At 41.0% G+C, this 63,188-nt stretch overlaps 4 protein-coding genes across 6 annotated transcripts in view; 1 reads left to right on the top strand and 3 right to left on the bottom strand.

Moving 5' to 3' along the window:
- Positions 1 to 8,074: 8,074 nt before the first annotated feature.
- On the top strand, positions 8,075 to 29,752 carry LOC114562185 (uncharacterized; the record flags this gene model as incomplete). The annotated part of the gene is made up of 38 exons (XM_028588495.1): positions 8,075 to 8,133; positions 8,258 to 8,404; positions 8,577 to 8,788; positions 9,326 to 9,426; positions 9,542 to 9,660; positions 9,797 to 9,970; positions 10,200 to 10,297; positions 11,549 to 11,630; positions 12,400 to 12,546; positions 12,628 to 12,824; positions 12,912 to 13,012; positions 14,264 to 14,382; positions 14,516 to 14,671; positions 14,914 to 15,128; positions 15,337 to 15,422; positions 15,907 to 16,043; positions 16,145 to 16,270; positions 16,352 to 16,542; positions 16,639 to 16,727; positions 17,044 to 17,171; positions 17,313 to 17,440; positions 17,596 to 17,713; positions 17,818 to 18,036; positions 18,180 to 18,350; positions 18,913 to 19,062; positions 19,157 to 19,221; positions 19,338 to 19,467; positions 19,652 to 19,737; positions 19,823 to 19,952; positions 21,233 to 21,423; positions 21,612 to 21,702; positions 21,815 to 21,950; positions 22,032 to 22,222; positions 28,062 to 28,223; positions 28,379 to 28,515; positions 28,751 to 28,890; positions 28,977 to 29,071; positions 29,321 to 29,752. Coding segments are annotated over exons 1-38 (5,445 nt in total), but the record flags the coding sequence as incomplete, so codon positions are not given.
- Positions 29,753 to 31,578: 1,826 nt separating this feature from the next.
- On the bottom strand, positions 31,579 to 33,978 carry LOC114548040 (lipopolysaccharide-induced tumor necrosis factor-alpha factor homolog). Of its 2 annotated transcripts, none has more exons than XR_003691314.1 (5): positions 33,914 to 33,978; positions 32,938 to 32,967; positions 32,649 to 32,781; positions 31,829 to 32,149; positions 31,579 to 31,725 (listed from the first exon to the last, which is right to left on the bottom strand). XR_003691314.1 is itself a non-coding variant. In XM_028567712.1 (5 exons), the coding sequence occupies exons 2-5, from the start codon at positions 32,960 to 32,962 to the stop codon at positions 31,716 to 31,718; spliced, it is 228 nt and encodes a 75-aa protein (XP_028423513.1). In that variant the 5' UTR covers positions 32,963 to 32,967; positions 33,914 to 33,978; the 3' UTR covers positions 31,579 to 31,715. The 2 variants fall into 2 exon arrangements, 1 of the variants encoding a protein (XP_028423513.1); XM_028567712.1 differs by having other exon boundaries at positions 31,829 to 31,888.
- Positions 33,979 to 35,395: 1,417 nt separating this feature from the next.
- txndc11 (thioredoxin domain containing 11) lies at positions 35,396 to 50,444 on the bottom strand. Its single transcript, XM_028605905.1, has 13 exons — positions 50,177 to 50,444; positions 48,931 to 49,027; positions 48,379 to 48,498; positions 47,836 to 47,933; positions 46,484 to 46,613; positions 46,157 to 46,250; positions 45,808 to 45,920; positions 45,474 to 45,677; positions 44,448 to 45,129; positions 39,464 to 39,651; positions 39,214 to 39,326; positions 38,747 to 38,827; positions 35,396 to 38,103 (listed from the first exon to the last, which is right to left on the bottom strand). The coding sequence occupies exons 1-13, from the start codon at positions 50,299 to 50,301 to the stop codon at positions 37,488 to 37,490; spliced, it is 2,661 nt and encodes an 886-aa protein (XP_028461706.1). The 5' UTR covers positions 50,302 to 50,444; the 3' UTR covers positions 35,396 to 37,487.
- A 1,943-nt stretch (positions 50,445 to 52,387) lies between these two features.
- The window catches only part of LOC114547060 (bifunctional apoptosis regulator), an 11,238-nt gene continuing 437 nt past the window's right edge, over positions 52,388 to 63,188 (bottom strand). For both annotated transcript variants that reach the window (XM_028566302.1, XM_028566295.1), the window contains exons 2-9: positions 62,035 to 62,332; positions 59,840 to 59,938; positions 58,888 to 58,981; positions 56,666 to 56,838; positions 56,254 to 56,398; positions 55,656 to 55,826; positions 54,865 to 55,061; positions 52,388 to 52,875 (exon numbers count right to left, since the gene is read on the bottom strand). In XM_028566302.1, the coding sequence (XP_028422103.1) occupies positions 52,683 to 52,875; positions 54,865 to 55,061; positions 55,656 to 55,826; positions 56,254 to 56,398; positions 56,666 to 56,838; positions 58,888 to 58,981; positions 59,840 to 59,938; positions 62,035 to 62,312 (1,350 nt within the window). In that variant the 5' untranslated portion in view covers positions 62,313 to 62,332 and the 3' untranslated portion in view covers positions 52,388 to 52,682. The remainder of the gene's footprint in view (positions 52,876 to 54,864; positions 55,062 to 55,655; positions 55,827 to 56,253; positions 56,399 to 56,665; positions 56,839 to 58,887; positions 58,982 to 59,839; positions 59,939 to 62,034; positions 62,333 to 63,188) is intronic.

Genomic DNA, 63,188 nt, shown 5'->3' with positions numbered 1-63,188 from the left:
AGTCTAAATCATGCCAATGAACCTGAATATTAAACAGTAGTTAGACTTCAAATGCAGGATTTTTACTTGTAACAGAGTATTTCTACTCAGTGGTATTGTGACATTACCTTACAGTAAGTAGAAGATGTGAATACCTTTTCCACTACTGTTTGATATTATTTCAAATTGTTTCCTAATTCCTCAAGTTTAGCTTTTTTGTCCTTCATTCAAAGGTGCCAGATCCGACCTCTCACTTCCTCCAGTGTGTGGGATTGCCTTCGAATGACACAGGGAGAGATCACATGCGGAGGCTGAAAGGAATGCTTGAAGCGACAATGGATGTGTACACCTTCATGGTATGGAGTTCACACCCAGACAGGAATGTTTCTTTTTAAAGATTATTTTTTGGGCATTTTTAGGCCTTTATTGAAAAGACAGCTGAAGAAATGAAAGGGGAGAGAGGGGGAATGACATGCAGCAAAGGGCCACAGGTCAGAGTTGAACCTGGGCCCTCTGCGTTGAGGAGTAAACCTTTATATATGCCCGACAGGAATGTTTCTTAGTTGCGCAATGGAAGAAATGCCCTCACAGATACCAACCTGACCAGTTGGTGTTGTAATGCTTTATCTTTCTCTCATGGGCAGCATTCTTCCAGTCACCACACTGCTAATACGTCACAGTGTTGCTGAATGTTTAATATCACGTGTATGTGGACTTGCACATTAGTTGCTTTTGCGGTAAAAAACAACATAAGCCCATTTCAACCAACTATCTTCCTACCCCATCCTTTATCTCCTTTTTTTCCCCAATCACCACAACCACAGAGGTCCAGCATGACAGGAGTGCCACTTCTCAGCCTGCAGGGGGCCCTGGAAATAAACCCCGGAGCAGACCCCCTTCAGAACGAAGCCCTGGTCCAGATGTGGATGGAGGTCACGATAAAACCGCTGCTGAAATCTATCAACAAACACTTCCTGTCCTGCCTCAGCACGAAGACCTTCAGCTGCTCTACCTACCAGACTGTGTACGTCTGAGTCTCTGTCTGTCTGCATGTTTCTGTTACCTTTGTTACAACAACTTATCTCACATCCAATCTCTGCTTGCAGGGTGAGGGAGCTCAGCCACCATTATTCTGAGATGAATCCAGTCAGACAAAAGTGGATCTACACATTCTTTATGTACCCCTTTCTGTCTGGAGACAGAGTAGCTGGTAAAGCTTTTGTGTGTTAACTTTGACTTTATGATTAACTAGAAATGACTCACTATAGCACATATCGCCACTAAAGCTGCAGATTTCACTTCATTTATTTTGCAATAGATCCAGCAACACTTGTAGTATAAACAACTTTATTGTGAAGACGATGTATTTCGATAAAGGCTTGTGAACTCATTAATGACCCACAATAACAACTCACAATGAAGTTGTTCTTTATACTACAAGTGTTGCTAAATAATGAACCGCTTAATCCTGCCCGGGGATATCAGGGTTTATATCTTCATGCTCAGGATTTAGTAGGGTTGTCATGATTCAATTTGTCTTTTGATTTTAAGGTCACAATTTGATTCAATTTTCGATTGTAAGATATTATTTTTTCAGTGTCGACACTCACAATAACAATGAAGGTACCATGAAGTCCAGTGGCACCAACAGGCTTTACCATTTTATTGTTTGTTTACATAACTCACGGGAAGGCAACATGTTGTCACACTGGTTATGACTTCAGAGAAGCAGGAGGACTTTCCAGTTCTGTTGTTTCTCTGTCATCTCTCTTCATCTGTCTGTTTTATTTGCATGCTAGCTCCGGTCAGATCAGTCTGTTGTTGTTAAATATATATAAAATAAATACTAGGAGAATCCCGATACTGCTTTTGAATTCTATAACTGAAATTGACAGGTAATTTCTGTTGATTTTAGATTACAAATTGAAATCGTGACACCCCTAATATTCGGTTTCCATAAAAACTAAAAACCTCCTTAGTTGACTGCCAGAAGCCTATGTTCAGTACAATATACACAATCTTTAACTGACACAATCATATTTTTAGATTTGTTAACATACGAGATTGCTTATCTCTTCTGTATTTGTGTACAGTACATACACTGTATGTGTTGACCCAGTGGGTGTAATCTCTGTATAGGGGTGTGTGAGTCCACAGGAGAGCAGTGAGGATTGGTTGCTGAAGAATTTTGGTGCCTTCAGAGCCATGGCCCGAATGAAGGATTTTTTCAACACTTAACATGGTCTTCAGCGGAGTGAGTCCACTTGTGTTTTCTTCAAGAAAACAGCAGTCAACCTCATAGAGACATAGTGGGGAAAGTTTTCATTAAGTTCTACCTCTACATTTCATCCTCTGCCTCTCTCCTCCCTTTCTTTTTTTTTCTCCCCCACAGTTGGAGGTTCTGAACCTGCTGTCTCCAGCGCAGAAAGCCGAGCTGCTGCTGATGCCTGAGGTTGCAGGTTTAGACAACGACACCCTAAGCCTGGTCTTCCACAGTTTGTTAACAGGGGGCTCTGGCCCTCCACCTACCACCAGCCCTGGAGGTGTCTCCTACTGGACGAGCCCTGGAGCTGACCAAAACTGGACCTATCCTGGTGGTAACCAAAACTGGACCTTCCCTGGTGGTAACCAAAACTGGACCTATCCTGGTGGTAACCAAAACTGGACCTTCCCTGGTGGTAACCAAAACTGGACCTTCCCTGGTGGTAACCAAAACTGGACCTATCCTGGTGGTAACCAAAACTGGACCTTCCCTGGTGGTAACCAAAACTGGACAAGCCCTGGATATCCTTCTACCTATCCTCCATATCCCACATATGACCCATACCCACCACCGTCCCCAAAGAACAGCCTCAGACAGGTACTGTAAAGTAGCATGGATGTATGGATCCTGCCATGTCTTTAACAGGGCTGTACTCAATATTCAGAATAATATAGAGCAAACAAATATTTATGTAACGATATAGTGGAGTAATAGCATCCTGAGCAGAGAATGAAAGTACACTCCCATTGTGTTGTAATCCGAGCTTTTCAGTTCTTTTGTTTGCATGTTAGTGCATGTGGCCATAAAAAGACATACAGTATTTCACGATTAGGGGAACAGACTTTGGGAGATGTGTGATGGCAATCTCAGTATTGATTTTAAATCATATATGAATCTTAAACTTTTAGTTGTTTAGATTTTTTCAAACTTCAAGGGGAAATCCAAAAGTTTCCAAATATGTCAGGCATTTTGGGATATATCATATTAGCATATCATATACAGGTACAGCCATAAAAAAACATAATATTTGGGGTTTGCAAATTTCAAATTATTGTATTCCAATGCATTGCAGCTTTAATACATTTTTAGAACAATTTTTTTTATGTAAAGCTGCTCTAACCAATGTTTTTATATATCACAATGCATCAAACTTCTGTGTGTAATGCCAAAGTGGGCGCGCATAGTGATGAACCCACAGAGCATTATCACCAAGTCTGCAGTTCTTCTCAGCTCTACCGAGCATTTTAACATGTTTTCATTCATGGGTTTCTGCCTGGCACCATTACGGTTTTGGTTCACTCTCACAGTTCTCCTTAAAGAAATAGTTTGACATTTTGAGAAATACACGTATTGGCTGCCTTGCTGAGGGTTAGACGAAAACATTGATTCCTCTGATGAATGCACTCTAACTGCTCAGCACCAAACAGCTGAAATAGTTGGTGACTATATTGGTGAACATAGTGGCGCATGTAGTTGGTAGGATACAAACACAACTTTAAAGGAGAGTGAATATTGGAATTATATTCATCAGATTGACAGAAACATTAAAGATGTAATAATTCCCAGTCTTGCATCTCATTTTAGAACACCTCTTTTCTTTTATCACGCTAACAGGTTGTGAATGGGTTCATGATGGCTTTTCAACCCATTGGGAGCTTCGTTCATAACTTTGTGTCCTTCACACAACAGGTACAAGCTATCACACATGCACACAAACATAAATCGACATGCAGAAAAATGCACACACGGTACACCTGCCAAGTGAAATGACTCCTGACCTGCTGGTTTTTGTTTGTCCAGAGGAATGTGTCAGAAATAAGAAGCACCACTCTGACCCAGTTCCTACTTAACTGGACTCTGGCTGAGCTGGCAGACACGTACAAGCAACAAGAACCATCTGTAGTTCCAGAAACGCCAACGTTTGATGTGACAAATGTGGAGGATTGGTACCAGTATGTCGTGATGCCGGTGTTACAAAGATTCCTACCGAACGACGGGGCCCTCATGCATCAGAACATCATACTCGCCTTCCACCAAGTATTGTATGTCAAACTAACATTTTACATTAGTATTCCCTGAGTTTATTTTTTCCATGTGTGTCAGTAAAGAATGGACTAAGTAGGAAACTGCAGCATTAGATGAGTCAAATACACATTTAAAACTCCTATAATCTAAATAATGCTCAGTCCCAGGAGTAACGTAGTAATGCAGCAATTCACCTATCTTCTAACTGTAGCTTTATGTAGTTTTCTTTTAGCCTTTTTTAGCTCATTGTTTGACTTTTACTGTTAAGTCTCCAGCAGCAGCAAGAAGCTCTGATAAACCCACTATGTGCTACTTGGCAAGCTCCAAACTGCACAAAGACAAGTTAGTGACTAGCTAGTGAAGAAATCCAATCCAGGTGAATCAGCTTGTTTTGTGGGTGATTGTTTGGGTGGTAACTTCATGGCCAAATGCACTTATTGTAAGTTGTTGAAAATAAGATGTTATCTAAAGTTCCTCTGCCCACTAGTTGCCAAAAACTATCCCAATCCACCTCAGGTTAGCCGATATCTTTCTGTGTTTTAAGATGGTGTATTATAATGACTTTTAAATGTACGTTTATGTCTTGTTTGTGTGCAGCTATCTAAATAATAGTATGGACAACGACACCTCTGAAACTGTCAGTGAAGTCCAGGATGTCTGTAGCATCACGCTCGATAAGAATCCTTGCGGGGTGAGGCTTCATTCTAATCTTTCTTTTATTTTTTTTATTTTTTTTAAATAGTTAACCAAGTTTGTCTTGAATTTTTCATTTAAACTTTGATTAACATTTCCTTGTTGTCAAAAGTTTGCCTAAAAAGTTATCTTAAATAGCTTCTTGTCTTCCCATTTTTTTCTTTTCATCCTACCAGCTGACTGATGCGGTGGAAAATGTGGCCCATGTTTTGCACTGCGCTGCTCGTAGCAACCTGACAATATCCGAGGAGACGGTCATGAGATTGATTGTAGAGCTGACAGAACGTCTGAACTCACTGATCAAAGAGTTGTCAACAACAGTGAGTATATCAACCTTTTAAAGTTTGTTAAGTGGCTGTATCACTGTAAATTTGGCATGATGCCAAATCCCAATCTAGTGCTCCAGATATTTTGGTGGTGGGGTAATTCTTTTTTTAAATGCATATCACGATCTCTTTTAAACAGGCTAGTAACTTGAACACACACACACACACACACACACAGATCATTGTATACAAAACATTTAATGAATTCTAACTTCTTACCTTCTCATTCTACTATACTTTTGAAAAGAAAAACTAAAATTAGTGCTTCCTTTTCCTCCTGTAGAACTTCAATGAGGTGGTGTCCGACTTTCAGCAGATCTTTGGCGAGGCGGAGTCTCCGTCTCTGACCCAAGAACATCTGAATGACCCAGACTTCATCAAGCTCTGGTTTCAGATCAAACTGGTTCCTCTTCTGCCCTATGTCCCCATAGACATTCTGTCCTGCCTCAGCACCAAGAACTTCTCCTGCCCAGTTTTCCAAACGCTGTGAGTTCACACACACACACACACACACACACACACACACACACACACACACACACACACACACACACACACACACACACACACACACACACACACACACACACACACACACACACGAGTATTAATTGTCATTTCTTTCTCTTCTTTTTCTTTATGCACAGTGTGGCAGAATTTGGCAAACATGAGCCTTCAGTGTATCCTAATTCTGAAATCTATCAGCTGTTCATCCGTCCCTTCCTGCTGCATGACCAACCCTCGGGTAAGTAAACCCTTAGCAGAAAGGAAATATTTGCCGCAAAATGTACTTAAACAAATGTAAAAGTTTAGAATTTTGGAAAATGGCTCCTTTGAGTAAGTCTTTTATATTAATAGATTATCAGTTTTGGGTAAGCAACATTTTACTGTTTTAGTTGTTCGAGCTGAAGCTAATTTTAACTATTTTATGTGATATTTTCTGTAACAACGCATTGTATTTTAAAAGCTGATAACATGGTCTGTCTAACTTTTTTTTAAATTAACTAGTAACTGTAAAAGAAAATGTCGTGGAGTAAAAGTCAAAGTACAGTAGCATGAAATGGAAATACTCATGTAAAGTACCTCGGTACAATACTTGGTTACTTTCCACCACTGTGTTTGAGTTTTCGCTTGAATAAAAAATAGTGTCTAGATAAAGTTATAATACATGTAGTTAATTTGAATAACTATACATTAGTTCATTAATTGATGTATGTTTCAGTACCCCGGTGTTTCTCCTCCAATCAAAGTGCATGGCTGCTAAACAACTTTGGTGTCTACTCAAGTATCATCCGCATCACTGACTTCTACAAGCTCAACTCTAACTTCTCTGGAGTAAGTCTGGAAAACGCTGACAGGCTGAAATGCTGTAACTCTCTTTGATAATTGTTAATAATTTCTTTTCTTTTGTCTCCTGTCCAGCTGGAGGTTCTTCCACTCTTGTCTCCAAGTCAGATAGCAGACTTGCTGATTTTGCCTCTTCCTACTCCACCTGAGAAAGACGTTGTTATTGACCGAGTATTTGACTTCCTATTGGAGTTTCCTGAATACATGAAACTTCCAGAGGTCCTGAGCAGCCTCCTCCAACGGGTCGTTAAGGTAACAGCTTTGTAATCATATGTAAGTTTAATGCTTTTGGAAAACTTTGAACTGTCCTGCATCATTAATCATTGTGAAATATTCAATTTGTCAGATACCCTGTGATGTCTTCAAACATATGTGAGTACTTTCAGATTCATTTATAACTTATTCATTCCAGCCAAATGTTATTTAGTTTTTAGCCCAGAAGACCTTTTTAACAGGAGACATTTTAATATGTCGAACACAGTTATAACCAGAGGGGGAACGTAACTACACTAAGTACATTTACTCAAGTAATGTACTTAAAGGGCTGGTAGATAGATTTTAAAGTGGGGTTGTATGACGTACTTACTTCAAAAGATCCAAACTATCCATTTAAGTACACATTTGAGGTACACATGTTTAATGTTTTTTTTTCTTCCATCTGTTAGCTTTGAGAGATTATACGGAGCCATACCACTTCTGCCACCAGATTTGGAACCAGTCATCTGGGATAATATAAATATGCTGATAAACCAGGCCCGAGATCCAGGTCAGTCTCACACACACACACACACACACACACACACACACACACACACACACACACACACACACACAGAAAAAGATACAGCATGACCATAAACACAACTTTACTATAACCTCCCTTTTACCTGCCTAGGAGCCAAGTTCTTATATGTTAGATTGTATTTAATGTGTATTACAAGCATTATCATGTGCACACAATAGTTGACTGAATTTTATTATTTTTTACGTTTTTGATTTTGACAGCGTGCGTACCAGAGAACGTCAAGGTGAGATTTCTTTAAATCTGCTGAACTTATATTTCCAATTAATCTATTTGATATGATTTTGTAGCTCAATTTTACTGAAAAAAATATTTTACTGGTCATTTTAAATGAATTAAATCTGTCATTCACAGTGCCCAAATACCCAGTACAATGGTAAGAGCTCTTTGACACCTCACTTGAAAGTTTCATTTTATTACTCATTACATCACCGTTAGTGCTGTTAGAGCTGAAATTATTAGAGATGATCATTTCTTTGCTGTTTGACAGGTTCTGAAGTCTGCAGAGGAGTTAACAGGTATCCTATTTGCTGTAATTTGTAACCAAAATTGCAATTAAATGCTTTAATAGTCCCTGCGTTGACATGACATGTATTTACATCTTGACATGTATTCACAGCTCTGACCTGAACTCTTACCTAAACACATCCATGGAAGTTCCCTGCAATTTTGCCTTGGAGACATATGCATGTGCACAGGTGACTGTCTAATTTAAAAGAGTCAAAGTCAGATTGGAAATACAAAGTTTTATTTCTGATAATAACTTCCATGCAGTATGCAGGCATAATAGCTAAATGACCACTTTTTGTTTCACACATACAGCTGGCGAACTTCACAGCCAATCAGCTGGTGTCTCTTATAGAGTGTAACCTGCCTGGAAACAGCAAGTACTCCAAAGTGCTGTGGAAGATGCTGCTGACGAAGCTATCATTTGTCTTGGATCCAGCTCTGGACGTGCTGGCTAACATGGTTAGTATCTTTTTATCTTTTTAAATCTTTAAAGAACATCCTCTACTTCTTTTTAGGATTGTTAAAGTGAAATGTAATTGATTAAAAATGTGTAAATCAGTTTAAAAGAGATGGATATATCTTCATATATAATATTATCTATATTGATTCAATCAATTGATCTTTCCTACAGCCCATGGCCACGGTTGGTCCATCGGCGTCTCAGATTTTGGATGTGATTTGGGAGATGAGAGTGTCACTGCTGACTGATGAGCAGCTGATGAACAGCAGTGTCATCGCGAAGTGGTTCTCCGGCCGTCTGAGCAAGTTCCTGCCACCTGAATCAGGAAGCTTCCTGCGCTGTCTGAGCAGCAGAAACCTCAGCTGTGCTTCATACCAGCAAATGTAAGAGATTTTCCACAGACTTACAGATCCACAACATGCATGTTACTGCATTTGAAACTGTCTTCATCTCCATTCCTGTATGGATGTATCTGCTGGATGTCTAAATGTGTGCAACTGTTTGCTAACATGTTCGTCACATAAACTTAAAAATTGTGTTGTTTACAGCTTGAGCAAAAAAAAATTATTGCATGTTTAAGGGAGTAATGATATAATTTCATGGGACTTTTAAAGTTCATTCATAAGTCTTCCGCTTAGGCTGATGAAAGTGAAACACATGAATATAAAATCATGTAAATCCGAGCATGACAAGCTGAGTCTGAGATTTGCAACATTGCCTCACTTTCGGTGTCACACAACAGTTATTTTTATTTTTGCCCAATTGAGGAAAAGGAGCAGAGATGTTTTTTCTAATTTTCATCCATCAAACAATTATTTCTTTTTTAGTCAACCTCATGATTGTTAGAACATTTTTTATTATTAAATTGCCTTCAGAGAGATAGAAATATTTCTCATTATGTCCCTGATTATTTTTGTCAGACTGCAGGAACTGATCCGCAATTTTAATACCCTCACTGGAAATCAACGGCTTGGGATCTTCAATGATTTCGTCCTCCGTTTCCTGTCACAGCCAAACTCAGGTACTTGCTGCATGATCTGAACTTGAACATAATACTGTGACTATTTTCAAAAGTAATAAGTTGAAAAATATGTTAGCATTTACAGATATCCCTTTATCCTCATGACTTTGTCCAGGTTCAGGCTGTGGGTCTGTTTCCAACGGCAGTGCAGAGTGGCTAATGCAGAATCTGGGTCCATTTTCTGAGTTTTTGTCCCTTCAACAGCTGCTTGCTCTCAACCCATACTTCAACCCTGTAAGATTTAGTTTCTGATAAGATCAAGGATTTATAAAATAAAAAAGAAAAAGAAAAAAAAGGCCAGCATTGTCATTATTACCTTGTTATTTTCACGGTCGGTTGAACTTTTTTTTGTCTCCTCCCTTCCATGTAGCTAGAGGCCCTACAACTCCTTACTCCGGTACAGGATGCAGAGCTGGTGTTGACTTTTCCTACTTCTGTAGAGAAATCCGTCGTCATAAATATGGTTTTTGATTACCTGACTAAGTCTCCTGATGAGACGGACTTTCGCTCGTTCCTTCGCTACCTTGTCTATTACCATTTCCAGGTAAAAAGATATCCCTTTATTCAAAATGTAAACTTTGCACTGCTTGATGAAGGTAATAATCTTTATTTTCTGTATTTGAAGGGAAAAATAACCTGTTCATCATACAAACTACTGTGAGTTATATATATATATTTATATTGTTTGATATATTGTATATTGATTATTTATACTGTACATAATTATATAAAATGTAAAATTATGATGTTATTTCCACATGTTGCTGTTTTAGGTTTGCCAGAATGGACTTGGCCATTCCTACAGTTTCTCTTGCTGCAGCTTCAGACATCGCGATCACCAAGATGCAGTTATCCTTGTACACACCACCAAGTGAGAAGCACATTGTCGGTAGAATTTTGTAGAAATATTTATGATGTGATATTATAACAATAATTTGAGAAATTTACATTGACTAGCTTTAAGGCTGGAAAAATCATCTGAAAATAAATACCCACAATTTGATGTTGTGGCTACACCATTCAATCAAATGAAAACATTCAGGATCATTTTAGACACATTTCTCCAAATTTCACCTTGATATATTTAGCATTGTTTACTTGGTTCTGATTATCTTAGTGGCTTTACTGAAAACATTACGTTGATGTTGGATAAAGAAATTAAGCTCCATGTTGGTTTTATCACATTTTGGAACTGTCTGTGACAGTCGGTACATTAAAAGTAACTTACTGTACAGTATACATTATGATTTCCTATAGATCACCTGTCTGCAGCTGCATAACGAGCACCTAATTTAGTTTTTGGAAAAGCACTGCAAATTAAAACCACTAGGTGAAAAGCATTTACACTGAGAATAAAATCAGGTGAAAGCTGATTCCTCTGGCTTCCCAACAAGTAGTGAGGATCAGGAATCCCATACAGAGATTGAAAATTACTACATGAAAAGTGGTAGTGGTAAAACCAGTCGAGACACATAGAAGAGGCAGCAATTCCTTGAAGCAGCTATAATCAATATTTTTGTATCCAGGTTTATTATCATACAGTACCTCAACATGAACCTGTCTTTATTTCAATGTTATTACGTCATTATGTATTCTTATCATTGAAATGAGCATTTCAAAATGCAAATTCCAAACTATACCGTAAACTAATTTGCCTTTGCTTTTATTATAGGTTGTCTCACATACACTTCAGAGGTAATTAAACAGGATTTTCTCTTTTTTTATATTGTTAGTCTCCTATTTGTTTGATAATAAAAAGACTTATAACCATCTTAATCTGTTTCTCCCTCAAGTGCAATGTTACCATGACAAACGGTAAGTTGTCTCACAGCTTAAAAAAATCTACAACATGATTCAATATTTTAATGTTAATAATGACCATGAATTCATTTATTGCTATTTTTCACAGAAACAGCCATTTGTGTTGGAGTGAACAGGTGTGATTTATAAACCCCCCTCTCTCTCTCTCTCTCTCAAATACATATGTGATATACCATACTATCTGTGTGTAAACCAAACATTCTCTCTCTCTCTCTGTCTCTCTCTCTTACTTTGAGCGTTTTAATCTTTCAGTATTAACTGTCCATAAATACTTTAATGTCCTGTTATTTTGAAACTACAGCACAGTGCTGCAGCTCGACCTCAGCGGAGGGATGACCAAACGTGTCTGTGACTTTGCTGTTGAGGAATTTGCCTGTACCTCAGTAAGTCACCTAAACATCTCCAGGGGTGTAATGTAACTAAGTACTTTTACTCAAGTACTGTACTTATTTCCATAGTTTGAAAGGTACTCGTACTTTACGTGAGTATTTACATTTTATGATACTTCATACTTCAACTCCACTACATTTCAGAAGGAAATATACTTTTTACCCCACTACATTTATTTAAAACTTAATATTACTAGTTAAAAACATATATGTTCATACGATATGCAGTAACATAGCTACTCCTAATCTACCCAGTAGTATACAACATATCTAAAATTTGCTCCATGTTGACAAACTGAAACATTTAAATGCTCTTACATGTATTTGTTAGTGATAAAATCTTCAATCTTGAATTTCCCCTTGGGGATCAATAAAGTATCTATCTATCTATTTATCTATATATCTATCTATCTATCTGTCTATCTATCTATCTATCTATTTATCTATCTATCTATCTATCTATCTATCTATCTATCTATCTATCTATCTATCTATCTATCTATCTATCTATCTATCTCAAAACAGAATAATATAATATTCTATAATAATATTGCATATTAAGTACTTTTAATACTTTAAGTACATTTTGTCAGTACTACTTCTGTACTTTTACTTCAGTAACATTTAGAATTCAGGACTTTTAATGTTGGAGTATTTTTAGGTTGTGTTATTTCTATTTCTTTTACTTAAGTAAAGGATCTTGGACGACAACTTTCCTGAAACTTCTGTTCACCTGTTGTCATTCTGATTCAACATCACACAGCTGTCAACGCTGCAAGCAGCAGATCTGGCAGCGGTGTTGGCATGTAATCGCTCCTCCAACTCCAGCGGCTCGAGACCAGCCTGGAAGCTTCTCCTCTCCAAAGCCTCAAATGTGCTGGATGCAGCTCTGGATCTTCTAACCAACACGGTATGAATCAGCACTACTCCTCACTTTACCCTTTTCCTCATGAGATCGAGACACTGGATGTTGGTTTGTTTTGTCTTTTAGACTCTGGACCCCAGTAATCCTGCAGTTTCAGTGATTTTAGACTCTATACTTGAAATCCGATTGGACACATTCAGCACGGCCAGCCTCAACGATCCCGCCTTCAGTCAGCGGCTTCGCCCATTCCTGCCCGCTGTTTCCCCCGATTTCCTCTCATGTCTCAGCAGGAAGGGGTTGGACTGCAGCACCTATCAGCACATGTGAGCAACAGAAAGCCTCTACAACATGAACCGGTGTCGTTTTTTAAGATATTGTCATTAACCAAATGAACCCTCATTTCATTTCAGCGTGCAGATTTTGAGCAGCGTCCAGCCGCGCATGACACTCACCAGGCAGATTTCTGTCTACACACACTTCATCAAGGCTTACCTGACCTCGAATAACACAAGTATGTTCTCACATTTCCATAAAGATGGAGTGTCAAAGTCAGTATATACGTATATTATGATTGTAAAATACGTAGTGTATGTAGTGTAAAAGTGTATAGTACACTTTTCTTTTCAATTGTTTTCTGTTACAGTAGAAGTTCAAAATTAAAAGTTAACAGTGGCTAGTCAGGCTGTAAAACTCATTGTACACCTGTAAACAAATACTGCTGGATGAAAAAATGGAGAGACAACTTTGCCATTATTAGATCACAGAAGGAGCATAATAACCACAGCACATGTGTCAGTATTGATAAAAAAAGTAATGCTGCACACGGAATCCACACCATAAATGTATTAGCAGGAAAACATTTCTAATAAAACACTTTTTCACTCTTCATTGGAGCAAAATGCTGTGAATTTCAATAAAGTTGGTGTTTGGGGCCAATGTGAAGGTTTTATTCTTTTCATCAACTTTTAGATTATTATTGAATGACGCAAAAAATGTAGTATGTTTAGCCTGAGAGTGACACTGCACTAAAGGCCCTGTTGTTACCTAAACTTAATTGGCTGTTAAGAATGAAGAAACAAACAAACTGTGTAGGCTGTATAGTTTCTTTATAATTAGCTGAACCATAAGTATTTGTGTTAACATTTAGGAACATTTACTGTAATTGCATTTTGGTTTGTTGACACCACAATTCCTTCCATCAAGTGGGAGACATCGTAGCTGTCTCGTAATTACTACTAGGACTCTTACTTGAATGGCTTTTTCTTTGTAATACATGGCATTAATACAGGCATCCCGGTGGCCTAGTGGTCTAAGATGCCTATCGTGTTATCACAACATCCGAAGTTTGATACATACTGGAAACCTTTGTTGCAGACAACCTCTGCTTTAAAAATAAAGGCAAAATGCAAATAAATAAACACAAATGTAACATTACCATGCTAAATGTAGCACACTAACATCTAGCTAAACATTTTTTTATCATGTTGGCATAATTATGTCGGGGCATCTAGGTATCTATCATGCACTAAGGTGTTGACAAAGTGGAAAGGTTGATCTGTAGGTGGCACCAGTCTTCAAAGTCAGCAGGATTCATCTCTGTGTGTGTGCACCCTCAATGTCTGTACCAAATTTCATGGCAATCCATACAATATTTGGCAAGACAAAAATAAATACCTGATGCCATGGATGACCCATAATCCAAAGCATACAGTGAAGCTGAATTTGTTGTGTGTGTGTGTGTGTGTGTGTTTTTGTTGTTCAGAATCCAGCTGCAGCTCAAACACCAGCAACAGTGGAGAATGGCTGCAGAAGAACTTCGGAGGATTTTCTGTCTTCGCGTCCTTCCAGGACCTGCAGATGATTTATCCCAACTTCATAGCGGTAGGCTACTTATGGTTACATTGTGTCTTGCTGTCATTATGTGATTATATGTGATTATATATGTATTTCTATCTGTGTTTGACCATCTATGTTGGTGTGTGTGTGTGTGTGTGTGTGTGTGTGTGTGTAACAGATGGAAGCCTTACCGCAGCTGACCATCAGACAGCTGGCTGACGTGTCGGCCACACCCAACCAGCTCACCTCTCCTGACCAGGTTGCCATGGTGATGCAGTATATTCCCAGCCAATTCTTCGCTGACTTCTTTGATGACTTCTCACCTGCTATCCTGGTGAGTGTGCATAAATGAAGTGACATATGCTAATGTGAATATTGTTAATATCTACCTATCTTAGGTAGAAGATATCACAACTCATACATTTAAATGTTGACTTGACATGGGAGAACCTCCACACCTTCAACAAAATTACACTTCTTACAATGAAAATAAATTGCTTTACAGAAAAACAGATTTTTACTCTTAAAACTTTCTCTCTGGGGTTGACATATTTTGTCGTTTCTTTTTTCCTGCAGGGTCACGAAGACATGTTGCCCATTGTGGTGAGGTCAGCCATGTTGCAAGTTGTGTTTGATCGGGCAAACCTCTCAGATCCCGCGGTGAGTGATTCAGTTGTATCGCTGTGGCTCCAAAAACGACTGCCCCCCCTGCTGGTTGACCTGTCACCGGAGCATGTCGCACCGTTCTTCAGAATACTGGCGGGAAGAAACTGCAGTATCGAGCAGCAGGGGTAAGTCTAGAGCCACGAGGACCGAACTGATGATTTATATGACCTGAATCAAGTTTATTTTTAATTTGCATCCTTCCTGGTTTAGAAAAACATTTTAAGACCTCATCTCTATGGGATTCCATACAATGCCAATGATTGTAGCCTAACAGCTTAAATAAAAGTTATTGATTGCATTATTTTTTATTTTATTTTATTTCTTTTATTTCAGTGTTGAAGACCTGAATTCAACAATCTCCTCTCTCAGTGATGTTACACAGAAAGAAATCTACAACAACATCGTTCAGATTCTCACAGGTGAAGAAAGCACACTGAAAGTAACACGCAATAGGCCTACTGTAATCACATCACTTTTAAAAGTCATAAAAGTGGTTTAAAATTGTAAAATATAATTTAAATTGCACCTCTTCTAAGTTCCAAGTAGTGCAATCGTTTTAGGTCGCAGTACAGCTAATCATTTCACTCATGAACTATTAAGGAGTTTATTATTTTGTAGACTGAATAATGGGAGAATAATGTACCTGTTAATCATTGTAACGATAGGCTTAGATTTATGTATGTTTTATTTCTCTATACATACTAGTGGTGACTGGTTATGTCTATAGTTTAATTAATTATTTATTTGTTTGCTTAATCTCCTCTGTTATGTCAGAGAAGGGTGTAACTCATCTGAACATTAACAGTTTTAGCCAACTGATATACTGTAGTGCTTTGTATTATTTTATTTTCAACACCTTCAAATAGTTTGACAGCCGAACTCTTTCACTCTACCTCATTCAAGAACCGATACCTCTGCAGTGCTACGGTGACAACTACAACCGCAGTTTCTACAGTTTCCTGGAGAGCTCATTCATGGGATTCCAGTTTCCCAACGTCACCACCTTCCTGTCCCTCATGCCTCTCGACAGGGTGCATCAGGTGTGTGTCCAAACAATAATACAGAGGATTAAAAGAAGGATAGTTTCAGTGGTTGGGTTGAAGGATGTGGAGGACTTATTTATTGTCTGCTGCTCCTCTAGCTGGTGAACTCCATACCTCCATCAGATCTTGCAGATTTTCTCCGTCGCCCTGACGTAGTCGACAACGATGCAGAGCTCTGTGTGATCTACAGCAACTACGTCCAGACATCGATGTTCCTAGAGACCGTATGTACCACACACACAAACACAAAGAAATGACAACACACACTGATGATATGATAACATTACTGTATACATTTGCTACAGGAGTCTCTCCCGGAGGTGGTGCGGCGGCCCACCCTGCCTTGCGTCTGGCCCATGGCGCTCAGCAGCTCCGAGTGGTCAGAGGTCAACGCCTGGTTTGACCAACGCCTCCCCAGCTATTTGGGCTTCCTCACAAAGAGTCTAATCAGCCCCAATATCACACACAACTCTTCCTGCCTGGCCTTCCAAAAGCTGTATGTGTGGTTTTCACAAGACTTTATGCTCATTTTGCAAATGATTTTTATATCTTTTCAATTTGGATGTTTTTAAATCTTGTGTTTTGGTTTCAGTGTTTCTGTCCTTGGGAAATACTACTACACTGGTGCAGACTTTACGAGACCAGATGTGTTCAACACCATCAGAGCATATCTTACCTCAGGTCAGTCTCCAGAATAAAACAGAGCTTGTCTTTGACAGTGTTGCCAACTCAACTTTCTCGCAAGATTTGGCGACTTAAAAGACCCCCTTAGGGACTTGTTTTACAAAAAAGCTCCAAGATCAGTATCTCAAAATGAATGTGGTAATGTTTTATTGATGCCAAGTTGCTAGTTACAAAAGGAGAACAAAATGTTCCACGCTGAAAAGAGTCTCCGTTAGCCTCGATTTATTTCTTCATTTTTATTTATTCTGTATTTATCTCCCTGTCTTCCCTCAGTAAAATCCTCCAAGTAATTATTTGTAATTTGTCCTTGTAGCGACGGTGCCAAGGTGTTACAACCCCAGCGATCCCAAACTAAACTCCACAGCCTGGTTTGTTGAGTACATCGGCCTTTTCATGCCTTTCCTCACTCTGGAGGATCTTCAGATGTTTGGATCTGCACAGGTACTGAACCTAATTTGTTAAATCTTAAACTACAGCTCAGCTTTTGTTCAGTGGGATTGCAATGTAATTATAAAATAGATGGTTTAATGATGCACAAACCACGTTTTTAGTGTTTAAACCCCCCCTCTCTCCTCTCTGCAGGTTATCCAGGTGTTCACGGTGAACCCTCTGAACATCGCTCTCGTCAACAACTCCGGTTTACCTCTCAACCTCACCAACTACTACACCCAGCTCATTTATCAACAGGACAGCAACTTCAACCCCTTACTGTGAGTCTACACAGCCACAAACCCCTCACACATTAAATACATATGTGATATACTATACTATCTGTGTGTAAACCAAATATTTTCTCTCTCTCTCTCTCTCTCTCTCTCTCTCTCTCTCTCTCTCTCTCTCTCTCTCTCTCTCTCTCTCCATCCAGACTTCCTCTGTTGTGGCGGTGTGTCGCTCCTGGTCCAGCATTCAGCCAGCTAACATCAGAAGAAAGTAATATAGTTCTACAGTACCTGACCACTCTCTGTACAGCCCTGAACCCACAGGTGATAAACACACACACACACACAAAAACACACGTACATTAGTAGTTTTCTGCTGAGACATACATTTTTCACAGATTGTCACTGACAACTTTTTTTCTCTGTAGGTTGCTGCAGCTTTGGCAGGTAACTTTGGTGACAACATCAATGCTGCGGCCATTACTGCCCTCGGTAGCCAAAGCAGCGGCCTGTCCACCGGTCAGATCAAGATGATAAAGCCTGAGGATCTATATGCTGCCCTCTCCATTCTCAGCAGTGTTACAGACTGGAATGAAGGCCAGGCCAGGGCCATCATCCTGTCTCTGATGTCTTCAGGGCTTGTGAAGGTAGTTGCTTCTGTCTGTCTGTCTGTCTGTCTGTCACTGTATGTTATATTGATTCTAGATTAGATTTAGGTTGTGTCTGTGGGAACATCAGTCAGAATAAGGCTGTCTCATCTGTGTCTTTCTTCCTTTTTCCATCCCACCAGATCAACAGCTCGTCAACGTTGTTCATGCTGGGCTCTCTTGTTGTCGGTGTTCCTGCAGAAACGTTCGGCAGCATCAGTGGCTCCCAGCTGATTACTTCATCCAAAAATCCTTCATTCCTGGGATACGTGCTGTCCGCTCCACAGATCGTCCAGCAGATCTTTGTTACTCAGGTATGACGGCTTCACTTCTGTGACAGGATTTGTATGATAAAGTAATTAAAAACCTTTCAAGTCGAGTCAATTTTATTGATATAGTCCAAGATCACAAATTTGCCCCAGATTATATTCCAATTTGTACAACATATGACATCCTCTATCCTTAGACCCTTGATTCAGATAAGGGAAAAAAACTCCACAAATAAAAACAAACGTCAATTGAGAATAAAAGGGTGAAAGAAAGCAACAGAGGAGGAATCCCTCTTCCAAAACAGACAGACATGCAATATATGTCATAGATACTGAGTAGACTAAACTACCAATTGCAAAAATACAACATGGAGAAAGGTCTATAAAAGTCTCACAAAGACTGTAAAATGAAAAACCTGCAGAGTTATGGTTAATTTATGTCCAAAAGACACATTATCAGGGCACTTGGATCACTTCAGTCCCCCACTTTTGTTACATTAGGGCAAAAATAAAGTATTCAAATATCAAATGAACTAAGGGTAAATTATTACAACTGGTTGTGATAAAAAACAACAACATTTAACTTACCTCCCACATCCTCACCCAGATCGTATCAGTGAACAGCAACAGTGACACGATCATACAGAACGTTCCAGATGAAATGGCCACTCAGATCCCTCGTGCTCAGCTGCTGGGCTTCTCGAATAACGGCAGGGTTATCACCACACTCAACCAGAAGACATGGAAACCACAGCAGGTAGGGGGGGGGACACAACACTGAAACACACATGTTTGTACTGAGCACCCCTGCTGTAGTTACAAACTACTGTATGTATTTTTGTATTTTTTAGGTTGAGTTATTCTTTGAAAATATCGCTGTGGAATCTGCGACCACAGTGCTGGGAAGTCCCAACAAGTGAGCGCTTCAGAAAATTTGAATAAAGCGAGAGTTTTGACAAAATTTCAGTATGGAACTAACATATTGCGTGTGTGTGTGTGTGTGTGTGTGTGTGTGTGTGGGTGTGTGTGTAGTTTGTCATCCTCTTTGCTGCAAGGGTTCACGTGCACCGGAGTGAGGAATGTTGAAAAGGTGCAGATCAAGAAGCTGATTAAAGCCTGCCGGAGGAAAGGCAGGAAGAAGGTCCCATTGGTCGAGACTCAGGTGAGAGGGCGGGACAGTGTGTATGTATACTGTATAAGGTGTAGACATAAACATTTTAATATTTTTTAAACAAATATGCTGTTTTTTCAACTCAGCATCTTTTCACATACAAATCACAGCTTAGTGTAAAAATAAAGGAGATATATACTAAACGATTCAAAGTTTCTGCTTGTCTCACCAACAGCTGACCTGCATGTATAACTACATTAAAAATGACTCAGATGCCACCAGCTTCGACCTCTATCCTCCTGACGTGCTGCTGTACTATGAGTGAGTTTAGACCGAAGTTAAAAACAGGTTTGTTATAAAAACATGGCTGTCAGAACAGTTTTAATGTCTCTCTGTCTCTCTACAGTTACTCCCTGGTGCTACAGGCCAGCTGCAGGTTCTATTTTCAAGAGCTGGCAGAAGCAGACTTCTCCGTCTTCTCCTCCGTCCTCAGCTACAAACTGACCGCTCTGTTTGCTAATGCCAGGAGCTGCCTGGTGAGTCCCCAAACAACAGAAGAACACATACATCTCAAATGTTCCCAAGTTAGGTACTAAAAGAGCCCATTGAGCTCAATTTAAGCTGGCTTTATCAGAAACCGCCTAGAGTTGAATAAATTGAACCAATTTTCTGAAGGAAGGAAGCTTGGGACTAAATAAAGGTTTAAATTAAATCTCCTGGGAGGCCGATTTACTTTTGATTGTTGCTGTCTGTCTGTGGAAACACATGGATTATTGGAAGAATGAGAATGAAGACTAAAGAGCAGCAACAATAGCGCCACCAAAGAGCAACTAATAATTTTTCAAAAGTTTCAACTTTTTCTTTTTGTGCTCCAATCTGATCTTTAATTCAATGTACCTACCAATCTACCACTACTCTTAAATCAGTCTAGGACTAGTTAAGAAGTGACTGATCAGAATTCAAGATGTGCTTCAGAAAGCCACTTTTGAAGACATTAAAGTGATGGTTCTGAGTAATTTCACCCTAGGCTGCTTTGCACCTTGACCTTGAGCCAAACAACCCCCCCATTAGCTTTCTAACACTTAACACTTGCCAATGGATACTCCTCTTGGCTGCTACCGCGCTATCGTGCAAGATCCTGCACAGAGCACATCTATTGCTTTTAAACCGCAGCCGGGATATATACAACTGTGTGGCATCTTGTCCTTTCGCCTCACGCTGCAGTAGCTGCTTCTGCTGTTCACTCGCTTCTTGGATCTTCTTCTCCAGTAGTCTTTTCCGGCAATAGATGTTGTGCTCTGTCCAGCATGGTAGCAGCCAAGAGGAGTATCCATCAGGAAGGTATTATTTAAATATACTTCTGGTGTAGTTACAAACTTTCTAATGCCTTGTTTTAGAAGTAGAGAAACTATTTGTACTACTGTAGATGTTTGGTATCATTCCGGGCATTATTAGTGGAGTACTTTATGAGATACAAACGTGGATCCATTAGCGCCTGCACTAAGCTAACCAGCTGATAATGCTAACTCGACCAACGTTATAACAAGGGAAAAAAGCTAATGGGGGGTTGTTTGGCTCGAGGTCAAGGTGCAAAGCAGCCTAGGGTGAAATTACTTCGAACCATCACTTTAATATTCTATTAATATGCTTGACTAAACTCCTGATTTAAATTGTACCCTGAGCATTATAAATTATTAAAAATAAAAGTCAGAGTGTACATACAGTGTAAAAGCAAAAGTCTAAATGTCAACTTACAGGTAACCAAATCCAGATGTGCAGTACTTAATTTCTGTTCTTACTTGTTTCCTTTTCTAAGGGTATAACAAACACGACATTGACTGCAGATACTATATCGGTGTTGGGAAACATGTGCTGCACTCTGGATGGTACCTACATCAAGAACTCTGACCCGTCCATCTTGGAAAAACTCAAGAACTGCCCGGACCTCACCAACGCTCAGGCGGCTGCTGTTGAAGCTCTACTGCAGAGCGGGAAAACACAGTATGGGTACGTCAACAGCAGCAAAACGTCTATTATCACTTTATTGTATGTCCTTGTAGTATCAGCAGATTTCTTAAAATATCCCCTTAGTTTCCTTTGTTTCTTTCCAAAATCGATCAAAACAGAAAACAATTCAAACAAAAAAAATAAATGTTAATTTCAGTTTGATTCAGTCTTTGTTTTTCAATAACCAGAGCTCCATCAACATGGGACTACCAGACTCTGAAGAACCTCGGGATGTTACCGCTGTACTTGACCTCAACCTTCTACAGTAACTTTGACAAAGTGAGTAACAAACATGAATAAATGCATTTAGCAGAAAAGCTCAGCGGCATTACGTCACCTGTTTGGTGTTGGAATGAGGTCGGTGATGTTTGTTTTTGTGTTCCGCGAGCAGAAAACAAAGCAGATGTTCTTGGAGTACTTCCTCAAAGTTATTGCGAGCAACCGAGTGGACATACAGAAGAAGCGGAGAATGATGGAAGAAATAAGAAAGTCCAATAGAAACCAAGTCAAGTCAAAGCGATCTATCGGTGAGTCTCCTTCCTTGAGCTGCTATTTTTGTCTTCATGAATTGATTATTTTAACTTTTTTTTTTCCTCCTGTGTTTTTAGTAAACGGGTGCACAGTTGGAACGATCACCCAGGTGACCATCAGCGATGAGACGTTCCCCTTCAACTATGACGACATAACTCAGTTCAACTGCTGCCTCAGCGCCTCGACTGTGAAGGACAACTTGGCAGCCATCACTATGAAGGTGGACCAGGTGGAATACCTCCAGATTGTTCTCAGCAAGTTGCGAGAGGTAGGTGATGGGAAGATGTGATTGGTTTATAAATGGCTTTTTAAACAGAGCAAAACAAGTCAAGTCAAGCTTTATTGTCAGATTTGCTATACATGCATACAGGCACAAAGGAAATTTCAGTCCTCTCGGACCCACGGTGCAAAATGCAATAAAAAATAAGTTTTATTTCCATCCATCCATCCATCCATCTTCGTCCGCTTATCCGGTGTCGGGTCGCGGGGGGAGCAGCTCCAGCAGGGGACCCCAAACTTCCCTTTCCCGAGCAACATTAACCAGCTCCGACTGGGGATCCGGCGTTCCCAGGCCAGGTTGGAGATATAATCCCTCCACCTAGTCCTGGGTCTTCCCGAGGCCTCCTCCCAGCTGGGACGTGCCTGGAACACCTCCCTAGGGAGGCGCCCAGGGGCATCCTTACCAGATGCCCGAACCACCTCAACTGGCTCCTTTCGACGCAAAGGAGCAGCGGCTCTCTCCGAGCTCCTCACGGATGACTGAGCTTCTCACCCTATCTCTAAGGGAGACGCCAGCCACCCTCCTGAGGAAACCCATTTCGCCGCTTGTACCCTGGATCTCGTTCTTTCGGTCATGACCCAGCCTTCATGACCATAGGTGAGGGTAGGAGCGAAAACTGACCGGTAGATCGAGAGCTTTGCCTTCTGGCTCAGCTCTCTTTTTCGTCTGGCAACGGTGCGATAGATTGAATGCAATACCGCACCCGCTGCGCCCGATTCTCCGACCAATCTCCGCTCCATTGTCCCCTCACTCGCGAACAAAACCCCAAGGTACTTGAACTCCTTCACTTGGGGTAAGGACTCATTCCCTACCTGGAGAAGGCATTCCATCGGTTTCCTGCTGAGAACCATGGCCTCCGATTTAGAGGTGCTGATCCTCATCCCAACCGCTTCACACTCGGTTGCGAACCGATCCAGTGAGTGCTGAAGGTCGCAGGCCGATGATGCCATCAGGACCACATCATCTGCAAAGAGCAGCGATGAGATCCCCAGCCCACCAAACTGCAACCCCTCCCCACCCCGACTACGCCTCGATATCCTGTCCATAAATATTACAAACAGGATTGGTGACAAAGCGCAGCCCTGGCGGAGGCCAACCCTCACCTGAAACGAGTCCGACTTACTACCGAGAACCCGGACACAGCTCTCACTTTGGTCATACAGAGATTGGATGGCCCTGAGTAGACCCCCTCACCCCATACTCCCGCAGCACCTCCCACAGTATCTCCCGGGGACCCGGTCATACGCCTTCTCCAAATCCACAAAACACATGTAGACCGGTTGGGCATACTCCCAGGCTCCCTCCAGGATCCTTGAGAGTGAAGAGCTGGTCCGTTGTTCCACGACCAGGACGGAATCCGCATTGTTCCTCCTCAACCCGAGGTTCGACTATCGGCCGAACCCTCCTTTCCAGCACCTTGGAGTAGACTTTACCAGGGAGGCTGAGAAGTGTGATACCCCTATAATTGGCACACACCCTCTGGTCCCCCCTTTTAAAAAGAGGAACCACCACCCCAGTCTGCCACTCCTTTGGCACCGGTCCCCAGACTTCCACGCAATGTTGAAGAGGCGTGTCAACCAGGACAGCCCCTCCACACCCAGAGCCTTGAGCATTTCTGGACGGATCTCATCAATCCCGGGGCTTTGCCACTGTGTAGTTGTTTGACTACATCAGTGACTTCCGCCTGGGAAATCGACGACAATCCCCCGTTATCCTCCAGCTCTGCCTCTAACATAGAGGGCGATTAGTCGGATTCAGGAGTTCCTCAAAGTGCTCCCTCCACCGCCCTATTACCTCCTCAGTGGAGGTCAACAGTGTCCCATCCTTACTGTACACAGCTTGGATGGTTCCCCCCCCCCTCCTGAGGTGGCGAACAGTTTTCCAGAAACACTTTGGTGCCGACCGAAAGTCCTTCTCCATGTCTTCTCCAAACTTCTCCCACACCCGCTGCTTTGCCTCTTTCACGGCAGAGGCTGCAGCCCTTCGGGCCCTTCGGTACCCTGCAACTGCCTCCGAGTCCTCCGAGATAACATATCCCGGAAGGACTCCTTCTTCAGTCGGACGGCTTCCCTGACCACTGGTGTCCACCACGGTGTTCGTGGGTTACCGCCCCTTGAGGCACCTAAGATCCTAAGACCACAGCTCGTCGCCGCAGCTTCAGCAATGGAAACTTTGAACATTGTCCACTCGGGTTCAATGCCCCCAGCCTCCACAGGGATGCACGAAAAGCTCCGCCCGGAGGTGTGAGTTGAAAGTCTGTCGGACAGGGGCCTCCTCCAGACGTTCCCAATTTACCCGCACTACACGCGTTTGGGCTTACCAGGTCTGTCCAGAGTCTTCCCCACCCCTGACCCAACTCACCACCAGATGGTGATCGGTTGACAGCTCTGCCCCTCTCTTCACCCGAGTGTCCAAAACATACGGCCTCAGATCAGATGAAACGATTATGAAATCGATCATTGACCTTGGCCTAGGGTGCTCTGGTACCAGGTACACTTATGAGCATCCCTATGTTCGAACATGGTGTTCGTTATAGACAATCCATGACTAGCACAGAAGTCCAACAACAAACAACCACTCTGGTTTAGATCAGGGAGGCCGTTCCTCCCAATCACGCCTCTCCAGGTGTCTCCATCATCATTGCCGCGTGTGCGTTGAAGTCCCCCAGCAGAACAATGGAGTCCCCACTGGAGCCCCATGCAGGACTCCAGTCAAGGTCTCCAAGAAGGCCGAATACTCCGAACTCCTGTTTGGTGCATATGCACAAACAACAGTCAGAGTTTTCCCCCACAACCCGCAGGCGTGGGGAGGCGACCCCTCGTCCACCGGGTAAACTCCAACACAGCGGCGCTCATCCGGGGCTTGTGAGTATCCCCACACCCGCCCGGCGCCTCACACCCTGGGCAACTCCGGAGAAGAAAAGAGTCCAACCCCTATCCAGGAGTATGGTTCCAGAACCGAGACTGTGCGTAGAGGTAAGCCCCACCAGATCTAACCGGTAGCGCTCCACCTCCCGCACCAGTTCCGGCTCCTTCCCCCCAGAGAGGTGACGTTCCACGTCCCCAGAGCCAGCGTCTGCCGCCCGGGTCTGGTCCGTCGAGGCCCCTGACCTTCACTGCCACCCATGTGGCATCGCACCCGACCCCAACGGTTCCTCCCACAGGTGGTGGGCCCATGGGCTGGAGAGATGGGAGCCACGTCGCTTGTTCGGGCTGTGCCCGGCCGGGCTCCGTGGCAAACCCGGCCACCAGGCGCTCGCCGACGAGCCCGCCGTCTGGGCCTGGCTCCAGACGGGGGCCCCGGGCTTCCTCCGGGCAGGGTCACTCCATCTCTACCTTGCTTCTTCATTGGGGTTTTTGAACCATTCTTTGTCTGGCCCCTCACCTGAGACCACTTTGCCTTGGGAGACCCTACCAGGAGCACAAAGCTCCAGACAACACAGCCCTCAGGTTCACAGAGACACACAAACCTCTCCACCACGATAAGGTGATGGTTCACGGAGAAGATTTATTTTTATTTATTTATTTATTTGACAGGGACATTGCACAACAAATGTGTTGCACAGACCAGAGATAGCTATAAGATAATTTTCATCTGTAGTCCCTGGGCATATATATAGTATATACAGTGGATGATGAGCATTCCTACTAATAAGTTCATTCACAATATAAAATACAGATACAGCACCTACACAAGGATCACCTCAACAGACATGCAATTTCAATATTTACAGTATGTACAATTATTACAGATTGTTTTTATTTTTTTTTTTACTTTTATTATTGCCTACCTAAAATTTTAACAGTACCCTAGTTTACCAGTTTTGTATTAATGATCACAAATCTGACCGTCTTTCAACCACTTCTTGAGGTTAATTTTAAACTGTTAAAAAGTAACACTCTCTCGAACAACAACTGGCAACAAATTCCACATCCCTGCAGCTTTCACAGAAAAGCAATTCTGCCCAAAAGTAGAGGACCTAAAGTTAACGTAACAATCTCCTCTGGAAGAGGCTCGCGTAGTTCTAATACCTGCCTCTTCACAAGGTTTCACAAACTTTCTCAGGGACTGTGGGGCCAAATTATAAAGAATCTTGTATACTAAACTGACATTTGAAAACACAACGAAATTGTCAAATGTCCATCCATCCATCTTCGTCCGCTTATCCGGTGTCGGGTCGCGGGGGGAGCAGCTCCAGCAGGGGACCCCAAACTTCCCTTTCCCGAGCAACATTAACCAGCTCCGACTGGGGATCGAGGCGTTCCCAGGCCAGGTTGGAGATATAATCCCTCCACCTAGTCCTGGGTCTTCCCCGAGGCCTCCTCCCAGCTGGACGTGCCTGGAACACCTCCCTAGGGAGGCGCCCAGGGGGCATCCTTACCAGATGCCCGAACCACCTCAACTGGCTCCTTTCGACGCAAAGGAGCAGCGGCTCTACTCCGAGCTCCTCACGGATGACTGAGCTTCTCACCCTATCTCTAAGGGAGACGCCAGCCACCCTCCTGAGGAAACCCATTTCGGCCGCTTGTACCCTGGATCTCGTTCTTTCGGTCATGACCCAGCCTTCATGACCATAGGTGAGGGTAGGAACGAAAACTGACCGGTAGATCGAGAGCTTTGCCTTCTGGCTCAGCTCTCTTTTCGTCACAACGGTGCGATAGATTGAATGCAATACCGCACCCGCTGCGCCGATTCTCCGACCAATCTCCCGCTCCATTGTCCCCTCACTCGCGAACAAAACCCCAAGGTACTTGAACTCCTTCACTTGTCAAATGTTAATAATTTATATTTCTTCACAATGTTACAGTAGTGGTATGGAAAAGGTTTTTTATCTAAAATTGTAAGTGCCTGCTTGTACAAGCTTTGAAGCAGCTGTAACGCAGAATTGGTTGAAAGAGTCCAATTTGTGATGCAGTAAGTAAGATGAGAAAATATCATCACATGCATATAAAGCTTAGCAGCATCTGTGCTCATTTGAGGATGAATATATCTAAAACTGTGATAAATTAAATTTTACAGTTTTTATCAATTTTGAAATATGCTTTTTAAACGATAGTGTCCTATCCAACACTACGCCTAAATACTTGACCGACTCAACTTCCTGAATCCTTGTACCTTTTACCGGCGCATAGTGAAACGTATTACTTATGGAAAAGAACATGCTGACTGTTTTACTAAAATGTAATGTCAAGCATGATTGTACCATCTAATCTGTTCATACTGTAAAGATGAGAAAGTTTGTAATTTCTGTATTGGTGTTTGATGCTAGTGTGTTTTTACCCTCAGTGTGTTCTGAGTGGCAGTGTGTGTGTTATCTCAGTGAGGACTGTTCATAGTGTTTGGCTGCACTGAGCCTGTTTTGAGACGTGTGTTAAGAGTTGTGTTGCTTTGAATGAGTTTTGCAAGTGATGTGAACTGTTTAGCTCAGGTGACTGTTGGTAGCGCAGACTGTGGCTTGAGTTTTGTACATGTGACTCCAGTTGTGCCCACTGTCGTTTAGCAATCGAAACAAACTGCAATAGCTGTATGTTGAGTTATTTTGAGGGGACAGCACATTTACACTGTTATACAAGCTGTAAACTTAATACTTTACATTGTAGCAAAGTGTAATTTCTTCAGTGTTGTCCCATTAAAAGATATATTGAAATATTTACTAAAATGTGAGGGGTGTACTCACTTTTGTAAGATACTGTATGTCCTATTTACCCTCCAAACTGTTGTTTTTCAACTATGACAGGGTAAAATCGTTTTTTGCATTCTATCACCCCTTTAAACAAATAACTGACTGATTCTCTGCTGCATGATAATGATTCTCAAATATTTTTAGGCTTACGCTGCCAACTCCACTATCCCAGAAGATCAGGTTCAGGTCCTAGGCCCAGCGTCCCGTGTGGCGTCCATAAGTGACATCAACCTGTGGACTATCACTCAGATCGACACACTCTCTGCTTTGATGGACCCGTCCAACGGGCCGTGGGACCCAAGTCTGGTGAGTAAACCAAGTAAACAAGTGTGTTATGTGTGTGTGTGTGTGTGTGTGTGTGTGTGTGTGTGTGTGTGTGTGTGTGTGTGTGTGTGTGTGTGTGTGTGTACGCCAATGTGCTTGTGTGTTCTCATGAATGAATGTTTTTTCTCATCGTCCAGGCTAAGGCCATCATCTCTAAGTATCTGAGTAATGAAGGGAACACACTGGGCAGTGCTGAGCTCAGTGCCATCGGAGGAGCCAACCTTTGCTCCCTGGACGTCGATGTTTTGAAGAACATTTCCCAACAAAGCCTTAAGTAAGAAATCAGGGGGTGTGTGTGTGTGTGTGTGTGTATGACATGACATGACAGTGTTTACCATGAGATCCCAGTTTGATTGAGCATTGATAAAAGGTTTTTTGTTTGATAGTGGAGGTTACGGTAATGGCAACTTTGTAAAAGCTAAATCCTGCCTTTATATCAATCCAGCAAATAACAAATTATGATGAATGCCTACTCATTTTTTACTCTGTGTGTTTGTGTCTCGTTGCAGAGAGGCCGACGCCCTGATGGTGTCCAACTGCACCACGGAGAAAAAGAAAGTACTGTTCACCATTGCCACACAAGCATTTGCCACAATGACCCGCTCAACTTTCCCCGTTTCCTCCTACCAGCTCACACAACCTTTCATCGGTAGGCAAACAGACCCACACACACATCTATACTGCATGCAGAGAAACAACACAGTTGACACTGTTTATTTCTTTCCCGGCCTGCAGGGGGTGCATCTCTAGACTATGTCCGAAGTTTGGTGCCCTCCAACATCAACATGGACATGGCTACCTTCACCAGTCTGGATCCGAACGTTGTACTGGTCAGTTACTTTGTGTGTGTGTGTGTGTGTGTGTTTGGCAGTCGTAATTGTACTTGCGAGTTCTGCATTTATTCATGTGTGTAATACTCACCTTGTCAACGTTATCGTAGAAGGTTGACTACACTTGGACAAATGCTGTTACCTGGACTCTTAGTTGTGGCTGTGTCCAACATAACTGGTATTTATTTATTTTTTGTTATCCGCTGGATTAAAACAAAACAAATCCTTTCTCTGCTGTGTTGTACCTAGAACCTGACTGTTAGTGACGTCCAAGGTCTGCTTGGCTCCAACGTGGCTGATTTAAAGTCCTATGAAAACCAAACGCTGGTACAGAACTGGATCACCAGGCAGTCCCAGACACAGCTCAACACACTGGGAGTGGGGCTTGTGGGAGGCAGAGTTACCCCTCCGACCACCGGTTCCCCAACCACCACCAACTCTCAGACAACCACCACCGGCTCCCCAACCACCACCAACTCTCCGAACACCGGCTCCCCAACCACCACCAACTCTCCGAACACCGGCTCCCCAACCACCACCAACTCTCCGAACACCGGCTCCCCAACCACCACCAACTCTCAGACAACCACCACCGGCTCCCCAACCACCACCAACTCTCCGAACACCGGCTCCCCAACCACCACCAACTCTCCGAACACCGGCTCCCCAACCACCACCAACTCTCAGACAACCACCACCGGCTCCCAACCACCCCAACCACCACCAACTCTCCGAACACCGGCTCCCCAACCACCACCAACTCTCCGAACACCGGCTCTCCAACCACCACCAACTCTCCGAACACCGGCTCCCCAACCATCAGCTCCACTACTAAAACCACCAGTAGCAGCACCACCAAAGGTGAGCATTGAAAAAGGAGTTTGATTTATTTTCATGTCTTCTACATGGATCATCAGCTGGAGAAAATGCCGACTCATTGCCTGGGACCAGTTAGCTTTAATATCTAATTGCGATTATTCTGAGAGATCAATTGTGGTATGACCAGTGGTGGAATGTAACTAAGTAGCCAACATTTACTCAAGTACTGTACTTTACTTGAGTCTTTTCTTTTCATGCCATAATGTTGCACTTTCTACTCCACTACATTATTCTGACAGCTTTAGTTACTATGTACTATATAAATTAAGATTTTTGTTCACAAAACACACATTTATTAAATACAATCTTTATTATAAATTAAATTCCCCAACAATAAAAAGGCCTACAAGTACAGCTGAAATCATAGCCGACTAATCACTTACTGTAGTTGATTGACAGAACTGTTTTGATTGTTTGTAGTTCCTAAAATGGGAGGATGTTTCTGTATCGACTACTTTTACTTTTAATAGTTTCAGTTCATTTCCCTGACAATACTTACATACTTTTACATACAATTTGAATGCAGTACTTTTACTTGTAACATAGTAAGTAATGATTTTTACGGGGTGGTATTAGTACTTATACTTAAGTAAAGGACCTGAATACTTCTTCCACCACTGGATATCATTAACAATATTGGAGGGAATTATCATTTTTGCATCGTTACTTTCATTGAAAAATATATTTCTATGATCATGGTGATGATCACACAATGATTTCTCTATGTTTAACAGGCGTTAATTGCTCTCGTTATGCATCCATGGCTGATTCAGGGGAGGCATTTTTAAAAGTTTTCTTGATAAAATAGGAAATTTCTTTTATGCAGAAGCTTTAGAAGAACATCTTTTATATCTTCATGAAATGACAATGACACTAATTTATGATCTTAGCCAAACATTTGATTAATATATGAGAAATTGAATATATTATTACAGTGTTATCACTAAAGTGAGTTTGTGTGTGTGTGTGTTTCAGGTAACAGTGGTGCCCGCATCCGAGCAGATGGCGGCTTCTCCTTCCTTGTTCTCGCATTCCTCATCGCTTCTCTTGTATGAAGAAACACATGGCTGATTATTGTAATTGATACATATAAGCCTATATATCTGCTAATATAAGGAAATGATGTGGCCTCATGCTGCATTACTTACTATGACGAAAATGTGAAATGTGCAATAACAATACATTAGATGTAAATAATGTATTATTGATTCGTATGCTCTGAAACTTTTTCACACTTTGCTTTTAGTCTCATATTTTTACTTTATTTTGTGTCCCCCCCCGCCCAAACTTTAACTTGAAAATGAAGGTGACAGTTTGTGTTGCTGTGTAACTTTTAGATAGCACTTTCTTCAGGCTTACCTTGAAAATGAATGTCGTGCCTGGAGCTGTATGAGATTATCAATAAATTCATATTTTATATCACAATCATTAAAACGCACCCCTTTTATGGTCACATGCATCATTTTATCTGTGCAGTAAAACTAACGCCAACAACAAATTTAGTTACTAAATGAACATGAACAGCCAATAAAAGTAAGCCTTAGCTACAAGTAAGTGAACACCATCTGTTTCTCCAGTCTAACTTTGTAAAACTCTAAAGGCAGCAAATAACAAGACATACAACAGTGTTAGTGGCAAGCTTTATTACTGGAAGATTCCTGTATAATTACATTTTCTGAATACAACAGTGGTTCATTCAGGAGGAAACTGCAGTCTGGTGTACAGATGGATGTGTTGGAAGTTTAACCCTAAGAAGGGCACCACGTCAGTTGAGGCTGCAACAAACAATTATTTTCAGTATCACATAATCTGCCCATTATTTCCTCGATCGATCGATTCACTGTCTATAAAATGTTAGGAAATAGTCAAAATAATTACCTGTGTAATTTCCCAAAATGCAGGGTGACATCTTCAAATTCAGTGTAGTATCGTGTATGGCTAAGAAAAGCATCACATTCACATTTAAGAAGCATGTAATCAGCAAATGCATGGGTTTTTTGCTTAGAAAAGTTTACGATTATTTGGTGATCAAAATATTTGCCAATGAATCGACTAATCGAATCGACTATATGGTGTAGCACTAATATCGGTTATAGGCGTTTATACACGCCAAGGACAGTCTTGCAGGTAGGACAGGTGTGCTTTGCATCTTTCAGCCGGTCCACACAGAACGGGATGAGACAGCAACCTAAAACAAAGCTGGAGAGGACAGCAGCTGATGTCAGGATCATCTACTCATACAATATATGGTTTTCAAGATTCAAGATACTTTATTGTCATTGTATGAACAACGTAATTATGTCGGTGGCAATCAGTGCAGCAGCAATAAATAAATAAATAAAAACAAAATAAAAAAAAAACAAAAAAGGAATTGCAAATAGTACTCATATGGGCCTTTGCATTGAGATTTTTGAAAAAAAGTATTTTATCATTTATCAGTATCTTGTAATTTTTTGTTAAATACAGGATGTTTTCATGCATTTCACAAGTGACTCTCTTATGTAGCTCTAGCACAACCTGTATAACCTGCATGTTCCGGCTCATGGTAACGCTCTAAGAACAGCAAGTTTTGTCTCTTTTTTTTTTTCAGCCACACAAATGTTTTGTGGTTTTAGAGCCTCACTGGGCCGCCAGCATGGCTGTAGACTTTTTGTCCCCATGAATATTATTATAGTGCAAATGGCGCTTCACTCCTTACCCACAGAAGAAGAGTCCTCCACAGAAAAGGTAAGTCAGCAAACCAGAGGAGTAGTCCACCTTGGAGAGTACTGACTGATGACACTCTGGACAGACAACCTGAACTGGACTGTCTCCCAACGGGGAGGCTGTCACTGAAAACCAAATGAGGATGGAGAAGGCCAGAAATAAAAGACAGGAGGACAGAGTGATAAAAAGAATGACAATCTCAATAAAGTTACAGGAAATTAGAACTAAATTATTATGAGAAACAACCCAAGCGTTGTGTTGTACAGACAGTATACACTCACCGACTGACACCAGTGTATTTGCCATAGTTCCTGAAAACAATTCATATCAAAGATGTCTGTAAATACTACAGGCTGCAACATGTGCATAATAGAGACAAACTCATAATATGAAAGTAAAAACAAGATTTAAATGTGTATGATGCTTTGTTTATAAATGATGATCGCAAACGTATCTTCTCAGCCACTATTTAAAACATAAGGAATTATATTACAGTCATTTGAACAAAAAAAAAATCTAAACATGAGGAATAAATCATATTAATACGGTTATCCGTATTTTAAATTAGTTTTTTTTGTGTACAGGAAAATGTGCAATCCACATAAATTATTTACAAATCAACACTCACATATGTAAATCTTGTATGCATTATTAAACATGTATTCATGTCTAGTATCTAGACATCATTGCTTTGTAGTGCAAACAAGTTTACAACACAAAGGACAACTATTTAACAGATACCCACTTAGATCCTGTGAACATTAGCACACGTGATCAGTTTAACCCTCCTGTTGTCTTGGGGTCAAATTTGACCCATTTTCAAAAGGTTTCCACATCACAAATTTGGGTTTCTTTCAACCAAATTGTCAAAGAAATTTACAATGGATGGTTCCATACAACGCTCTTCACAAGTAAGTACAATCTAAATTAATTTTGGGTGTTTTATTCTATTTTATAGCATTTGAAAAAAAAAGACAAAAAGAAGAAAAAAGAACAGAAAAGCTTCAAAAATTGGAGGAAAAAAATCAACAAAAACATTGGAAAAAGTGACAAAAACATCAGGAAAAGTGAGAAAAAACGTGGAAAAAAGTGACTAAAAACAAGGACAAAACATCAGGATAAGTGACAAAAACGTTGGAAAAAGTGGACGGAAACGAAAAAAGAAACGTTGGGGAAAAAAAAAAGTTTTAATTTAAACGACGGGAAGACACCACAAGGGTTAGCACATTAACAATGAACTTTGAGTAAAGTACTTACAGTATATGTAGAGGGAAGTCTGACTGCATAGAAGACAGTTTTCCCAGTGCAGGCTAACTCTCCCCTGCCAAACTTGTTTACTTCCCCAGAAGTCATAAGGTTGATAATATTGTGCAAACTTCCCTGACCCAACCCATGTTAAAAAAAAAACCAATGAGTGAGGATAATACTTTATAACAACAACCTTTTACAATCATAGATTTCTTATTTCCCAGGTGTGTGCATGAGAGGAAGTCTCAGCAGAATTGTCTCCTAAATACATCAAATGTCACCTTTAAAATGTTTTTTATCATAATTATATTTATATTTTGTTTTGTCTCTGTGTGCAACATGGCCTGTAGGAGAAATGCTCTATTGTCTGACTGTGCATTTTGGTTTCATGTATTTACGCACATGAAATGACAGAACATGCTTCCAAAAAAAAAAAAAAAAAAAAAACACCAACATAAAAATCAATTTGAATATAACTGAAAACCTAAGGAAGTGTATGCAGTTTTAGGTGTTTTTAAGAAGTGCAGCAAAGATGTAAAAACATCTGGTATATTGGAAAACTGAATGAATGAAACTAACTTAACACAAATGACCCTCTGTTCAGACTGAAATTAACAGCACAAGACTCCTACTGCTCCAAATTAAATCTGGCATTTAGCTCTTTGCTGAACATAGTGCTACAGTATTTCTTTTCAGTACCGAGCACCGGTTCCTACAAACAAAAAAGAATTAAAGTAATCTTTTAAAATAGGCCACAAATATAAATTGTGTATTGTGATTTCATCAAAAAGTTAGGCATTGTAGCTTTTATCAAACAAGAATAAATAGGGCATTTGTTGGGAGATTATTTTCAGATATGGATTAATATGTGCTAGTGACTTTGAACGACTGCTGGACAGTTTTTGTGGAATTCAAAATTAACTACTATGTTCATGTTAATGAAGCAACATGTGACCCAGTATAACAGTGTGGCTTATTTATGTGATTTCAACACATAAGAAACTACTACGTCAGCAATACTTTTTAATAGAATACATTCCCGGTTGGTTTTGTTCTCCTTGATCGGTTCACAATAAGAAAAGCGTGTTTTGGAAGGGGACACAATAGTAAAGGAACGGTATAGCAAAAGTGTAAAATATAAAATGAATCCCACTACGAGTACTTATAACATAAATGGACTGACTGCTCCACACCCCCACACACATGTTCCTGCATGGTTGTGTGTGTGAGAGATTTGGCTCTTCAGCTATACTTTATGCTTCTTCTTCATATCCACAATCTTTTCACTCGATAGTGCTTCTTAGCTGCTATGTATTCACTAAAAAGCACTTGTCCAAAAGAAAAACAGCAGGAATTTAACACCAGTGATGTGATCAGAGGTTGAATTTGTATTAATTGCACTAATTTTGTACTTTTTATTTACGTGAAACAAATGGTTGGCTCCAATTTACAATCCTAGATATCAATCATAGTAAAACGCAGGAGAACAACTAAAATGAAAGGTTTTTAATCAGTAAAAACAGGTGCAATATCTCACATGTAAACAATTGCAGCATCTCATTCATAATACCTGAATAGTTACATAGAAATATTTGAGTGATTCTAGGATTCCTGTAAAAATAGATCAGTGTAACAAAAGAACAATATCGCCTTCAAAATAAAAACGTTTTAGCTAATTTCAAGTGATCTCTGGCTCACCTTTAGGTCGGTGAGCAGTATTAAATAAGTCTCAGCTTCATTAGTAGCCCTCTCTCCCTGCAGCCAAATTCTACATCACTAACACGGAGTCATCATCAACTTATAAGCAAAGGGATGTTGGAAAAACGTCATCGTCTCTCGGCTTGTAGCAGCATAATAGTGGCATTCATATCGATCTCAGAGAACGAGGCCTTTATTTCTAATATTCCCTGTTCTCCAGTTAACCTCATCCATGTTTACCTTTTGTCCTGATGAATTCAGAATAATTTCCACATGACTAGCACTGGTGGATATGACGATATAATAATGTCTGTTCTCTTATCTAGATCGTTTCTATCAGGATGTTTGAAAAACCAGCAGCCGAACTGCATCAACAGGGCAATACAGTATTTACGTCACTTGGACGACGCTTTACGTTCTGATCCTTGCAAGTTATGTTCATTCTGCACTAAATTTCTTGATAAAACACTCACTTTTATTTTACTTGTCAAGTATTTTATTCACACGAGTATGCAAAAATAGGCTTTACCACGTGGTTATTTTATATTTCCTATTTATTTATTGAATTATCAGAAAAGCTGCTATATCGCGATATACAAATCGCTTTCAAAATATGAAATAACCTATGTCGGGATAGAAGATTTTGGTCATAGCGCCCAGCCCTACACAGTTCTAATTCCATCAGTACAGCCAGAGTCATATCAGGCATTCCAGTTGACCTTTTTCACCCCTGAACGATGCAAAGCTACCAGGGCTGCACAATTAAATCGCAATTTAAGCAAAATCGCAATATGGACTAGTGTAATATCCAAATTGCAGGGGGGTGCAATATTTGTTAAAGGCAAAATGTGTGTTAAACCATTCTGATTGAAGCATTGTGGTGGTGCAGACTACAAATCCTATCCTACAGACTAAAGAAAACATCTTGGTTTGGTACAGATCCTCGCAAAAATCACACTATACTATAATCATTTAATTTTTGTTTATTTTAATATTTTTCAATGAAAATAATAAGGATACAAAAAGGCTCATTCCCTCAAATATCGTGAATCATATCGCGATTGTAATATCAGTCAAAATAATCGCAATTAGATATTTTCCTCATATCGTGCAACCCTAAAAGCTAGCATGAATGAAAGTTTCCTCAGCACCCTTCCTTTCATATGTAGGCTTTTATTGTGAAAAACATCAGGACGTTTTTTAGCCTCACATCAGGAGTAAGGCAAAGAAGGAACAACTGGAATTTATTATGAAAACATTTCTGTTAAAAAAAAAAAGAGAAAGAGCTGCAGAGTGGTGAGCATAACACAACTTAGCGCTGTGGAAATGTACATTATACTTTACCATGTGAGCTGTTGTAGTAAGCGACGCGTTCGATTTTTTGTTGGGAATATTATTTTTTGAATAATAGCTTTTGTATGAGAATTAAACTATAGTAAGTAATATAGGGAAGGTAGAACATTTGGCTGCAGGGTCTGTGTAGTACATTGAACATAACTCAGGGTTACGTCTTCACCCTTCAACAGAACTGACATTTTTTGCAAGCACATTTAGCACTGAATTCCCATACTAGTGTGTTCCAAGAGTGGATGAGCCCACTATCATGACAGCAGCTTGGAGTATTCCGTCTCTAACAAACACTGCTATTTCCCCTCACAACCTATCCAGCTTTTTTCCTTTTCTTGTAGGTGCTTCCTTATTTCTTTCCTGACGTAGCAGCGATCTTAGATTTTCCTCTGACAGATCATAGCTGTCATTTCACCCTCAGTCGCTTTTTTCCATGACAGAAATTATCAGGTCATGTTGTCCCCTAGGGTTTTTGCAAGACCTCCTCATTCAGGCTTCATTTTGCTTAGAAATCCCTCCTGTTTCACCACATCTCAGGTCACATCTTCTTCTTTTTCTCATCCATTTCTGTCCTACCTCCATTTCCTGGCCCTCTTTCCTCTCTCCTCCTTTTCTCTGCGTCGCTCGCGGGATTCCCTGCAGACTTGTGGTCAGGAGGCCATGAGGCTTCTGTTCGGTCCGCCTCTGCCGGCTCTGTCCTGTCCTTCAGCGCCCTCAGCAGGACCCAGAGCAGTGTGTTCTCATTCAGCAGGTTTTCAGAGGCGTCTGCCAGCTCCTGCAGCCGCCTCACCGCCTCCCCGAGCTGCCGGCTCTTCTCCCGGTGCTGTTCCTCCAAGCTTTGCCGCTCTCTCTGCAGCCCTTCGTTCTGGGCTTCTAAGCTGAGAGCGTCGAATGTCAGCCGCCGGTTGTCGCGCCACAGCTGCGCCAGCTGTTGGGAGAGACGTTCGCGGGCGTGACGCAGCGCTTGGACCTCTCGCTGGAGTGCTAGAAACTCTGCACGGAGGAAGGTACTGGGGCCCTCAGCCTCCGCCTCGCTCGAAGCTGGCACTGGTCTGTCTGCATATTGTACAGAACCGGAGTGCTGCAGGATGAAGTGGAGGAGGTTGGGTAACGTGATGGGCAGGTCGTCCGGAAACTTCACACTAAAATGTTTTCTTCAGGAGAAGCAGAAACGGGGAAAAGAAGAGTGCAAATAAAATTGTGGTTAAATACTTTTTGTATTTTTATTTATTTATAATTTTAAAACGTGTATATTTTTTTTGTGTGTGACAAAACTGTTTGGGAATAATAATCAATTCATTAATTGAGTACACAGCATTGACATTATTAACGTACCCATTTTGGAGGCTACTGTGAGTTGTGTTCTGTTGGAACAACTGGACAGATTCTTTTATCATCAATTAATCTGCCAGTTGTTTTCTTGATTAACTAATTACTTAATCAAGAGAGAAATCACAACTTTTTGACGCCCAGGGTGACATCTTCAAATTACATTTTTTGTTTTGTCTGACATTCCAAAATCCTGAAGACATCAAGTTTATTTTCACATAAGACAAAGAAAATCTGCTAATCCTCACATGTGGAAAGCTATAGATACAAAATGATTATCAAAATAGTTACATTTCGATTAATCGTTTCAGCTTTAGAGTACTTTGGTCATTGACCGCCAAATGTTACTGGAAAATACCATCTGTGTGTCTGTGTGTGTGTGTGTGTGTGTGTGTGTGTGTGTGTGTGTGTGTGTGTGTGTGTGTGTGTGTGTGTGTGTGTGTGTGTGTGTGTGTGTGTGTGTGTTACCTGTATTTGGGAAAGAGAAGAATAGAGGGAACATGATCCACCATGAACTCCCAAGGAAGATCATTACGTGCAACATTCACCCTACACAGAAAGAAACATTTTATATATAATTCTTTAATTTATTTTAAAGTTTTGACCAGCAAACTAATGTAGAACTGTTTATGAAAGTTTCTTTTCCACTTTTATTTCCTGCTTTTAAATGTGTTTACCTGCTTTTCTTTGTTTCTGCTTTTATCTGATTTCATGGGTTTTAATTTGTGTTTCAACATGTTTCTATTCATGTTTTATGTTTGTATACATATGTTTCTGTCTTTGTTGTCTTTGGTGCAAAACGTGTTTGTTTTTTTAAAGTGCTATATAAATAAAAAATTAACTTAAACTGAAAAAAAACAAAATCATTAAAACACACAGTACTGCCACAATAACTATCAACAGTCAACAATAAAAAACATACACAAACACTGTACCTGGCGACAGTGATGGTACCGTTCCCCTGTAATAATCTGGCCAGCTGGATGATGATGTGGTTGAGAACAGAGCAAAAACCACACCACTGAGTGTAGTAGATGACCAGCACATCCTACACAGACACACAATTATTTTTTTTCTCCACAGCTCAAGTCCATGAATTGAATACTTGATGCTGAATCCTGCACACAAATGGATGTAGAGTTGATAAGGTGAGAGTGAAAAGGAATTGAACCAGTCTTTTCTCACCTTTTGAAGGTCCATGACGGACGGCAGGAAGGAGGAAGTGGTCAGTTCTGTGATGAGGAGGCGTGGAGGCGAGCGCTGGGGTTTGTCTGGATGCCTGGTTTCCTCCTCCCCTCTTTTCCTGTCTTCTTCTCCCACCAAGTGCCTCTGCAAAAGGCTGTATGGAGCACTGAAGTTCCTGATGAAGGCCTCTTTAAGAAGATACAGAGACACACAATGAAAACAGAGAATGACCAGTGCTGCACAATATAATCGTTTTTTATTGTCATCGCAATAACATGTGCAATAAAACACATCGCAAAAGACAAGATTTTGTGTTAGTTGAAAGAAAATCTGTAGAAAATTGCACTTTTAAATGTAACAAGTTTTTTTTTTTAGTAGTGTCTTTGAAATTCAATTCAATGTTTCATTTGAATTTGAAAAATACCCCAGGGGTGCCCGAGAGGGGGGGAGGATGAGCACCCCAACAGGAAGGACTCAATGATAATGACACAGGACAACGGAATAACGACATCGACAATACAGTGCATCTGTGGGAAGATCTGTAAGAATGAGAGGGGTTTAAAAATCCATCAAGGCAGAATGAGATGCTTGACAGCGGCAACAACGACACAACGCACAGAAGTGACTTCTGGTAAGAAGCAGGAGGAGCCAGGCCTGGAGTCAACCCACAGTGCCGGGAGCCTCCTAGTGTCGTCAACACCTCCTGTCAGCAGCCCACCTGCCACCATAACCCAAGAGACAGCATTTCTCGACAATCCACAGGCCTCCAAAGCCAGCAAGCTGCAGCCATAACAACTGGCTGTGCCCCTTCGGTACAACCAAGAATCCAGTGGCCAAAATCCTCCAAAAGAGTTGAGTGGCAACAATTTGAGGAAGATGTAAGCCAGGTCCTGGAAGTGACAGCCAAAGGGGATGTGGACCACCGACTGAGAACCATGACCATCCTCATAGTTAGCATCGCAGCTGAGCAATTTGGAACCGAGGCACCCAAGCCTGCTCCATCGGCATATACTCTCAGCCACAGAGTAAGGAAAATCCATTGCCTCAGGGCAGAACTCAGGCTGCTAAAGAGGCAATACAAGTCAGCAGGGGAAGTTGAGAGAGCCGGCATAGTGGACCTGAGAGCAATCCTAAGGAAACAACTCTTGACCTTACGGAGGGCAGAGTTCCACAGAAGGAGGCGGAAGGAGAGAGCCAGGAAAAGGGCAGCATTCTTGGCCAATCCATTCAAGTTGACCAAGCAGGTTCTTGGCAAAAAGAGGGCTGGCCGCCTCACCTGCTCCAAGGATGCCTTAAATGACCACCTCAAGGCCACATATAGTGACTCCAGCAGAGAACAACCGCTGGGTCCATGCGATACACTGATAACACCACCAGAGCCTTCATCAGACTTTGACCTGAAGGAGCCCAGCCTAAGGGAAGTGGAGGAAGTGGTGAGGAGAGCAAGAGCGAGCTCAGCACCAGGCCCAAGTGGAGTGCCCTATAAGGTGTACAAGAACTGCCCAAAGCTACTAAATCGGCTTTGGAGGGCCCTGAAGGTGATCTGGAGGAGAGGGAAGATCGCCCAGCCATGGAGGTATGCTGAAGGAGTGTGCATACCAAAAGAGGAGAAGTCTGAGAACATCGACCAGTTTCGGGTCATCTCCTTGCTCAGTGTGGAGAGTAAAATCTTCTTCAGCATTGTGGCCAAGAGGCTCTCCAATTTCCTGTTGAGCAATAAGTACATTGACACATCTGTGCAAAAGGGAGGTATACCAGGAGTTCCTGGTTGTCTGGAACACACAGGCGTGGTAACTCAGCTCATCACGGAAGCAAGAGAAGGCAGAGGGGACCTGGCTGTACTGTGGCTGGACCTTACCAACGCCTATGGCTCAATACCCCACATGCTGGTGAAGGTCGCACTGGAGAAACACCATGTACCGCAGAAGGTGAAAGATCTCATCCTGGACTATTACAGCAAGTTCAGCTTGAGAGTCTCCACTGGTCAACTAACATCTGATTGGCACCAGCTTGAGGTGGGGATAAATCACTGGCTGTACCATCTTAGTGACCCTCTTCGCGCTGGCAATGAACATGCTTGTCAAGGCAGCGGAAACCGAGTGCAGAGGTCCCCTCAGCAAGTCTGGAGTAAGGCAACCTCCCATAAGAGCCTTCATGGACGACCTCACAGTGACAACAGCGGCAGTACCAGGAGCCAGGTGGATCCTCCAGGGGTTGCAGAGACTCACGGCATGGGCACGCATGAGCTTCAAACCTTCAAAGTCAAGGTCTCTGGTTCTAAAGAAGGGGAAGGTTACAGACAGATTCCGCTTCAGGCTGGGAGAACACCAGATCCCGTCAGTCACAGAGAGACCAGTGAAGAGCCTTGGGAAGGTCTTTAACTGCAGCCTGAACGACAGAGGCTCCATCAAGGCAACCGGTGCTGACCTGGAAGGATGGTTGAGAACAGTGGATAAGTCTGGGCTCCCTGGAAGATTCAAGGCTTGGGTTTACCAGCATGGAATCCTGCCAAGAATCCTCTGGCCTTTGCTTATCTATGAGGTCCCCATGAATGCGGTGGAAGGTTTTGAGCAAGATGGCTGGGTCTGCCGCTTAGCCTAAGTAACAGACTCAGACTCCCTTTTAGCTCAGTCATGGAGGAGTTCATTGTTGCACAGGAACATCTGCAGTACTCTGGATCCAGAGATGCCAAAGTGTCCGGTGCAGGGATTGTGGTGAAAACAGGGAGGAAGTGGAGGGCCGCCGAGGAAGTCCACCAAGCAGAGACTCGGCTGAAACACAAGGCCATCCTTGGAGCAGTGGCGCAAGGCAGAGCTGGACTTGGGAGCTCAACAGCGACCCAATATGACTCTGCCAGCGGAAAGGAGAGGCAGAGTCTGGTACAGGAGGAGGTGCGAGCTTCAGTCGAGGAAGAGCGAACTAGCAGAGCAGTGGCCATGCGGCAGCAAGGCACCTGGATGAAGTGGGAGCAGGCGATGGAGCGAAGTGTCACCTGGAAGGACATCTGGAAGTAAAACCCCAGAGGATAAAATTTCTGATCCAGGGGGTTTATGATGTCCTTCCATGTCCATCCAACCTGTGCACATGGGGCAAAATAGAGACACTTGCATGTCCCCTTTTGTTCCAAAATAGGAACATTAGAACACATTCTGAGCTGCTGCTCCAAGGCGCTGGGTGAGGGCCAGTATTGATGGAGACATGACCAGGTCCTCAAATCCATCGCTGAGGCAATCAGCAAGGGGATCAAGGACAGCCGATACACCCAAGCTACAGCTAATGCCATTCACTTCATCAGGGAAGGACAAAATCCAGAGAAGACACGGAAAAACTGCTCTGTAGGTTTGCTCTCCACGGCCCGAGACTGGGCAATGACAGTCGACCTGGAAACGCAGCTGAAAATCACACATCGCCCAGTCCAAATTGAGACATCTTGGTCTCTGAGGCCACGAAACAACTAATCCTGTTAGAGCTGACAGTGCCCTGGGAGGAAAGAATGGAGGAGGCGCAAGAGAGAAAGCGGGAGAAATATCAAGAACTGGTGGAGGATTGTCGGAGGAACGGATGGAGGACCAGGTGTACGCCAGTAGGGTTTGCCAGTCACTCCCTGAGCAAGGCCTACGGCACGCTGGGCATAACAGGTGCTAGCCGAAGAAGAGCTATAGGCAACAACGTGGAGGCAGCAGAAAAAGCATCCAGATGGCTCTGGTTAAAGAGGGGAGAGCAGTGGGGGCAGTAGAATGCCACAGCCTTGGTCGGGTTGCCAGGACGAGGGTGTCTGTTGCAAGACCCGAAACACCCAGTGACTCCTGGAAACAACACTGATGATTTGTCCAAGGTTGTGCATCAGAAGATGTTTTTGTAACTTTAATTTGTTCAATAAAAGAATGTTGCAAATGATTTCCTTTCATTCGTTTTAAATTCAACTAGCAGTTTGTTGTATTTTAGCCAACTACAGACAGTGGATCAAGAAGCACATCACCAAATGCATTTGTTTCTGTTCATTAGAAACATCAAAATGCAGATAACCATGACATCATTACACATCCAGTAAGAGACCAATAGGACATTGTTAAACGCTTACATTTTTACTGTGGAAAAGTCATCACATAGAAATGTAAAGGCCACAACACCCTGTGTTCAACTGCAAACTTCTTTGTGGTGACTATTCCCTGAAAACAGCTGTACATGTACAGTATGCAAAAGACCTGAGACATGAGCTAATATGCAAACCTGTTTGCCTTCTCTGTTTGATGATGTGTTGAATTTGAACCACTTTGTACACAGAACAGGTGAATCTACACAGACACGTACACACTAATCTGACTCCTCCATCCACAGGAGACTCAAAACTATCTACTCAAAACTATGGCTGCATCAAACTTTAGTTTTTGCAATAGTTGCAATTTAGCACACGTAGTACAGACAGGCCCTTATCATATACGTCTGAATCTAAATTTGATTGTCCAGCAAAACTAAACCTTAAAACAGAAATTGTGACAGGTAAATGCTTATTGCCAAATATCATTGACTCAAGAGGAGAATTGGGGGGGGGTGAGTGTGCTTCAAACAAAGTGCTTTTTGGATCATCAAACAGCATCTGAGGGCCCCTCCCCCCAGGTGTGTGGAGGTGAAAAAGTAGGCAAGATTTTAGCCTCTTTAAAGCTTTCTTTTTCATTCTTTCGTCACTTTTACTTGAGTAAAGCGGAGTGTAACACTATGAATAACTTAAAAAGGAGAGACATTATGAAAGCGTGACCAAATGAACCCCTTTAAAATTATTATTGCGTCTCAACCCCTCTCAATGAAAGCAGGCTTTTCACCCGACCTTCAAGTGTGGCAATTTGGAACAGCTGTAAAGTCTTTTGCTTTTAGACATGATCTGACGACACTGTACAAACTAGTTTGTTTCAAGCATATCTCGGCCTTAAGATTTACAAACCAAATAAAACCATGAAATATGAATAAGATACTGTCTTAGTCTTACCCAGAGACTCTGTCAGCGTGGCTGCTGGACTACGGTGGAGAACATAATGAACCTCATCCTTCAGGTTCACAATAGTTGCAAATGATCCATCGTCTTGTGCACCAGCCTCTTGGTGAAGAGAAGCATTTCTGTTGCTATTTGCCCCGAGCCTCACCGCCAGAGGCCAGTTCAGAGCGAGGTCAAGCAGATAAAACCTGAGTGTCCTGTTAGTCCGACAACGGAGCCCTGTGATGCCGTCTCCTCCCTGCTGAGGGGCAGAGGATGGAGGGATGAAAGAAGGAGGAGGTATTTGCATGTCTAGCTCCTCTTTGGCTTGTGATTCATTGAGTTGAGATTCTTTTCTGCAGCAGGCACTGTATTGACTGAATGGGCTGTAGCTGTTCAGAAAGTTGCGACAGCCCACTGAGGTTGCTGTTTTTAAGGACACGGCAGGTAGTTGGTGTAGGCAGCAGTATCTGAGATAAGACTGCAACTCGTCTCCTCCTTGAGCCGTGGACGGGAACGAGCAGCGTACAGAGGAGCTGGTTAGGCCCGATTGTGACAAACTCAGGCACACCTCACACACACTTTCAGACTCTGGGAGAAGAACTGACTGGCAGCACAGCGAGCGAGAGGTGAAACTTTTGTCCAAGCTGGAGTGGTTGTTGTCACAAGAATGATAACGCACAGCAATGTCTGCAACCTGAGAGACAAAAGAAGGAAGTTAGAATAATAATAAAAACACTTTACTTCAGGATATGCATTTGACACAGAACCTGACATAGTTCCGTTTGTTCCATAAACAGTGCAGTGTACCAGTGCAGTGCAAGAAATTAATAAATAGTCCCAAATTTAACTTAATAAAAGTCAGTGGCAAAAAGAAAAGTGTAAGCCCTGTTTTAAAAGAACTAAGAGCTGGAGAAGATTAAACTCTTCTGGGAGTTTGTTCTAGATATGTAGTGCATAAAAAGAAAGATGCTCCATTGTATAAAATATAGCACTAAGCTCAACTTCACCCCCTATGTGATGTTTTCCATCCCTGCTCACCTGCTGTAGTATGGGGCTGAGTTTGGACCAGAGTGGATTGTGCGGCAGGAACAGCAGTAGTGCTGGACCTTTAGCCAGCTCACGTTCCAGGAGACGGGACTTTGTTCCTGGAGGCTGCAGCCACTGGAGGACAGTCTCGCGGTGTTCAAACACCCAGCTACAGATGGCCTCTGATGTAAAGTTGCGTTCCCTTCGAGGGAAAATCTGACAGAAGAAAACATACAGCACAATGCCGGTGCAATGCCTTAGTATACATCCAAGATGATGTATTCAGCATTTAATTACATTTTTTAAATCAGTGTTTTATCTATCATGGCCCATTGACATTGCTTACCAAAGAGGAGTTAAATCTTCTGTAAAGGTAAACGGTTTCATCTTCTTTTAGTGAGATGGCCTCTGCCACCTGTTTGTTAGTCACAACCCCAAAACGTACGACACCACGGAAATCTGCACCAGAAAAACAGAGACTAAGGGCTGGAGACATAGACATTAACCACATGTTTCACCCATCATTGTAACATTTCTTAAATTTTTAGCCTACTCAATGCTATCTTTACCATGACCAGGTTTCCCAAAAACTTGGCCATTTCTAATCTCATTTTACATAAATTACATGATTAAAAACTTTGACAAAGTCAAAAGAACAGGTTTCACTGCTGTATGGCTGCTGGATCACTTCTTACCCCTTTTTAGGGCCTGCAGGGCAGAGGACAAATATGTTATGTACCCCGGTGGCTGAGGAGAGGAGTTAAACTGGAAGAAGCCCACCACTCGAGGCTGGAAATACACAAGAGAGAGCTAATTAGAATCCATCATATGGAAATATAGCCTTATTTAAAGAAGAGATCTATGTACAGACACAGATCTTTCAACAACTGTTAAACTTTCAGGTCGTTCCTTAAAGAGAGCTAACATTAGCAACTTGCATAAATGGTCTTTCGACAAGCACACACAGTAAGGATTAAACTGCTTTTCAACTCTCCATCAGATGACCTGACGCAAAACAATACCTCATGATAAGAGAGGAACTCTTTGAGTGTGGCTCTTGATGGGAGGTAAGTGAGCGGTGTGATGACTCTGAGGATAAAACTTTCCATATATGGAGCCACAAATGGACCCTTGTACTCTATAGGCCCAAACCTGCAGGACAGAAACACAAAGACAAACAATATAATGGATCAATTACTGTAGATGATCTCCCACTAACAGCTGTTGTTGTAAGTTACATCCTAAAATAAAATAAATACACACAGGAAATAAAACATTAACATTCATGTGAATGGAGGAGAGGTATGAGAGTTGCCATGTTTAGGCCATTGTCTACTAGGTAATCTGATCACGAGACAACGAGGTGCATCAGAATTTGAATGGTTTACAACCTCTATTAAACAATGTCCTGGGAAAACCATGGATATATCATAAACTGAAATATTACAAAACACAGTCACAACAACAACAACATCAAATATGATGAAGATTCTTATTTAATTGCTTGTGTTTCTTCTCAAGATAGAAATGCTAAACATTTAATGGTTCCAGCTTCATCAATGTGACTATGTGCTGCTTTTCTATCTTTTCTATCATTGTACATTTAACATCTTTGGGTTTTGGACTGTTGGTCGGACACAACTAGTAATACGAAGTTGTCAGTTAAGGCTCTGGGAAATGGATAGAAGTGATATAGACGAATTAAATGATTAATCAAGAAATTAATCAGAAGATGAATTAATAATGAAAATAATAGTTAGTTGCAGCCCTGCAGCATTTATACAAACACTTCGGTCCAGTTCCAGTTTTGCTTTTTACAGTAGGTCTGCCTATGTAAGCGTTAACAATTTAGCGTTTTTAATCCTTGAGCAAAAATATTAACTTGAAAACCACATCAAATCTTAAAGATCATTAAATCAGAAAAATAGATTAAAACGATCAAAGCCGGCAAAACAATATAATGCAAGCTGACTGGATAGCTGTTATGAAGTAAATGCACCTGCCCTGAAATACATGTTGTAAACAAAGCACTGGTAAGATCTTATTTTTGTTTTGCCAATATGATGAAATAAGGAGTTAACAAGAAAATATTTTAAAATATTTGTGGACATTTTAAGCCATCATTAAAAAGAAAATGAGCGGAAAACATACAACAAATGTCCAGACACAAACTGGGGATGAACCTTACGCCACCACAGTGTCTTAACTCTGGCTTATTTTAAAGGAAGTGAATGACTTACGTTACAACAATTTGCAGCTAACTACAGTTTGTTGAACCACAGCAATTCTAACATCTGAAGCAAGAAAAGTCACATTTGTTCTGTTCTGTCATTTCAGTTCAATACAAAGAACTTTGAAAGGGTGAACGTCTTACCTTCTATAAAACAGATGGATGATCGGGTATTGATAGAAGCGGTGTTGCTTCCTGCATTTCCCATGACTCCACCAGCAGTTAACAGCCACAAACTGCACCTGTGTTTGTGTGTATAAGAGAAAAGAAACAAGTTGAACAAGCAGATCTTTTTCCAGACAATAGACATGGTATGGGGAATTATCATTGTCAGTCATACGAAGAGATCAGACTTTATTCTGTCTCATTTACATTACAAGTGAGCCCCAACACATTTCTTTAAACTCTAAACTTTAACTGTGTAGCGGTTTGGTTTAATTTTAATTACTTTTAAGTATTAGTCTAAACTGAGGATAAGAATACTGCTACTTTATGGAGTCCCATAAGCTAGATTTACTTTTCTAGATATGTAATGTGTCTCTGTAAATTGACTAGCAAGTTACTCTAACACCAAGCCCTAGTTTTCTGCTACCACATCAGTGGTCATCTAAGGGTGTCAATCAGGATTGTTATTTGGTATTTAAACATTCCTGCAGAGTGTTTGTTGTGTCCTCAGATGTTCTGTACCTGTTTGGCCAGCTTCTTAGCCACCTGCTGCACTTCCTGCCGGGCAGCCATCGAGTGAGCACACCACGGTGCATAGAAGAAGATGAGAGATACCTCTGCCATACTCCTGAGACGATCCACCTGGAGAGAAAATGTTATTGACATAACCACTGTGCTAGATCGTTATTCTGTTTGTGGCTTAAGCATTAATGTATTACTTCCAGGGACTGACACTTGCAGTTGAAGTGCGTTGAGAAACTAATATCTGACTTCTAGAGCTCTAGAAATTTGATAATTTAAGACAATGCCAAAACATTTGAGAAAGTCAGGCGGGGAGCAATCAGCACCAGTCACAAGATAAAAGCTACAGGATACAATATATCAAGTTTCATGCTAAAGAAATATAATCGACACAAGGCTGAATAGTATGTACTCTGTAGCCTCGTCCCATTGCTCCTTTGATATAGCCGTCCTTAAATCCATTCACCATGCATATTTTACCATACCTAACGCAGAAAATTCCACACTTGACTCATGATAAATGGTTTTGCATCAGGTGTCTGTGAATCTCACCTGGTCCAGCTGACCCAAGTAAAGGTCCACTACCGGGGCCTCGGCAGAGAAAAACCGCACCGAAGGCCGAGCTGCTGCCACCACATTCTTAGCACGGCTTTGAGAAAGAAAAAAAAAAAAAAGTAAATCAAAAATCATTATGACAACAAAATGAAGTTCCCAGAATCAAGCTAAGCACTTACTGTACACTCTGGGGTTGTCATAAGTGGAGCAAAACTGCACAGTCACAGATAGATTCTTAAAATGTCAATCTTTACAGGTGTAGGGTTGCAGCGATATACTGGTTTTACAGTATACTGTGGTATGAAAATTGGCAGTACTGTTCACATTTGTTTCTACGCTATTGAAAAAAAATGATGATGAGGTTTTACAAATACTTCCATAAAAAAAATGGTTTTAATTATAAGAAAGTGTTTGTTCAATCTAAATAAAACCCATCTGTTTTCATACCTTCAGTATTATTATCATTGTAATTGATAATATTCATTTGTAGTACTGTAATGATTGTCAGGAGAAAATAGCAAGCTGGAACTGTTGCAGGTATTGATTAAGAAAGTCAAATGACTTATCACTTTATAAAAACAGTTGATGGTTAGTCACTCTCAATAACTACCAAATTAAATGCCTTATTGTTTCAGCTCTACATATTTTGCTGAACACTTTAGTACTTCTACTTAAGTAATATTTTAATTGGTTTTTACTTTACTTTTTACAACAATATTGCTACTTTTACTCAAAAGATTCAAAGATTACAATACTTCTTCCACCAGAAGAAGCAGGATGTGTCTGAGATCATTTGTTAGCAATTTGCATGAAGTTCCAGTCTTACCAGCTGGGTTCACTGGAACATTAATGTGGGTTTGCTCACTACAGAGCTATGGTTGTTATCTTTTAAGTCATTTACAAATACAGACTCCAAAACTTCATTAAAATTAAAAGGGATTATACATTAACACTACACTTAGGTAGTAGTCTACACGGTCTAAGCGGTTTAAAGCATTGGTTACTCCTCTTGTCCTAGTACACGTCAGTTTCAGATCAGCTGCACAACATAATGAAGAACCGGATTAGTTACAAGTAGCTAATAATTATAATTAGGAATAGCTAATTAATGATTTACTAATGCTACAACATTTCTCTCTAAGCAAAGTAGGCAATATGTTCAGTCATGACTTACTTAGCCTGGTCACAAGAACACACTGATATAATATGAACAGAAGCTGTTGTTCACGCTGCTGACTGTTACCTGCATGTGAACTTGACGGCCAGTACAAGCAGGACGCCGAGCACGATAGTCCCGCAGAGTAGACCCGGTCTCCGTGCCATTCGAAACAGCACCTGCCGGAGAGACTGCCGCACCCGGCGCAGCATTACAGGCTGGCGTCGGCTCTCTGTCCCATTTATACGCCACGGCCGCTGCTCTAAGCGTCCATTTGCCTAACGGGGGGTGGAGAGGAGGACTCGTTCGACCGACCTTTCTTCCCCACGTAGACTTTTCACTTCCGCAACAATGACGTAAGGGAAAGACCATAAAGTGCTGTCGGCCATTTAAAAGCGCGGGGTAATTAACAATATTATAGGTATCCGAGGTTTGAGAAAATAAAACTGATTATTTACGTTGAAATTGAATTAAACCTGTCTAAATAAAAATCACTGTTTAATCTGTCCGCAATAATTGTGTTTGTACTTATTTTTGCGTATGACTCTTATGTGCTCTTTTGAGACTGTCCCTACGTTGTTATGGGGACAACCCTTGCTGCCATGCCGGCTGTTGAACACTAGAGGGCGGTCGTTGTAACGTTTTCAATCTATTAAACTTTATTTATATAGCAGCTCTCTGCATACAGGTTAATATAATTTAAACCCTAAAGATAGATAACCATAGTTTTTGTTACGTTTTATTGTCATCTGTATAGGAACTACAAATCTATACAGTGAAATTCTTCTTCAGCATTCTTGTTCTTCAAAAAACAATTTAAAACCCAAACATTTAAAATGTCACTGACATATTTAGTTTGGAAAATATATATAAATAATGAAAAAAAATGCTATTGAAATATGGCTTACTGGATACACAATGCCCAACCTGAGAAAAACAAGTCCACACAACAGAATAACATTATTTAAAAATCTTTATTTTTCCTTTGTCATTATAGAACATTAAAGAACAAAATCACAGTGTAGAACTTTTAAGTGCAAATGAACAATGTAAAAAATAAAAAAAGTCTTTGATTAGCTCTACCCACCCATCATATGGAAATATTTACTACTGCTAACAAAATCTTTATATATAACAAAAAATGTGCTACAATATTTGTCAGCAGTACCAGCAAATAAAATCTTACGGACAGTTTTTCTTTAAAATCATAAAAATTAGAAGAAAAAAAAAATGGGTATCAGCATCTTAATTTCTTTTAAGAACATAAGTTTTATCTCAAAGTGCCACATGTATTGTGAAACGAAAGCCTGGAATTTTTTTTTTTCCACGAAGACTGCGTTTTTGTTTTTGCTTAAGTCAACTGTAAAGCCTGAGGTTCCCATCAGGCGGCAGAACTACAAACCTTAACATTTGACACATTTCACAATCATGTTACCAAACCTCGTAGAATTTTCAGACGGTTCTGTACCACCAAGATCGCAGTCAAAGCCAAAACCGTACTAAAGATTTAAAGAAGGCATTGGAATTCATGTAGAATAAGGATTTATATAAAACTAGTAACACTGCTTCATTCAAACTGATACATTTAAAGCAGCAGTTGTTCATTTAACTGGTTGTGGATTACATGCCGTAAAGACAAATAAAATAAGTCAAACAAAAATGTACTCATCAATACTTGTCGTAAAAAAAGCTCACCTGTCATCGGACTACGGCCATCTTAGTGCTACAAAGCTATCAGAAAACTCCTTATGAGGCCAGTCTTCACTACAACCAAAGTTTGAACATGACTTATTTGCATAACTGCCCTCTAGACCATTTAGGCAATGTGGTTTGTGAATGCACTGTGCACGCAGAGAGAGAGAGATCACTGCAGTACTCTTTCCTAATCAAAAACATTACAGATATTTCACTTTGTTTTTCTCCTACAATAGCTCAATGCCCCTCTTGTCACACATGGTAACCATCCAGCAGAGAGGCGAGGCTGGAAGCGAGAACACGTCCTTTCCAACAGCAAATAAACCAGTCTCATGTGAGTATACTGCTGAAAATAAACACTTCTATTCAGCAACTGGATTTCTGGCTATTTTATTTGCTGTGAACTGTACGGCAGGGATCTTCATAAAATTTTAAGCCAAGGACCCCTTAACTGAGAGAGAGACGGAGCACGGACCCCCTACTACATTTATTCACAGTTAAGTTGCATATTAAACATGTAGGTCAGCCTTAAAAAAAGATTAAAAAAAAAAAGATTAAAATATGAGTTGGCATGATTTTATAAATCATGTTTTAATGTTAAACATACAGGTGGCACAGTGAATCCTTAGGATTAACTGTATCTGTGCATGGCTACCTCAGTGACTACCTTACCTACAGGCCAGTAAGCCCATCATCAATGAGTTTTTGAGTAGGCTGATTTGCTAATAATATGTTGGAATTCATGTTAAGAAATTTTAATTTTTGAAAAGACTTTCAAAATATTAACAATAATATGGTGGCCCCTCTGCAGTAACTGAGGACCCCCTAGGGGCCCCGGACCCACTGTTGAAGATCTCTGCTGTACAGCATTAATTGGGCAATGACTGCATGCAGTTTGTTACAGTGCCTGTGTTTCTGGGTGCATTAGGTGCTGCACCACCAGGTCTATATTAATGATGGGACTGAAGTAGAGAGCCCAGTAGAAGAGGCAGTTGCACACAAACTGAGGGACAAAAGGCCACAGGAGGGCAAAGGCAAACCCCTGAGATAACATCTTCCACATGTGGTCCCACATCTTGCGCGGCAGAGACCTAAAGAACGTGAAAGATACAAATTAGTGTATGTAACCTTCTTCACCACAGGACCTGAGCAACCTGTTACTTAACATGTAGCTTAACTTAACAATTACATTTCCCATTAATGTAATGTAGTGTCGGAACTTTGAAATATATGCAACATTTCTAGTAGCGAAACACTTGGACTGCATTTACAGTGCCTTGCGAAAGTATTCGGCACCCTTGAACTTTTCGACCTTTTGCCACATTTCAGGCTTCAAAACATAAAGATATAAAACTGTAATTTTTTGTGAAGAATCAACAAGTGGGACACACTCATGAAGTGGAACGAAATTTATTGGATATTTCAAACCTTTTTAACAAATAAAAAACAAAAAAATTGGGCGTGCAAAATTATTCAGCCCCCTTAAGTTAATACTTTGTAGCGCCACCTTTTGCAGCGATTACAGCTGTAAGTCGCTTGGGGTATGTCTCTATCAGTTTTGCACATCGAGAGACTGACATTTTTGCCCATTCCGCCATGCAAAACAGCTCGAGCTCAGTGAGGTTGGATGGAGAGCGTTTGTGAACAGCAGTTTTCAGTTCTTTCCACAGATTCTCGATTGGATTCAGGTCTGGACTTGGACTTGGCCATTCTAACACCTGGATATGTTTATTTGTGAACCAGTCCATTGTAGATTTTGCTTTATGTTTTGGATCATTGTCTTGTTGGAAGACAAATCTCCGTCCCAGTCTCAGGTCTTTTGCAGACTCCATCAGGTTTTCTTCCAGAATGGTCCTGTATTTGGCTCCATCCATCTTCCCATCAATTTTAACCATCTTCCCTGTCCCTGCTGAAGAAAAGCAGGCCCAAACCATGATGCTGCCACCACCATGTTTGACAGTGGGGATGGTGTATTCAGGGTGATGAGCTGTGTTGCTTTTACGCCAAACATAACGTTTTGCATTGTTGCCAAAAAGTTCGATTTTGGTTTCATCTGACCAGAGCACCTTCTTCCACGTTTGGTGTGTCTCCCAGGTGGCTTGTGGCAAACTTTAAACAACACTTTTTATGGATATCTTTAAGAAATGGCTTTCTTCTTGCCACTCTTCCATAAAGGCCAGATTTGTGCAGTATACGACTGATTTTTGTCCTATGGACAGAGTCTCCCACCTCAGCTGTAGATCTCTGCAGTTCATCCAGAGTGATCATGGGCCTCTTGGCTGCATCTCTGATCAGTCTTCTCCTTGTATGAGCTGAAAGTTTAGAGGGACGGCCGGGTCTTCTTAGATTTGCAGTGGTGTGATACTCCTTCCATTTCAATATTATCGCTTGCACAGTGCTCCTTGGGATGTTTAAAGCTTGGGAAATCTTTTTGTATCCAAATCCGGCTTTAAACTTCTCCACAACAGTATCTCGGACCTGCCTGGTGTGTTCCTTGTTCTTCATGATGCTCTCTGCGCTTTAAACGGACCTCTGAGACTATCGCAGAGCAGGTGCATTTATACGGAGACTTGATTACATCATCATTAGTCATTTAGGTCAACATTGGATCATTCAGAGATCCTCACTGAACTTCTGGAGAGAGTTTGCTGCACTGAAAGTAACGGGGCTGAATAATTTTGCACGCCCAATTTTTCAGTTTTTTATTTGTTAAAAAAGTTTGAAATATCCAATGAATTTTGTTCCACTTCATAATTGTGTCCAACTTGTTGTTGATTCTTCACAAAAAATTACAGTTTTATATCTTTATGTTTGAGGCCTGAAATGTGACAGAAGGTCGAAAAGTTCAAGGGGGCCGAATACTTTCGCAAGGCACTGTATATAGAACTTCTTCCACTAAGTAGCAAGGAAGCTCGACCAAACGCTACATCACTATACTTTATTTGCTCTTAAAAAAATAAGAAGCTTAAAATCGAGTCGGAGAGGACACTAGGACTGTTTGTTTGCTTCTTCGCCATTGCATCTCAAGTATCCTTGAGTTACGTGAAAGAAAGATTACCCGGCCTTCCCCCTGTGTATACCTGATTCGGACTCTTGTCCAGAGTCTCCACAGGGCGCAGCACTCCAGCACAGACAGCAGCATGGCGTTAACAATAATGAAGCGTGATGTCCAGTAGTGGACGGCCAGCCAGTCCCAAGCAAACTCGGCTATCAGCTGGTATGGAAGCAGGAGGTACTTTACAAGAAACTCTGCCCACTGTCGCCAACTGGGCTCCAACTAACAAACGAAAGAAAAAAAAAAAAATGACGATTGAGAAGTGGGTTTAAACAATAAAACAGGTATGAATGAAAAACAGATGAGTAAAGGTTTTTTTTTTTTTACAGTAAGCCACTATCAGTCTGTCATACAAAGAAAATCTGGCAACCTCAATAATAATAATAATAATAATAATAATAATAATAATAATAATAATAATAATAATAATAATAATAGGTACAGTATATCTACATGCAGATTAACAATCAGATGTTGAGTTAAAACAGTTAGCTGTGATATTTTAGTCAGAAAATATCTCTGTTAGCATGATGACTTTTTATTTTTTATTTTATTTTACTGTGTTTGATCATGGGGAAGATGTTTGCCTACATAATAAAATGCCAATTTTTGAATTTAAACCAAGAGAAAGATACACCCCTGGGCGGCCTCTAGCTCACCCAGTAGAGCGTGCGCCCCATGTTGGCTGAATCCTTTGCAGCGGCCCTTTGCTACGTCTCCCCCCTTTCCTGTCTATCCACTGTCACTACCTAATAAAAGGGAAAAGCCTCAAAAAATAATCTGAAAAAAAAGAAAGATACACCCAGTTTATGTTACCTGTGTGTGGAGGAAGCTGCTCTCCACTGAGTGTGTGATTGCAGGACAGCAGGTGTGCAGGAAGGGTAGGAAGGTTTCAGAGTAGTCGAATAAATACAAATAGAAGATTGTGAGACGAGGGGAGCGCTTCAGTGCATACAGCAAGAACAGTGACTTCCCTGCATTAGTAGCCTGGTAGGAAGTGAGAGAAACAAGTGTACAGAGTAAGAGGACAGGTGTAGTTTAATATGACAAACAAACTGTTTGGAGATTATGTTCCTTAAATATAAATTATAGAGCATTTTCTTAAATGAAGGGACTGTGGTAGAACACTAAAGCAAATGTCATTGCATGCTACTGTACTGGAGGTGGAACTAAAACAAGATCTTTTACACAAACTGGCTCAGAGGTACTTTCACTTATACTTCACAATATATCAACTTCATATTTTTTCATCTAAAAGATGCAAAAAGGTACTGAAAGTACTACCAGCATGGGAAGTGAACTACAACAGGACAACTATTTGCAAACCAAAGATGCAAAATACAGTACGCTGAAAAGACTAATGATCAGTGGTTTGCTCGTGGATCTGTAATCTGGAGCAGAAAATACTCTTTACCTTGTATTCCCAGAGGTTCTGCGGAGGTTTGACACCAAGGGCTTTAACTCTGTCCAGTTCTGCCAAAACAGCCCGTCGGTGAGCCTGGTTTTCTATGCTGTAAGGAGGTTTTAACAACTCTTCCTCCCCCAGCATCAAAAGTAGCCTAAAGCAAAGAAATCAACACCACAAGGCATGAACATCATGATCCACAACACGAGCGTCTGCGTTCTGCTCTGTAAGTTTAGGCTGGTCTGTGCAAGTCTAAACCATAGTAGAGAACAACGCACTACAGTTCAAAGGTGACAATATGTGGTTAAACATATGGCTCAACTCCGTTCTATTTTGTAGAGTACATTGTGTCCACATTTCAATCAGGACAAGGAAAGCAACCAAAAATTGTGCTGAAATAAAATAAAATGTATTAATTTACCTCCCATTGACGTTCTCCTGCTGGAAGGGTTCTCTGTAAAGCTGGGCCCAGGGCCCCAAGTTTTCCAGCCAGGACACAACTTCCTCCGGCGTCCAGTAAGACACGGGTTTACTTATCAGCAGGTCATGCTGTTCCACCACACCACTGCTCCAGTGATACACCAGCACTATCACCTGGAAACACACAGATAATAACAAACAAGGTACAGTGGCCACTTATACCGCACCAAGATGCATTATATATTTAGATGCAAAGAAAATATTTAGTTCACAAAGCTGTAGTTGGTAAGGAGTAGGGGATTAACATATTTACATGGTGGCTGGAATCCCTCGAAGGCCAGACTGCTGCCAACTAGTCCCACAGCTCTGGTTTAGCCTACACGTTATCCAGTTACTTTGTCTTGCATAAATCAGCCAATGCTTCAATGCTTAAATTAACATTAAACATGACTAATCAAAGTATAACTAAAAATTGAAATTGAAATGACATGTTAAAATGTTGGTATCACATCTTTATAAACAATTATGAATTATTCTCATTTGCACTGCTATGAGCATTTATTGCTTAACATGTTCACAGCCATAGATCAAGCTCTGTAAAGGCTGCACCTGCATGTGTGTTTCTACAGGTTTTCCACTGCCCTGCTCTCTATTTCCATCACAGTTACCATATGTTTACAGGTATGGAAATAAGCACATAGTGTGTCATCTATTTTTGTGTCATTTGGTAAAGTAAAAAGAGCAAAGTCACTTCTAAACAAAGAAAAAATTCAATGCTAAAAACAAAATTCCTAAATATGACAATTTTTCGCCACAGCCGTAAAATGGCTGGTCGTTTAGCCATGTGTCCATTTAGTCCCATGATAACTTGACCGTTAAAAAAAGTAACTGTAACTCCACCTTGGTAAATATCAGTAATGAGTATAATAATTGTCAACTAATGTCATATATCTTTGCATGGATAAAGCCTACATGCTCATGTAAAGTAAAAGTAAAATGATGGTGCATTGTGCTGTTCTTAAGTTGTTACGTTCTGTTTTTCTGGTGAAAAAACTAAAAAAGCTATAAAGAAGAAGCCTAAATATTTTTGGAGTTTGGGAAATCAAATGGCAAGAAATGCGTAAACCTGAGTCTGGAGGGAAGGTGGACCCAGACTAGCAAGGGACTGGTGGGCGTATAAAGTCACATTAGCCAACCTTAAAATGTAAATATTGATTTTTTTGTTAACACAAGGTATTTTTATCCTGCAACTTGTTTTCCTAGTTACTTGCCAGTAAGGTTCATGTGAGCCAAGAAAGTCAAAAGCATCCAAAATAAACTGATGCTTTGCACACAGGCCCAGGCCCCCTCTGTGTGGTAATTCTGCTTTTTGCTGTTTGAAACAGTTTAATGAAACTCTTGAAACATCTGGAAAATGACCTGATTCAATAATGATATATATATTAATGAACTGGGGTCAAAAACAGGACCATGCTCTCATCTATTTACATGCTCCTAACCACACACAAAATGTACTGCCACGTAGCAAGACACACAGTTACGTTGCTCCCAAGTGCCACATGGACAAAATAAACATGATCTGAACAAGTGACCTCTTCATCCACTACTGTGATAACTTTTAAATATGACATACCACTAGTGCTAAAATATACAACATACAAATGCAGTCGTTGAATGTAGTCATACATTATTTTAAAACAGAATTAACAGCATAGGTGCAGCTGACCAACTTATAAATAAAGGGTCAGGTTTAAAATAATTTCCTCCAAAAGGCACATTTGTATGCATTATGTAGTAAAAAAAAACAGGCACAAGGAAGGAAAAACCTCCAATCCAACAATGCAAACTCATTAAACAAATCATTATGTCGCTCAAAATGGATTTTTTTTTAACATCGTAGTAGGTATTTGTATTATCCACAAACAACTTACAATGACTTACAAACACACAGGTTTCTATACCAAACTTAAGTGTTCTTACTTTAACATGTTATCCCTTGGATTATTGTGTGCCTCATCCATAAAGCAATAAATTACCCTCAAAACCCAATAAATCCATATAAAGCTCAGAAACCGCGGTTGCCACGGCAACACTAACATACCGTCAATGGCACCTGATAGGCAGGTAAGAAGGTAGATAGGTGTCATTGAATCAATTTTGAGGCCATTTTGAAGTCATACTGCACAAAATAATATAGTAAACATAAAACTGCTGTGTACTTACAGCCACACACGTGAGTGCAGTCAGGACTCCAGAGAAGAAGAAGCCTGCTCCTTTGTGCTGGTTGGTCTTGGATCTTCCCAAGTTGTCGCCATACCTAAGAACAGACCACAAAAAGGTATCAAATACAAGTGAACAGATTAGACATACCCAAGGCACGTTGATGGGGAAAACATCATCATTGTTGTTAAAGGGATCTCTGTTATGGCGCTTACTCACTGCTAGTACCAGCTCTACTCGGCTCGACCGCGGTGCCCCGTCCTCCATTTTCCATTTCAGATTTAGTACAGCCTCATGCGTGAGGCGAGCGTGGCTGGTTGTCATAGCGACGTCGCAGGAAACTGCCGTGACCTAACGCGACATACACACAGAACGTCAAAGGTGTGTTTTTTTTGTGTCTCAGCATGTGGCTGTTGCCACAGCCAGAAGACAAATTTTGTTTCAAAAGAAGCTGCTGGCTAAACTATTTAAAATTGGTGGGTTTATTCAGGACAGCCCCGTCTGTCGCTTGCAATGATGACGCAGTGATTAGCGGCGATTCTCTCCGACCAAGTAGTCTGCAGGTTTTCCCGTCACCTTTTGGTATCGCCAAAGCTCGCTTGGAACCTCGATGGAGGGGATACTAAAAAAAGTTAGCAAGTACCAGGGACTTTTTTTCATAATGGAAAACCAAAAAAGCCGAGTAGAGTCGAGGCGAGTTGAGCAGGTACCATGTAATGGAAAAACGCCATTAGAATTGCATTGTGGGTGCACTAGGTTTTGGAAGAATAAAATAAAGACAGTATCTCTGGTTCTGCTGCACCCATTTTGATCATTTTGTTTTAAACTGTCCATCATGAGTCTGTTATAGGAGTGCAGTGCTAAATTGGTGGAGTACTCTTCCAGTGTTAATGCTGACACACCGTTCCAAAGCTTTACAACAAAACGGATTGCATCATAGATTATACTGTACTACCTCTGAAAGGCTAGCAAACTCCGGGAGATTTTGGGGTTATTCTGGATCTCTGCTCTTCTCCGCTCAACGACCTCACTGAACAGCTTGTCAGTTGCATCCCTAGAGAGAGGAGTGTTAAGTTAACAAGTGTAATTAGTAGATTAGTAGATAAAGCGAAATGTACAACAAGAGAACAACCAAAAAAAGGTGTTGAGGCTATGGTTATGTTCTTTGGGGGTTCTGTTAGCAACAAACAACCTAGCTGTTTCACAGCCATGTTGAGGACTGTGTGGTAATTCTGCTTTTTGCAGTTTGAAACAGTTTAATGAAACTCTTAAAAACATCTGGAAAATTGTACAACTTACTTTGGAAAGTGACAACACATTAATCAAGGCTTTCCCTTTCCTGGATTAAAACAGTGTGCGCTATGCATTGACTGTGTAGTGATAAATTTATGTCAGTAACGGTGTACAAAAGATAATCCTAACTCCTCACCTGTCATAATATTAACAGAACTTTAAGTATGTAGTCTCACTTTGCCAGCTTCTCCAAAGTGCGCTGAAGGAGGGTCTGGCTTAGGGTTGGGTATCAATATCGTTTTTTTCCGATACCGGTGCTAAATCGATACTTTTAAAATGGTGCCGGTGCCTGAACCAAAAAAATAAATATATATATATATATATATATATATATATATATATATATATATATATATATAATGTATATAATATCAAATAGGAGCACAATATAATATCAAATAGGAGCGACACATTAAAGAACGGCTTGTTTATAGGCCATATGGTCAAAATTAAATTATTGATTAATAATGTTATAACAATAACTTATTTCACCAGTAAATTGTTGGTAAACGACAAAAACAAGCACCAGATGGGAAAAGGGTATTTTAGAATAACTTTGAATGCACCACAAGGTTGGCGAGTTTCAAGTAAACGCACCGTCTGTATTGTTTTTTCCGACAACAGCAGCTGCAGTCAGACTGTTACGTCCCGGTGTTGGAATTTTCTACAGGGAAATACAGTCACACTTTACACTGCTTAACGTAAACTGTCAGAATTTTAACCATTGTGTTTAATCCAGCTACTAGCTAATGGTAACGTAGCGTCCCGTGCAGCGATGCTTCTGAAAAGAAAAAGAAAAAAAGTCAGGCACCAACATTTTTGTTCTTATTCGGTCTCGTTACTAACGTTTACGTCGGAACCGGTGCCCTATTGGCACCGCGTTTCGGTACCCAACCCTAGTATGGCTACTCCACATACCATTTGGGATGGGAGGAAAACTTGCTCCGATTTAGTGGCATTTATTTAAACCAATCAGAATCGTCATGGGTGGTGCTAAACTCAGCACAGAGCCACTGCAAAATAGTCGTGCGAGAGAAAACTCAGATTGGACAGACAGTCTAGCTAGCTATTTTAATTTACCATGCAGAGATCTGAGGAGCAGTCAACAATAGTCCTCATTAATCCACCAAATTTAAAATTCCAACACAAAGAAAGCGGAAGGAAACGGAAAATACATGCATCCGGTGGAATTTCCTGCAGCACCAGAGCAATCCCGGAAGTGGAACACAAAGGATATAGACTAGTAAGTATGTGACTTGTTTTGGAATATTGTGAAAGTGAAACCATGCTGCACTAGGCAAACCGACTACAAGCCTATACTGTATAAAGCAAAAACAATGTAACCTTAGTCCACATGCTGAAAGGAAAAGTCTGGCACCGCACCAGTAATGTGGAGCAGACATTGTACTGTCTCACTCATCATTGATTAGGCTGAGAAGCTTAAGCCAGAAGATCAGTAACTCCAGCAGTGTCCAGACAGCCAGGAACCAAACTAAATTAATTCTCAACAGTTGGGGGTAACTTGGTTGTTAAATTATTGAAAAATTGGCTGGATCTGTAGGTGTCAAAGATATTTTTCCACCACTGGAGACGAATCATACATCAAGATTATATATCTTTGTAAATAAGGTTTAATTTAGACATTTTGCATTTGAAAACTTTGTCTTCTTTTATTACATAAAAAAAAAAAGGTTTTTGCTCATCAAGGTGTATTTGAACCACACCTGTCACACAAAAGTTTTTTTTGTCTTTAGAAGTTGTCAGTAGGTCTTTGCTCTCTACTGTACGTGAGAAAAATATGAATATTTTGGTTAGAAAATCAAACATTCATTCCCTGTCTGGCTGTGAAAAGCATACCTCAGCAGTATGTTGATTTTAGGGAAGCCTTCCCACTTCTCCCGGCACTCTGGGCACTCATTCTTGTGAGAGGACTCCCACCACAGAGCCAGACAGTGTCTACAAAAGTTATGGCCGCAGGTCAAGGTGGTGGGGTTCACTAAGATGTCGTAGCAACAGTGGCATGAGACTTCATGTTCTGAGAGGATGGTTGCGGAGGGCGACTGAGGAGATTCCGAAAAGTGAGGGGGGTTGTCCATTAATGCTCCCAGACCGTCATCTGATGAATCCCACTCCATCTGGTGCAATATATCCAAGTCTGAATAAGAGGAGAAACAAGGTTACAAGGGAAGAACTAAATGGAGAATGTGATATAAGTTTAAAGTTTATAATATGGGTACATTCTCTAAAAGCTTCTCACGGACAACCACAATTTAAAAAGGACTGTGCCAGTGCTTTTGTCCTATTTACTACAATTCACATAACTCAATTTTTTTTCAGGAATCCTAGTGAAAAATGTCCATCAGTTTCCCAGAGACAAAAGGTAATGTCTTGTTTTGTCAGACCAAAAAAAAGCACACAATTTACGCATATATACATTATTTAAGGGATGACAACTTTCTAATCTATAACCTATTACGACCATACATCGCTCGTAGTCTGTGACAACACATCATAATCTTCCCTCGCTGTCTTTCAGCTGCTAATATTGTTCGGCTTCTTCTAAAATATTAGAAACACTATAGCAAAACCAGTAAAACCCGAGCAGTTATACATTTGGTGTTGCTCCATTATTTCAGGAAGTGTAATTTTTTACAATGTTTGGTGCGCTTGACAAAATGCAAAGTGAACACAAACCGACCAATATTAAAAATGCAACAATATTGTTGTATTTCACCAACGAATCGTCTAAATGACGTTAGACCTAGCTAGCTATGTGGTTCGGAACTTTACCGAACGCTGTGAAAGCGCCCCCTTAACATTGATAGCAGCTAACGTTAAGTTAGCTAGCTAGCTATCACATCCTGATCTGTAGCTACGTTAGGTGCTACGTACACTCTGTACGTTAACTAGCTAGCTAGTTAGCTAGTCGTTAGATAATTACCAGCTAGGACAGGAGCAATATTTACAGCTCTGTAAAGCAGAAAGAACAGTTTACTGATATTACGTTAGCT

Source organism: Perca flavescens, chromosome 2 (assembly GCF_004354835.1).
Source record: "Perca flavescens isolate YP-PL-M2 chromosome 2, PFLA_1.0, whole genome shotgun sequence".
NCBI lineage: Eukaryota > Metazoa > Chordata > Actinopteri > Perciformes > Percidae > Perca > Perca flavescens.
Note: the sequence above shows the minus strand (reverse complement) of the source record. Positions and strands in the feature narration are given on the sequence as shown.

What these genes read in the sequence shown, in the direction of transcription:
- txndc11 (XM_028605905.1), bottom strand. Translation starts at nt 50,301, where the DNA reads ATGCTGCGCCGGGTGCGGCAGTCTCTCCGGCAGGTGCTGTTTCGAATG. An exon ending in CTAAGAAGCTGGCCAAACAG is followed by an intron (nt 47,934 to 48,378) that starts GTACAGAACATC and finishes ACACAAACACAG; the next exon opens with GTGCAGTTTGTGGCTGTTAA. An exon ending in GGTACCATCACTGTCGCCAG is followed by an intron (nt 38,828 to 39,213) that starts GTACAGTGTTTG and finishes CTTTCTGTGTAG; the next exon opens with GGTGAATGTTGCACGTAATG.
- LOC114548040 (XM_028567712.1), bottom strand. Translation starts at nt 32,962, where the DNA reads ATGGCAAATACACTGGTGTCAGTCG. An exon ending in AAATACACTGGTGTCAGTCG is followed by an intron (nt 32,782 to 32,937) that starts GTGAGTGTATAC and finishes TTTGGTTTTCAG; the next exon opens with TGACAGCCTCCCCGTTGGGA. An exon ending in GGAGGACTCTTCTTCTGTGG is followed by an intron (nt 31,889 to 32,648) that starts GTAAGGAGTGAA and finishes TGCTTTTCTTAG; the next exon opens with CCATACACGATACTACACTG.